This window comes from Tiliqua scincoides, chromosome 8 (genome assembly GCF_035046505.1).
Source record: "Tiliqua scincoides isolate rTilSci1 chromosome 8, rTilSci1.hap2, whole genome shotgun sequence".
NCBI classification, from domain to species: Eukaryota; Metazoa; Chordata; class Lepidosauria; order Squamata; family Scincidae; genus Tiliqua; species Tiliqua scincoides.
Window position 1 is genome coordinate 51548054 of NC_089828.1, and position 72089 is coordinate 51620142.

General features: G+C 46.7%; 2 pseudogenes; both read left to right on the forward strand.

The window, feature by feature from the left end:
* Positions 1-1209: 1209 nt before the first annotated feature.
* Positions 1210-1326, forward strand: LOC136659860 (5S ribosomal RNA; annotated as a pseudogene).
* Positions 1327-25896: 24570 nt separating this feature from the next.
* LOC136659871 (5S ribosomal RNA) lies at positions 25897-26015 on the forward strand (annotated as a pseudogene).
* Positions 26016-72089: the final 46074 nt, after the last annotated feature.

Consider the following 72089-nt stretch of genomic DNA (forward strand, 5'->3'; position numbering starts at 1 on the left):
GCTGTGTGGTTTAAAGCGCATCAAAAGAGCCTCCTTGGGAATGGTCCACAAATAGGGCGGCACTATTGAGGAGGCCCTCTCCCTAGTTACCTCCAATCTCATCTCACCCAGCAAGGGATCCAGTGGGGGCAGGGGTTCATAGATGGCCCCACTGCATGGGTGGGCTCATGTTGGAGCAGGTGGAACTACCCTTGGTGAACAGGGACCATTGAAACTTTCCTCTTTGCCTTTATGGGGGTATTACTGTTTGGAATGCCTCTTGTCCTCGCCTTTGTGGGGTCATTCCGTTTTGGAAGGCATTCTTTCTCGTTTTTGCTGGGGCGTTCCATGAGGCAGGATGGGATTCAGTAACCTTCACACGGTCTCCCCCCTTTTCCTCGACTCCCTTCCAGGGAATACCAGCACAAGGAGAGCAGCGACGACGGGCAGCCTGGAGGCTCTGTCTTCCCTTAAGATTTGGATAAATGAGGCTTGTGCTGTATTCTTGATTGGCAGCAGAGCGAGAGAGAGCACAAAAATGGGGATTTATGGATGGTTATTTTGGATGTACTCCAGGTTCAAGTACGATTGGCAATGAGCCCTGTTCTTTTGTTTTTCTTTTCCTCTTTTCCCCCTTTCCTGAGCTATCTTTCCCAATGATTATCATTGCTGTGCAGGAACTTAATGACCCATATGGCAAAGATTTTGCACTTAAGCAAAAAATACTTAACAAGTCACGGCCTGAGCCCCGGGGAAAGCTATTTCCCCCAGGTTGGTCATTTGCATTAAAGTTCATTTTGCTTTCTCCGTACATTGCTTATTCACTGGTTAAAAAAAAAAAATCTTTTTGGAGCTGGTCGTGCCACTCTGTGCTTTGGCTCTGCTAACTCCATTGATTCCTGGGGATCCAACAAGGGAATGGTAGTGGGGGAGAGAAGGATTGATTTGTTTTTTTTTTTTTTGCCAATAACATGAGAGTCATTATGATGGGTGGTTTATCTATGTGGGGGAAGAGCTTGTATGTTGCATGGAACCCTATGGGGATGCAGTGTGTCTCTGCACGTTCAGGGATGCACTGGAGTACCCCTGTGGGATCTTTCTTGAGAAGGGCCAGCGTCAGGGACGGTGGGTGGCATTCGCTGTTCTTAACCTTTCCTATAAGAGTGAAAGGCAAAGACTTGCATAACATTATCTTCCAATCCTTTATTTTGACTGGAGAATAGCTTTGTGGACAGCAACCATTACGCTGCACATGCCCAATCTCATCTGATCTTGGAAGCTAAGCAGGGTCAGGCCTGGTTAGTACTTGGATGGGAGACCGCTTGGGAATACCGGGTGCTGTAGGCTTATACCATAGTCTTTCGAGACTGGAGGTTGCCAACCTAGCTTTGTGGGTGGTGGTGAGGGTGAAGCCTGCTTCCTGCCCTGGGTAATTCCAGCGATGCTGCTCATGGATAAGTTAGCCTGCTTCTATCTGCACAGCCGCACCCTCTTATCTGCACAGCTGGTTGTATTTCAGTACATCCAGTAGGACTTGGAGTGAATGGGATAGAAGGTTGGAAGTGACTTGTTTGTATATAATCAAGCATGACGTTGCTTTCAGGGGCATTTGGAGAAGAAATGACAGCCAGGAGCCAGTAAGGGCCCCCCAACCCGGACATTCCCAAGCGCACTTGTAAATACTTCTGGGCTCTGCTTTGGTATCAGAACCCCTCCACGCCCCCCATTCTTATAGACACCACCAGGCCCTGCAGCAGAAATCGCAGGTTTTCAGCTACAGCTAACCTGGCAACCCCAGTCACGATCACACATTGTTCACACATGCCTGCTGTTCACACTTCTGCCCCAATCAACAGTGGGGTAAGTGAGTGGGTGGGAGCTGACCCCAGACCTTGTGTCTATTGCCTAGCCTGCTTTTCCCATCACCCTGATTCTGACACTGAAAGTGATCTAGGAAAGAAGAGTCTGCATGGGAAGTAAAGCAAGAGAAGAATTTGGTTCCCCTCCCCAGTGCGTGGAAAACTCAGGCCCTTCCCACTTTCAGTTTCAACCAGACAGATGCATAACTAACCAACAAGGGTGCCCCATTCACATCTGTTCTGGCCTTCACCTGAACTGGGTTGCAGACTGAGCTCAACATGGTTATGAAGGAGACAGTCTTCACAGCAAGTGTTTTCTGCAACTGTCAGCCATTTTAGATTTCCAAGGCTATTTCCCTGGTGTTTCAAGATACTTTTGGGGGAAGTCCCCAGCTAAAACTCGAATTTGCATTTAAATGGAGAATTTTTTTTTAATGAGTGAGACACATGGGAGAGGCAGGGTATTAGGTTTCTTTCAGGAGTGTGCTCTCAGCGCATGTGTACGCATGGAATTCTCTCACCTCTGTTCCTTCCCCATCTTCATTACTTTCCAGGGTGGACATCAAATTAGACACTGAAAAAAAAAAAAGAAGCAAGCCAAGGAAGTGTGAGAATCTGCACATCTTTAAGGAGCACAGCTTATAATAAACAAACAAAGCCCAGCTACCCCTTGCGCTAGAACTAATCTTCCCCATGTACCATGCAGAGATAGAGATCCGTAACGTGTGGGGACAAGGGAGGGTCTTATTCCCTTTGAAATGCATAATATCCCTTTGCAGAAATTGGAGTTGGCTTGATGAAGCTGCAAGATGACATTTTTTTTTGCGCGTATGTGACCCCTCTCTGCTGATTGGGGGCGAGCCCAGCGAAAGGTGAATCCAGTCCCGGCGTGCACATCAGACAATCTCATTTTCATCATCAGGGTGGACGAGGAGAACACGGCGACAGAATCTTTTCAAATAATAATGGAGAGGCCAAGATTTGGGGTTCCTCTCGCATTTCTCTTGGGCTCTTCTCTTCCATTTCTTTATCTGAATAGCACCCCTTACATCCTCCACATTCTGGTGTGGGCTACAGAAATTGTAATAATCTCCACCGAACTTTAAAAAAAAAAATTCTTTCTCCCCCCCTTCCCTTCTAAAGACTCAACTTTAACCTTCTTTTAAAAGTCTTATAAATGAGTCCACTATCAGCGTGATAGCGGATTCCAGAACAGTGAATAAAGTGAACCTGGGCGTCTGTCCTAGCTAACTGGTGAAGAAGTAATCTTTAAGTGACTGGTTCTTTTATAAACAGTGGGGAGAGCAATGGTTCCAATTCATCCCAATATAGTATCTTTGCCAGTGGCCCTTAGCTGCTGTATCTCTTGGAAATTCAGGGCCAGCCCACGCATGAGGCCAATGTAGGAAGCAGATAGACAAGGCTGCCCATCTCTGACCACACACTTATGCGTCACCTCCTCCTCCTCTCTCTGGGTTATAAAAGGAAAAGGGGGATGGAACATGATAAAAACTGCCTTGCTTGGATAGATTGAAGTCCATGAAGACCAGCAAACTGTTTCCAGATCTGGATAGCCAAGTACCTCTGAGAAGGTCACAAGAAAGCTGTGGCAGCAGTAGCGTATCTATGGGGGGGAGCGTGGTAAGTATTGCAGGCACCGCAATGTGCTGTGTAAACGTCCCCTCCCACTCACCATTGGAGCCATTCTGGCCAGGATGGCTCCAACAGTGTGTGGGAGGGGCCACTTACACTGCACATTGCGGTGCCTGAATATTTATCACACCTCCCCCCTATAGCTATGCTACTGAGTGGAGGCGATGGCCATTCCCTGTTATGTGTGCTGGGATAGATGAGAACAGCAGCCCATCCATGAGGCAACCTGACGTGGTTCACATCGGTGGCGGCTTGCTAGGGGTCCAAGGGGCAATGGATTCTGAGTACCTTTCGGCCTATGTCTGCCACCTCCCTCCAGCCTTCCAGCAATGCAAGCCCCAATGACCTGCTTCCTTTCTCACTGGAGTGGGAAGCAGGTCACGCTCCTCCTTTCCTTTCTCCTTGTGCCCTACCAAGAAACTTGGAGGTGTGGGACTTCCAGCATTTCACAGCAGTGCGCAAGTTTGAGTGTGTGCGATTTTTGGAGGGCAGAGATGGAGGACCTGAGTCAGCGCCAGGAGCCGTTCCAGGTCAAACTGCTCCTGAAAGCAGCACACAACAGACCTCTTCTGAGAGCTCAACCATTTAACATGCGGGCCTCCATGTTGCTGTCGCCACCCGGAATGGCTCCAACGGCAAGTGGGAGGGTCAGCTTACATTATAGCGCACGCTGTGCCACCCCCCCTGTAGCTACACCACTGATCATCAGCATACATAGGATGCAGGACACCAGGGCCGAAGTTGTGCAGTGTACTACTTTGGGTTGCGCAGAGCACCCAGCAGACCCAACAGCTTACTTCACCCTGGAGCATATGGAACAGGCAGCGGGGGGAGGGGGGAAAGCTAAATCTACTGACCGATTAGACCCATGATGGGCCTGTAATTCCATCAGGGCCTCCTCTGCCTGATGCCAAGTGACTTGGCGATTGTATATGTAATGGCACGACAAGGTGATGAGTTTGTCAGTTCCATGTAGCGTGATTTGCAGGGTGTCTTTTTTTTTCTTTTCTCCCCTTCCAAGGAGAAGAGAGGAGTGAAATTGAAGGAGAAAAGGTCAGGAAGGGCTGGTCATCTTTTCTCCTCCTCCGAAACTGCTCCTTCCCCTGGAAGAAAATGGGAGATGACAGGCTCTCCTGCCGCTTGGGGGATCTCTGCCAACCTAGAGTGACATCCAGAAGGAAAGCTTGTTAGAGTGGTGCAGAAATGGCAATGAATGTTACTTGTTAATAATGAATTTCAAAGGTGCCGGCTCTTGGTTATTGTTGCTGGCATCTGCTGCCACCAAAACGACAGTGACAAGTTCTTTGATGGGAGGGGAGGGGAAGGAAGAGGATGGTTCTTCCCCCAACACTCCTTTCTTTCTTTGAGATGATCTCTATCTGCCAAAAACTCCACTGAGGATAAGCAAAGGCCAGCTGCTTGAGGTAAAGATGCTACATCATTGCTGATGACACTGGACATGTCTGCACATGCCCGATCTCGTCTGATCTCGGAAGCTAAGCAGGGTCAGGCCTGGTTAGTACTTGGATGGGAGACTGCCTGGGACTACTGGGTGCTGTAGGCTTATACCATAGTCTTTCAAGACTGAAGGTTGCCCACCATGGACATGTGAAACCAACGTGCTCTGAGTTTGTTCTGAGCCAAACCATTTGTCTCTCAAGCCCAGTATTATCTCTCCTGATTGGTGGTAGCCGCAGCTCTCCAGGATCTCTCTGAGCCCTCCCATCCGGGATACTTTCAGCTGGAGATTGGATCTGGAACCTTCTGTTTGCTTCAATGCGCTTCTTCTACCTTCTCCGTCAGGTAGGCAATGGTGTCTGACGGAGAAGGGGTGCTTTCAGCACTAATACGGCATCTCTTAGAAGAGCTGTTGCCTGAAGCTTTAAGAAAGTATTGGAAAGGCCACCCACATTCCGTAAGCTCCTCAGATTTTCAAGCTGCAAAAGTGACTTCCATGGGCCATCCCAGCAAATCCATAAAACACCCTGTCGCGACTGGACTTCCACTGCTGCTTTTATTTTCCTAATCCATTTCCCTTAAGAGTGGCCCCAATGTTACATCAACAAGGGAAGAGGCTTCTCTCACACACTTTGAAATCGTCCCTATTGCAGGTGACTACATGGCCAGGCAGAGGGGTCCTTTTGTGAACTTGCTGTCTTCTTTGCCTGGGTTCAGCCAGGTCAATAGCCCCAGTCAATAGCCCTAGCTCTTGGGGATGACAAGCGCCAGCCAATTTGGCATCCGACCACAATTGACCGTGTTATAGGACAGGGAGGGAGGCCCAGGTAGTTATAAACTATCCAGTCAGACAGATCAGTGGCATAATGGAACCTGGGTTTCTTAAGAATTCTTAAGTCTTTCTTAAGTATTATTCCCATTTTGCAGATGGGGAAGACCGAGGCTGAGAGGCAGAGACTTGCCTTCGATCACCTGGGTTTACAGCAGAGGCAATATTCAAACAGGGAAGGCCTTGATAACTGACAGCCCGATCCTGAGCTCTTAGCACTGGTCAACTGCCTGCACTGAGTGTTGCAACGTGCTGTAAAGCATGTCTGCAGGCCTCAGTACTGGTCCAATGCAGGTGCTAGCTCAGTGCCATCTGGTGCTGGGCTAGCGCCTGTGGATTGCCACTGCTCTGCCACTACGCAGTTACCCGAACTGCCAGGTGGTGGAGAGGCAGGTGGGGATGTGGGGGGGAGGTGGAGAGGAGGCGTTCTGGGGTGAGGGAGAGGGCGGGGTGTGCCTGGGGGAGGGAGTGGGGCATGAGGAAGGCAGGACCAATTAATTAGTTAATTAATACTGTCAACAGACCATCAAACAATGCCGTACTGAACGCAATGAATTCAGACAATAAAAATTAAGAATCACCAAGTACTGTAGGATCCAGGAGAAAAGATGCAGAAAAAAGATGCACACCAGAATAATTAGGTTTGCTCGTTTGCAATTTTGGCTTGTTCCTCAGCGGCTACCAGCAAAAATGCTGCTGTGATCTCCGGATGTCACATCTAATTTGGCCCGAACTCACATAGATAACACAGCACCACGCATTGCAAAGCCATCCAGATATCATTTGTTTTGTGTTTATTGATCACTGGCAATTTGAAAATAATTCCTGTTGTTATTAAGCTAATTACATCTCATTCCATTTCCCTGTGTAGAAAAACAACGTTTATGACGGTTTGTTATTGGATTCATCTGTTTGGCCAATAATGACTTGGGAATTAATTATTGTTATTTTTCAACTTTCTGTTTAAATGATTGTCGTTAATGGCAATTTTATGGCACTGTGGGATTGATCCGCTGTCTGATATGTGTTATTCATTTAATCTTTTTATGTTTTTGCAAAAACTTTTATTTATGGTTCTGTGTCTCCCACTTATCTGAATTTGTACCCTGCACTGAACGTAAGAACAGGATCAGGCCAAAGGCCCTTATAGTCCAGCTTCCTGTATCTCACAGTGGCCCACCAGATGCCTCAGGGACAACAAGATACTCACATCCTGGTGCCACTCCCTTGAATCTGACTTTCTGAGGTCTACTTCTAGAACCAGAAGGCTGCACATACCCATCATGGCTTGTAAACCTGCTATAAACTTCTCCTCCATAAATCTGTTCAATCCCCTTTTAAAGGCATCTGGGCCAGATGCCATCACCACATCCCGTGGCAAGGAGTTCCACAGATTAATTGCACACTGGGTAGAGAAATACGTATTTTCTTGCTTTGCTTTAGTGGTTTTAGTTGTTCAGTGCACTTTTAAAGTGGTGACTTTCTCTTCTGTTCAGCAAGGAGAGCAACTGTCCCCCTTCATCTCAACATAGCATCCTTCCCAGTGCCCATTGGTGATTCCTTCCTACGTAGATTGTGAGACCCTTTGGGACATAGAAGCAGCTTCTCATTCCCTTTGCTATTTGAGAACTTTTTTGCTGACTGATTAGACTAACTTGTGAGGTGGCTCATATTGGCTCTGCCTGGACTCTGGCTGATACCTGAATCAGGCTCTTTCATGGGTTCCTCCTGCAGTCCCCAAGCTTGTAACAGGTTAAGGCAGGGGTGTTCAAACCTTTTGGCAGGAGGGCCACATCATCTCTGACACTGTGTTGGGGGCTGCGAAAGAATTATTTACATTTAAAATTTGAATAAATTTACATGAATGAATGTATTAGAGATAGAGCTTATATGAATGAATGTCTCTCGCGATATCTCAAGGCCTATAAAAGACCTGGCGCAAAGCAAGGCTGGCCTTTCCTTTGCTGCTCCTGCTGCCTCACAAACATGAAACTGCAAGCAGTGGAGGGAGACCTTGGCCTGCAGCTCATGTGAGAGGTCAAGCAGTTGGCCATTGTGCTGAGAGTAGTTGCATCTGGCCAGCGCAGTTTCCAGCAAGACCCCGGAGCATCAGAGGCTCATTGGAGACTGGGGGCTCCCCGTGGGCCAGATTGGGGGTTCCCGAGGGCCACAAATGGTCCCTGGGCCGGGGTTTGGTCACCGCTCTGCATTAAGGAATAGGAGCTTTGAGAAAACTTCAGCAGCTGTTCCCCAAAGGCATTTTCAAGTGGATCATTTTGGCCATTGGGGCTTGGTTTCGTTCTGAAAATGGAAGCTGCGATGCCAAGGAGTTGAACTTTATGCCCAGTGCTCCTCTAAAATTGTGGCATACACACAGCCCTGCCAATGAGACATGGGGGGGGGGGAGAGGAGGGAGACAGGAGAATGTAGCAGGGATATATAGTGTCTGTGGATATCCAGATAGGCTTCTTGGAATGAAGCTGAGAAATACAGCCAGCGAGATAATGGGGCATGATTCACTGGCTAATTGAGTTCCCTTAAAATCCGTTTCTGCTGGATATTTGTTTGTTAATGCCAGTGTGTGTGTGTGCGGATTATGTGGTTGGAGACGAAAAGAGCCTTCCCTAATGACTTTTTTTAAAATGCTTGCATAACCCTCCTGCAGGTCACTGAATATGTAAAGAAGAGAACTGATGTGGCTGTGAGACTTGAGTGGGAGGCTTGCAGGGGGAATTGCAGGGGAACTGGTTGGTCCAAGTTTTCGTGCTGCTGTTTCAATTTCTTGCAGTGATGCTGCTGCCCTTATTGCCGTTTTATCTGTATTGTGTTTTGCCTGCCTTGTGTCAGTGTTGAGATTGTAAGCCCCTTGGGGCAGGGACCTCTTGGTTCATTCTTTGTAAAGCACTGAGCACATTGATGGTGCTAAATAAATAAGTAAACAGGGACTTGCTACCTTGGACTATTTGGAAAGGCGAGACAGAAATCCTGGAAGTAAATAGTATACAAATATTTTGTATTTACGCCGGCATGAGATTTTGCAATCAAGGAGACATGAACCCCTTCTGGGAGCTCAGAATCTGACCCGGAGGAGGGAGGAACAGTCACGTCAGGAGAAACAACTCTGAATCCAGTCCCAGGCAGCCTCTTATAGGACTACTCGGCTCAGCATCAGCTCAATTGCTGGTGTGGATTTGAACAGCACATGGAGGGCTTTCAGGTGTGGGAGGAGGGATAGGATTTAGTAGCAGCCTTTGCCACTGTCCCTGCCCCCTTCCTGGACATGAACTGCCCCCAGGCTGCCCTCCTCCCTCCCTACATGATCTGTGGTGTGTGATATAGGATACGTTTTGAAAAGAAGCACATGTATCACTATTCTGAGTGACAGAATATAGTGTGCACCAAGGATTGGCAGAGCCACTGGCTTCCATTCAGGAAGGGCTAGGCATATCTTAGAATAAACCAGTTGTGGTATGTCCAATCTCTGGAGTGAGAAGCGGCCATAGTTCCGCGGTAGCTTTGATTACCGCTTTGCCAGGAAGGCCTGGATCCATGACATTGGCACAGAAGTCTGGGAAAGGCCCTTGTAGAGTCCTGGCAAGCTGCTGCTAGTCATTACTGAGCTAGCTAGGCCAAGGGTCTGACTCAGTATAAAGCCATTTCATATGTCCATGTAAGAGATCCTTGGCCCAAGAATAGTGGACTTACAAGCATATCCTTATTTCTATCTATGAATTGTTGGAGGGTATGTCATTTAGTGGTGTGTAGTGGTTTGGGAATTGGACTTAAACCAGGAAGATTCAGGTTCAAATCCCTGCTCATCTGTGAACCTTCCTGGGTGACTTTGGGTTAGTCACTGGCTCTCAGTCGAGCCTACCTCACAGGGTTGATGTGAAGACAAAAGGAGGGAAGGAAACACAGTGCCCTGAGCTTACGCTGAGGAAGGGCAGTATGTATGTATGTATGTATGAACGAACGAATGAATTTGTGCCAGGGCTCAACTGTGGCATCTGTTTTCAGAATGTATTGAAGAATAGCTGAAATTGTTCCTGAGCATGTTCAGAGTACAGTTCCTTCACTTCTGAATAAATGCAGAGCCACTGTGTGTCAGGGCTGAAGAAAAATGGCTTCTAGATCAGCTGAGACATTTACAAACAGGACTCGAGTTCTGGCATCTCTAATATTCCAGAAATGAGACCCTAGAAAGGAAGGGGGGGGCACTATCTCGCTGATGTTCTCAACTGATAGGAACCAGGAATGGGTTAAACCTCCACCCCCGTTTCTAAATGGCTGAACTCCTGTATGTTGTAGTTTTTGACCGCAAATCATCTTTAATAGCAGACATCACGGGACGACTCATTACGTTAAACTATTTTTCATGCCATCTCCTATAATATCCTTTAATCCAATGCGTTTCAAATCACCTCGGGCTAAAATAAGAGACATAGCAACGTAATAGCCTAGTGTATTAGTGGGTTAATTGCCCTGTTGTGCTCTCCAGTAAGAGATCTATGGAATGAGCTCAACATTAATTGTCAATCGTGGGATGTGTTTAACTCCTTGAGCAGCGGCTAGGGTCCTGCGCTGAGCCTAGGATGCTGGGGCTCATGGACCTCAGCCTTGTGTCTGTGTGTCCATCTACTTCCCCCCCCCCCAAATAGATTCCCCCGGTCCTCTGATGTGGCGGTAAGTCCTCAAAACAAGAGCACCTCTTCAGGATTCCTTTCCAGTTAAAGCATAACAAATCTGTTAGAGCAGTGGTTCTCAAACTTTTTAATTCTGGGACCCACCGTTTAGAAAGACGATCTGTCAGGACCCACCGGAAGTGATGTCATTAACCTGGAAGTGACATCGTGGCTGGAAGTGACATCATCAATTTAGGCCGCAATCGTAACCAACTTTCCAGCACTGACATAAGAGCAATGCAACTCTGAGGTAAGGGAACAAAAATGGCCTTAACTTGAGGAGGCCTCCATGATTGCCCCCCACCTGCAGGATGCAGCACATGCCCCACTGGCACAGCTATGCCAGTGCTGGAAAGTTGGTTAGGATTGCACCCTTAGACTTCAAACCTAAGCCACGATCAACCACCCATTACACAAAGTGCTCATTCTGTTATTTTGCATAGCTCGGAGTTCAAGCATTCCAGCTTGGAAGTCAAAGTAGAAGGCAAACTTAGATCTTTCTCCAGCCACACATCCCTCTCCCCTTTCCAGTGTCCCATCTTACTACGTATTCAGGGCAAAGCACAAGGCCTCTCTCTAACCAGGAGCACACCCTGCCCAGCAGCTCTGACCCTGTATTTTCAGTTCTGTATTTTCAATGAAAAAATCTAGACAGCAACTGTTACCCTGCACATGCCTGATCTCATCTGATCTCGGAAGCTAAGCAGACTCAGGTCTGGTTAATACTTGGATGGGAGACTGTCTGGGAATATCAGGTGCTGTAGGCTTATAGCATAGTCTTTCGAGACTGAAGGTTACCAACCAACCATTTTCAATGGTAGCTGAGCTAGCTGCTGTGTGACCCACCTGAAATTGGCTCACGACACACTTAGTGGGTCCCGACCAACAGTTTGAAAAATGCTGTGTAAGAGGAATTGGTTTGGTGGGACTTACTGATCCTGAGTCTTCCTGAGTGATCCTTTCTCCTGTTGAGGAACGTAATGACATGAGACTTTATAGAGTAATAGTGGGAGCTGCTTCTGTGAGTTGGTTTTTCTGCCATTAGCCAGCACCTGAGTGCATGAATACCTCCGTCTGTCTACATGTCTTTGTATGGAAGTACAGTGGACCCCTCACATCCATGGGTTCCGTATCTGCAGATTTAACATGGATACAAAGGGTCCACTTAGGGGACTACCAACGCTCCCTGCAATTTCTTACCTGGAGTCTCCGGAGGTCTCTTCTTGATCATGCCATGCCCATGACCCACTATTGGCCTCCATGGACCACAGAGTGGCCCACAGAAGCATCTGGAAGTGACTTCTGGTTTTTGGAAGTTCACTATTTACTTTTCAGAGTTAATCTACACATTTTGGTTGTATTTAAGACTTACATGTATGCAATTTTATATTAAAATGTGCTTATATCCATTTAGCCCATGAGCTCACATGCATTTTTTTAAGCACGCATTTTGATTACTTTCCAGTCTACCATAGAGATATAAAGTCTATAATAAATTGTATTTATATCTCCTACAGATCTTGGCTGTGAACCTGGAACCTAGCAAAAAACATTTCTAGTTGGGCCCCACAGCTCCTAAAACCGGCCCTGGCTCTGTTACCAGATTTGGGGAGTTCTTTTGGAATACATCCCAATGTTCTTTGGATTTCACTGTCCTGGATAATTCTAGAAAATGTACATGTATTGACAATTTCCCTTTTCTGCTTTCTGAAACCCTGGATGTATTTCTTCCATTATTTATTAGAGCACTAAATGGATGAGTTCTGTAATCTATCAAGCCTTTTCATTACATTTTTAAGACTCTGTCACTATTATGAAGTACAGCACCACATCAAAATTAAGCTCGGGTTGCAATCACCACCTATTTTATAGATATAAAAAACTACAGAATACATTTCCTCCCAACTCCAGTGCTGAGTTTTTAAGCCACAGGAGTATGACATGCTATAGAACTCCCCCCTAGAACTGGTAAAATATTCACATTTTGGTCCTTTATGTCCCATGTCATAGACTAGGGATGAGCAAAAGGTGGAGTGGGACCCACTTGTAGATCTCTGGGTGATTTATAATGTATAGCAGTGTTTCTCAGCGGGTCAGGACCCAATTTCTGGTGGGTCCCACAGAGACTCCAATGAAAGCAAGGTGATGGAAATATCAGATGACTGCCTCAAGCCCTGAGGCTATTCAAAAATCAGAGAGCTGCTAACTGCCCTGAAAAGAGCTGAGCTCCTGCAGTTTGCAAGCTTGTGTAAATAAGAGGAGATCAATGTTTGAGCATCCTTTTCTCTGGTGTGATTTTTTTCCCCAAGTCCGTCAATGGAGGCTGTGGGGCCAGGGGAAGCCTGGGTCACATAATTAAGCCCCCACCCAAGCTTTAAGGCTATCCATCAGGGTTGTCTCCTAACAAGAAATGGTTCCAGATTTTTTGCAGATAAATAAATAAAATAATACCTGTAAGTAAGTAAGTAAATCAATAAGTAAATATTTCTTTTTAGATCACCTTTTTTTAAAGTCTCATAAAGCTAGGTGGGTCCCAACCGAGCGTCATTTAAAAAAATTGGGTCCTGGTGCTAAACAAGTTTGAGAACCACTGATTGATAGTATACGAGAGCTGCTGTAGTGAAGCCATGAAAAGACTGAGCTGTGAATCCAGACATCCTTGCTTTGAATCTTGCTTTTGCCAGATACTCACTTTACAGGGTTGTTGTAAGAATTGCACCAGGATAATACATGTGAAGTGGGCTTTGCACCCTCAGGAGGGGTTACACAAATGCTGGGGGCTGTGGCAGTAGAGGGACAAAGGTTTTCAACTCCCCACTTACAACATTAACCACCAAGGCTTATAGGAAGAAGGTTTGGGTTGTTTATATTCTACCTTTCCTCTAAAGAGCTTGGGGCAGTGTGCATGGTTCTCCCCTCTGTTTCTTTTCATGACAACTCTGCGAGGTCAGTTTGAAAGAGAGAGAGAGAGAGAGAGAGAGAGAGAGAGAGAGAGAGAGAGAGAGAAAGGAATCTGTCTGAGAGTAAATCCCATTTAAATCTATGAGACTTCTCAGTAGACATGCAGAGGCTTGCGCTGTAGACTGCAATCCTACAAACACCTGATAATTCGTCCCATTAAACTCATTGGTGTTTATTTTAGAATAGACATATATAGGCTTGCACTGTGTGGGTATGTGCCAACGTACCTTGCACTGCGTGGGTATTGCCAACTTACAGTGGAGACAGAGTATGCATATATGTTTTAATCCAACGGTTCCCAAACTGGGGGGTCATGACCCACCAGCCAGAGAAGCACTTGTCCCTGAAATGGTTTCCGATCAGAATTTGGTTTCCAATTGCGGTTTTTTAGCTTGTTAGATGCTTGGGGAATCCTGCAGAGGCCGGTGCTTGCTTAGGTAAGTTAAAAAACAACAAACTTCTGTCCCTGGCAGTGGTGTGATCCTGGAGATCATGTGGCTGCATCCCCCTGCCCCCGGAAAGACTTACTGTTGTCTTTTTTGTTGTTGCATTTCAGATTTGATATCACTTACATTTTGCTTGTTGTGAGCCTTGCGAAAGGCCAAATGGCAAGGAACAAATGCTTGTTTTTTATTGTCTGTGTGCGGGCATGCATTTTTCACTGCTACTTCAATCATTTTTATTACCTCCTTTGTAAGCCACTTTGGAGACAATTGTCAAAAAGTGGAATAAATCCATAAAGTGGTGTTAATAGCCACACCTTTTCATAGGAAACCCTGGGGACTGTAGTTCCAGGAGGTGGTGAGGTTAGCAGAGAATTCTGAATGCCCTCACCAAACTACAGTTCCCAGAATTCTGCTGAAGGAAGCTATAGCGAGATAGATGTAGATAAGCAGTATAGAGTTGCTCTGTTTGCCAGTAGGCACACACACAAGCACAATTTGTGTGTGTGGGTTGTGCAGATATACATTTGTGTACCCATGGGAAAAACAGACACACGGCAAGTATTTGATGTGTTTTTCAAGATTTCCCCCCAGATATTCCCTTTTGTTTGGCAATTGGCATGGATGTGTGGGGAAGGCTGTGCGTTTTATTCCCGGCCATTGAACTCATCTTAATATCACAATGTTACAGCTACAAATGTCAGCTCCTGACCTCCCGTTTCTTGCCCTCTGCTGTAATTTCAGCAACAGCTACAGGGGAGATTGGCAGTTTCGATACTCCCTCTAGGTTACTTCAATTAATTTGTTTAATATGCTACAGAAGGCCGTTGCATGAATGGCCACAGAGGCCATAAAACCTCAACATGACAAGCCGGCTCAGGCTCGTGATAGAGTGGCTTCATATTTCTTTCCCTTGTCCAGTCCAATGCACCTCCCCGTGTCCCAGTATACAGTATTTAGATTGATTGGAACCTGCACTGCCTGGGCAGAGCATCAGAGACAATCTGAAGCTGATGGCTGGGATCTAAAGAGGCCCTTAAGAACGAGTGAGAAAAGCGCAGCTCTTTGTGTGGCATCAGAAACAATGCATCACATATCCAGGGCTCTGAGGACAGACAAGGGCTTTCCCATCTTGGCAAGAAGGAACACAAGAAAATATAGCTGCTCTGCTTTCCAGCATCCTGTGACAAGTGCAGCTGTTTCTAAGGATCCCGGGACACATAGGAACTACATTTCCCCAGTACCCCAAGATACTGCTATAAATGCCTATTGCAAAGTATTATTAGGAGACCTCCCGACTGCTATTCCTTCATAAGTTTCACAAAGTGGGAGGGGAGTGACAGAGGCACCACTGCAGCAGCATCTCAAGTTTCTAGACTCTGATGATCATGACTCCTCTCTTGAGCAGTGGCTTGTAATCTTATCTTGAAAGGGGCAGCAATTAGGACCGAAGGACCAACTGACCTCCAGGCTGAAGCCTGGAGATCCCAGAGCTAGAGACTCCAGAGCCTGTGGCCTTTGAAGAATCAGCTCCTTCCACACTAAGAACTCTGCATTCACCCAAATCTGCCCACCAGCACCAACCACAAGTGAGGAGGAATATGATGGAGCAGAGAAATAGTGCAAGACTGCAGTGGGCTTCTTCTCCCAGGATGTAGTACTGAGTCTGGAGGGATCAGAGCTCTTCTACTCCTTGCCATTGTTGGAACAAATTGCTCCCTTGGGAGCTCTCCATGGTACATGGAAACCTGCCTTGGACCTCATGGATTCTTGCTTGCAGAACAGGATGTTGGTACACAGGGATAATGTCATTACCAGGTGACAGATCTAGGGGCCCAATCTGCTCTGGACTCCATCTGGAGTTGCACTCTGCAGACCTCATACAAATAAATCTGTTCAAATTATTTGGGACATACACACTGTTGTGGTTCTGTCCGTCGCTGTGTTGAATCTCTTCTGACTGTCACACGTCTGAGAAATGAAAACCCTATTTGCCAAGGATTGTATCTTGAGAATCCTCTCCCGCACCCCCCACCAGCCTTTCCTTGCTGGGTTCTAACTGGCTTGTTTGTTTGGTAATAAGCGATTCCTGCCCATCTCCGTTCTGGATAGTTTCTCACACCATTAAATGAAGTTCTGCTTTATTGATCTCTGTTTTTCCAATTTGAAGCCTGAAAAGTGATGAAGACATTTTCTTGTTTTCCCATGTACTCTTCCCTCCAGTTCCCCGCCCCTCCTCACCATCCCTGCTTCAGCTCATTTAGGTGACCTGTCCCCAGTTCCTCACTCTGGCTTGTGGTAATTGCTTCTTCAGAGTAATGTTATGTTGTAATGGCAGCCAGGTATCTACCTAGGTGCTCCTGTTGGGGTTGTTTACTTCCAATGGCAGGAAGAAGATGAGGTTGAAATGATCAAGTCATATTAACTGCTGAAAGTTGGTTCACGTATGATATCAGTTGCAAGGTCTCAATGTCACCAACTGTATGGGTTGTAGAAAGGACTGGGTGCAGTGGGAAGGTGCCCCAAAGGCCAAAGGGGTGCATATTTGTGGGAGGTTTCTAAAGACCTATTTACACGATTCATTACCCTAGGATAATAACCCCTGAACTTATTTGAACTTCAGGTTTGTTTACATGCACCCAAGAGGTCTTGGAGGATGGCATGAGCTGAAAGAGGAAAAGCAAGGATACCTGAAAGCATGGCTTCATGGTGGAAAAGAGTGCCACTTCTGGGTACTTAACATCCTTTCCTACCTGGGCTAATCGAGCGATTCAGGAGGAGGAGGAGGAGGACTTGGACAGCCTCCCACATTCAGAAACGGTGGAAAATTATTACAGGGGCTTTATATAAAGGTACATGCAATTTCAGAAAGGAATGTAAATGGAAGCATTCCCTGCCCCAAAGTGCATACAATCTAAACTTGTTTTTGTTTTTGACTTGAGAATACAAGTTGGTCTTTCTCAGGGCACAGGCAGTGTTGACTTCGTGGTGCAATTGGACTTCATTGTTGTTTAGGACACAACACAGGATATCAAAGGCCATACTTCTGAAACAAAAAGCAAGGACCCCTCTGATGCTAGGTCATATCCTGCCCTGCTTTATGAAAACTGACAGAGCAAAGATCCCAGTCTGGCAAAGTCTCTCTCTCTCTCTCTCTCTCTCTCTCTCTCTCTCTCTCTCTCTCTCTCAATAAACTGCCCATGTGTCCTCATTGATATGCATGGGATTTGGGGCAAGTATGGAGGCACTTGTAAACGTATGGAGTATCCCCTTCCCATTTTTATGAGATATCTTAAGTTAATGAAATTAAATGCCAAGTGCTCTGTTTGGAGGATGAACCTGAGGTCAGTCCTGCGGTGTTTGAAAGAGAAACCTTGACTGGAGGGTGCAGATCCATTGATTTAGGCCCCCAGTAGACAGCTGAATAGAGAGCATTGAACCATGAAAGTAAATTCTCATATTTCATTGTTAGAAGGTTAGCTGGTGCCTCCTAGGCTTTCAGTGATAATCACCAGCCAATTCTACACACACTCCCTCTCTCTTTTTTTTTCCTTGGGTGGGTTGATGGGGGACAAGAAAGGACTCTTCCTTTTGTGTATCAAGGAGCTTTTAGAAACCATGGCAGTTCTATGTGTATTATTTAGGTTGGAAGCAAATACGTATGATGGTGGAAGCAGGGCTGCATGGCAAATTCCCAAGATGTGACATGGTCACAAGAGGATTGCTTTAAATGACCCCCCCACCTCCCACTGAGGGATCCCTCTGGTTTTTCAAGTAGCTGTTAAAAAAAAAAATCAGAATTTCAGGCCTCCATGGGGAGTGTTGGAGATGTAAGGAATGTGGAGTTGGCCAGAGACTAGCCACACACCCATTCCATAACCCTGATAACAGGCATTAAATTGAGACAGAACAGGGAAGTTATTGTATGTTAAATAAATACTAATTGATTATTTTAAATATATGTGGCAAGGGTTTAACAGCCACGCAATGAACCTCTCGCCATTAATGGGGCTGTTAAATGTCAATTATTATGGTTTTATAATCAATTGATAGTTAAGAGGACTTAATTTTCTTTGCTGAGGTTCAATGGGTCAACATTCGTATGTATGCCAATACAAGTTGTGTGAGTGGGGAGGGAGAAAGGAAGTCTATTAACGTGTTTTACAGAATCAGTTGGCAAAGCTCTGCTTGAACTGTACCACTTCAGGCATGGACTGTACCACCAGCACTCACTGAATAGGGAATTAAGTGGAAGAGGGAGTGCGAAAGACAAGAGAGTGGTGGGTTCCTCTCTTCCACACTTCCCTTTCCACTCCATTCCTCTGTTCTTTTTTATATCTAGAGAAAAGGAGGAGGAGGAGCTGTGGAAACAAGCAAGCAGACCAAAGTGGGCATCCTCTGCCCATCTGCTACCCAAGACAACCTGTCAGATTTATAGATGGGCTGCCCTGACCCAGCAATAAAAACAGGACTTGCAGCATAGAAAAGTAGCCCATGAGAGAGAATGGGTCAGCTTAGTTTTCTCCCTTACATGCTATTTTTCTGCATGCAGGGAATATGGATTGAATAGATTTATGGGAGAGTGTTCAAAATGTACAAGCCGAACAAACCCCCCCCCCCCCAGTTCAAAATGAAATAGTCCAGGAAAAACTTTAGCGCTTGATACTGACTTTAAGAACTAAGCCAAGGAAAGTTAGTTTGGGTAGGTTATGAGGTTGTTTGTTAAACTCAGGAAAATGTCTTTCTGTCAACACGCTAGGATTGGAGTGATGTGGTCTTGTTAGTTCCGAAATTCTGCCTGAAGGACTAACTGGGTATGTGAGAGGAGATCAATAGAAGGACAAATTTCTGCTTTTTCCAATGTTTTTGTCAAAGCTCATACAGGGTTGCCCTGTCTCAGGGGCTGCCCTGAAGTGCTGACTTGGAGTCTTCTCCTCTGGAAAGTCCTTCTTCACGTTTGCCTTCACACCATGGTGAGTAGTTGCAGCTCAGTGGTAGAGCAGTTACTTTGCAGGCTCAAGGTCCCAGGTTCTGTCCCCTCTGGTTAGGTCTGGGAAAGACCCTACAGAACCAGTCAGTAGACAGTATAGATCTTGATAATGCTTATGGGGCCACTACTAAAGCAAAGTTGCCAGGTTTCAGTCATCCTTTGCCAGCACAAACAAGCTCCTCAGGGTCTTCTGGAAGAGAAGGAGCTCTCTAAATACAGGCTTTTCACAACAATCCATCTTTGCTGCCAGCCCTCAACAGAGCTCTTAGCATTTTCATGACAGACGGCATCTTTTGCAGAATGATAGTTTTGTTGTGGTTGACTGTCAGGTCCTGTTGGTGCTCCCCCACCCCAGTCCCAACACCATCTCCTTCAAAGAGCTGAAGGACCTTATAGTATTCCCAGTAGAGAAGAGGACCACAGGGCATCAACACCCTTGAGGATTGGCCACAGGTCACCCACCTGATGACAGCTAATCTAAGTAGGCTGGAATAGCAAGGGACCCAGTGCCCCACATCAAGGCTTCCATCTTTGCTCTGAACCCTCTGAGAACTCAGGAACAGAAGCAACCACCGGTCAAAGCTCAGATCTGGTGACTCAGTGCCCATTTGGCAACCGGAAGCTTCCCTCCATCTGATCTACTTGAGAGCAGGAGTCTAGCTGTGTGTAAGCACAAGATTGGGGTCCTGAGAAAATCCAGAAAGAAGGGAAACCTCCAAGTCCACTATAAAATGGTTGGTCCTTCACTGATCAGTGCTGGTGAAATTCCTTGCTTAGCTTTGCAGATTGACTCTGACTACAGCTCCTGGATGCTGGTGGACAGCTCTCGTGCAGGTCTTGATCTAACTGCTTAGTTCCTGCTGGACAGTTCCCTGGCTCATTCAGACCACCCTTCTCTGTTCTTGAGACTTCTGCACTGCTCAGAGCTGGTTGAAACAGACCAACCATTTTCAACCACTGTGCCATGGCACACTGGTGTGCCGCCAATGGTCCCTAGGTGTGCCGCGGGAGTTTGGTGGAGGGTAATTTATTAATAGGACCATTGGGGATATGAGCCCCCCCACCAACGGCAAAGTGTGCCTTGTCAATTTTAGTACCTTGTGCCTTGACAATTTTAGTACCTTGTCAGTGTGCCATGGGACGAAAAAGGTTGAAAATCACTGAAACAGACAATAAGAATTCAGGCTGAGTTGAAGTTATTCATCTGTTTAGTCTTCTCTATGACGAAACACTAACCTCATATGTTGGACCCTTGCTACGAACTAAAGTGTGATGTCCGAATGCTTCTCTCCCACCCCCCCCCCCCGAAATAGCAAGGAACAACTCCAAACCAATGGGATTGAGGAGATGTACATAATAAGGGGAGAAGCTTAGAGTCCTTTGCCCATATGCCTACTCTTCTGGCAGGGAGTCAGTGGGTGGAAGCAATGTTCCTGGCCCTCCTTCCTGGTTCCTGGTTATCTGGTTGTCAACTCAACCTATCCAAAGTTAGTTGATGAACTGACATTAAAGGAGCTAATAGTGGTGGGGTACTGAGTAGGTGTGAGCTGTTCCCATTGTAAAACATCAGTCCCACACTTCTCACTGATGAAACAGTACTTAGGTTTGATCTACTGCAGGGGTGTCCAAAGTTTTTGGCAGGAGGGCCACATCAGCTCTCTGACACTGTGTCGGGGCCAGGGAAAAAAAGAATTAATTTACATTTAAAATTTGAATAAATTTACATGTTTACATAAATGAATATATTAAAGATGAACTTATATGAATGAATGAAGGTCTTGCGATAGCTCAAGGCCTATAAAAGGCCTTGTACAAAGCAAGACTGGCCTTTTGTTTGCTGCCGCTACTGCATCACAGACATGAAACAGCTAAGCAGTGGAGGGAGCCCTCATTCCACAGCTCACGCGAGAGGTCAACTGTCGCCCTCACGCTGAAATCAGTTGCGTTGGGCCAGAGCGGGCCCCAACAAATCTCCAGAGGGCCAGAGTCTCATTGGAGACAGGGGGCTCCCTGAGGGCCACATTGAGAGGCCTTGAGGGCTGCAAGTGGCCCCAGGGCCGGGGTTTGGGCAGCCCTGATCTACTGGATGGCTCTGGAAGAAGATAACTTAAAACATCAGGTGGCTCTAACACCTTCTTATGAGGGAAACCCACAGCATTTGGGGCTTCTTTTTAGTTGAGAAAAAAAGCTGGCTAAGGGGGAGGGGACATGATGGAGGTGTATGAAATCATGCATGATGTGGAAAAAGTGGATAGCGAGAAGTTCCTCCCCCCATAACACTAGAAGCAGGAGTCCGATGAAACCGATAAGAGGCTTAGGTGGGTCAAAACGAAGGATTTCTTCACCCAGTGCATCATTAATGTGGAACTCCTTGCCACAGGATGTGGTGACGGCATCTGGCCTGGATGCCTTTAAAAGGGGATTGGACAAGTTTCTGGAGGAAAAATCCATTACGGGGTACAAGCCATGATGTGTATGCGCAACCTCCTGATTTTAGAAATGGGCTCTGTCAGAAGGCCAGATGCAAGGGAGGGCACCAGGATGAGATCTCTTGTTATCTGGTGTGCTCCCTGGGGCATTTGGTGGGCCGCTGTGAGATACAGGAAGCTGGACTAGATGGGCCTATGGCCTGATCCAGTGGGGCTGTTCTTATGTTCTTATGTAATCTATGGAACTTGCTGCCACAAGACATGGGGATGGCCTCAGGTTTGGATGGCTTTAAGGGGGGATTAAACACATTCATGGAGGACAAGTTTATCTGTGGCTACTATTCAGGATGGCTATGTGCTACCTCTGGGTTCTGTGGCAGTATGCCCCTGAATACCAGTTGTAGGGAAGCCAAGGTGGGAGAAATAGCCCTTTCTTGCTTGCTTGTGGACTTTCCAGAATGGGCCACTGGATGTTGGACTAGATGGGCCATTGGTCTGATCCAGCAGGGCTCTTCTTATGTAGCATTGTTGTGGTTGAAAGAACAAAGGGAAAAAGTATTGTGGGGGAATTAGCATCCTTTTTCACCTTTAACTTGCAAAAAGCACCAACCGCAAACAGCCACCAGTGTTTTCCACCGCTCTACTTTTTATGAGCTGCATCTTCAATTAAAAGCACCAGGTAACTGCTGGGGAATGTTTGTGGTTTTAAATAATTGAATGGAAAATGAAGACCAAGCCTCTCGGAACGGATCGGTTCCAAAGGGGAGGGGTGGGCACAAAGATGCAAGATGAGAACGGATTGTAAAAATTTGAAAACCGTCCAATAGAGATGCTTTGTGTTGCAAAACAGGCCGTTCCTGGATGCTCATTTGGGTATCAGGCCTGTGGACAAGTGTGTGTGTCTTTGTGGCAGGAGTCCTTCAGGATCCCCAGAGGAGGTTCTTTTCCCACTCTTGGTATCATAGATGCCAGCCACTGATCCTGGGACCTTCTGCATGCAAAGCAGGTGAGCTGCAGTTCATGACTCTCAATGGACCATCCTGATGAGCAGGAATCTGGAGTGAAGGGCAGGGCTGCTCAACTGCAGACTTCTGGGACCTTTTATAGCTGCAAGGAGCTTAGGGTGGTGTATATGGTACCTCCCCTCCTTTAGTCCTCACAACAACCCTGTGAGGTACGTGAGGCTGAGAGAGAGAGAAAGACAGAGTGACTGGCTCACGGTCACCCAGGAAGCTTCATGGCTAAGTAGTGATCTGAACCAGGATCTTCCAGGTCCAACACCAGAAACATTAAGTTCTGAATCTTAGTTGCAGGGGAGCAAAACTGGTCGAGGGCTTCTGCCTTCATCTCCTGCTTGGGGATCGATTTGGGGGAGAGTATGCCAGGCTCCACATCTGATATTCAGAGGGATTGTGCCTGAGAATGAGGAGGTTGCATTTATCAATAACTGTTGTTAGGCAGATTCTTCTTGAATTTCATTCAGCCTTCTTTTTAAAAAAGTAACTTTTTTACAGCTGCAACGCAGCCCCGAGGTAAGGGTACAAATGTTCTCATATCTTGGAGGCCTCTGTGACTGCCCCCACCACCACCACAGGAAGTAGTGTATGCCCCACTGGCATGGCTGCACTGACACTGGAAAATTGGATAGGATTGGGCCCTATGTCTTGTGGCAGTGAATTCCTTAATTAGGACTGATGTGAAGACATGTTTCTTTATGTATGTCCTGAAACAATGGCCAATAAATCAGTGACATGCAATCAGCGTAGGCAGGGCCTCACCTAACCCAGCAAGAGGGGGGGGGGAAGCAAAGGACCCCACAAGTTTAAAAAAATGTTCATTTTGTCTTTCCCAAACTGCTCCTTTCTGCTCCAGCTCAGTCTGTTTAAAGCAGCGTCCACCAAACCACGGCCCGAGGGCTGGCGCGATGCTGAATCTCTCTCCACTGTGAGCAGCGCTTACCGTTCTGCCGCACATAACCATTTGGGCAGTCACGTCTGCCCGGAAATCCAGGCACAAAGCCTGCTGGGACAGTGGACTACAGACGCGACTGCCCAGATGGTCATGCCTCCGTTTTGCTGTAGTGGTCCGGAATGGCCTCGAAGGGGAGGAGGAGGGGTTGCTTACACTCCGCGGTGGGGTGCCATGCAAAACTCAGTGCTTTGCCCCCCAGGCTATGTTACTGCCCCCCTGGATCATGGACCTATGGTTCCCACAGAGTGTTCTGTATTGCTGATGGAAACTTGTTTGCTGCTCTCTCTGTGCTCTGTGTGTGTGTGTGTGTGTGTGTGTGTGTGTGTGTGTGTGTGTGTGTGTGTGTGTTTAGATGGCTTTGGATTTTTAAAAAAGCCCACCGCTCTCCGGTCAGCGAGTGATGTTCCAGACCTGTTCTGACAAGGCTGGTTGTATATTTACAGTTGGTGGGAGAGAAGGCTTCATCAATCTTCCGACTTTGGAAGGGACAGGCCCGTTCCCATGAGCACCTGCTCCAGGAGAACAGCTGAACTGTGACTTTCCAGGGAACTGGCTGTAAATTTTAGCCGTTCCCTTCCTGCAGGCTACGCCAGGCTGGAGGTTTTTAACCTTCCCCGGCTGGCAGACGTCCCGGGAATCAGCTTAAAGTGCAGAGACTTGGGCTCTTTTTAATTAACCTTTTCTTTCCCACTGCAGGTGCTTTGCAGATTCTTAACACTCAAGGGGGGGGGGAGGAAACAGTGGAGAGATGGATCTGGGGCCTTCCATTTCTCCTACGATCAAACAGGAGACACAATCAACTGTTTCCTCTCCACTTGTGCCACTCAGTTAATGCAGGGTCTGTTTATTTATTATGAACACCCTTTTTGAACAAGGATCCAGGATGGCTGGAAAACAGTGAAAATAATCATAAAATCTCCGTGTACACAATTGGCAGCAAGGTAAAAACCACCCAGTTGGCCTGATCCATTAAGGGCACAATCCTAACAGCACCCTGAGCCAGTGCAAGTCCCTTGTGCCAGCCCAGGAGGATCGCAAACATGCCATAAGACACGTTTGTGCCTCTTTGAGAGTCGGCTGGGCTGATGTACGGTTGTGCGCCAGCCTGTGGAGCTGAATCCAGCCTTTGCACCGACATGGGGAAGGAACCCCGCGTCTACTGAGCTCGGCTGATGCAAGGCTGTGGGTTGGGTGGGGAGGAGGTGGGCGGGAGGCATTCTGGGGCAGGGGGAGGGCAGGCAGAGGGTGGTCCTGGGAGCGGGCAGGCAGGGAGTGGGAGGCAGGGCTGGGACACCTCAGGGGGTGGCTCAAGTCTGAGGAGGTCCATAGGGGCTGCAGTGGTTTAAGCCCCATCCCAGGTTGGACAAGCCCCCAGTGGCTCCTCGGGGCTACACCAGCAACAGAGGAGGTGTAGCTCTGAGGCAGTGGTGTTGCTAGGAGGTGCATCTAATTCACATGGGATGTGTGTGACACCACTACTAGCCAAAATGATTAAAATCTTAAATGATTTTAAAATGATTAAAATCCAGCAGGGCAGGGCAATGGTGCATTACCATGTGCATAGCTTGGGGCGTTGCCAAGCCCACTGCATGGGAGGAAGTCCATCATGGATTGTGATACGCTGGCCTCCCTCATCAGGTGAATCAAACACTAGTGACACCGCTGTTTCCAGGCTGTTGCTGTGATCTCTGCAGAAGCTCCAGAGATCTCTGCTGGCACTGATAAGTTGGTGGGGTGTGTGCATTGTGGGCATCTCTCCAGACTGGCAGAATGGGCAGCAAAATGGCAGATGCGTTTCAATGTCAATAAGTGTAAAGTCATGCACATTGGAGCAAAAAATAAAAACTTCACATATTTGCAACCTTCAGTCTCGAAAGACTCTGGTATCGCGCTCTGAATGGTGGTTCTGGAACAGCGTCTAGTGTGGCTGAAAAGGCCAATCCAGGAGTGACAATCCCTTCCACACCGGGAGCAAGTGCAGTCTGTCCTTGGTCTGTATTGTGCCTGTTGCGTTGTGGAGACGGTACAACATTTTTGTCTTTTTGGTGAATGGGTAATATAGGGATATGACATATATTTAGTATAGAGCTGGTGTAGCACTGTGGCTGGGGGTCTAGCAGCCCGATCCTACGGCCAGGAAATGTCAGCGTATTGCCAGGTACACTGGTGCAAAGACAGCCCCACCCATAGTGGAAAGTCTTCTGCTGGCGGTGGCTGTACCGCTGCTAGTGTAAAAGCCGGAAAGCAGAGGGGTGCCGACCAGCCACTGATGCAACCCTGCCAGCAGAGAGGTGAGAAAGGGGTGGGGAGTGGGGCAGGATGGGGTGGGATGTGCCAGAGCAGGAAACTCCTAGATCCTGAACACACACACCCCACCGCGGCTCCTCAGAGCTGCACCAGAAACAGACAGCCACAGCTCTGAGGAGTCCCACTGGAGACTATGCGGTGGGTGGGTTGAACGGTGGTATCCCACCTCTTTGAGGTGGCAGGCCTTGTGGCCCTGCACTCTCTGCACAATGGCTGCCTAGGATTGGGCTGTAAGATGCAGCTGTGAAACAGGGACTTCCCCAATTTGAATCTTGCCTCTGCCATGAAATCTGTCCAGGCAAGCCAAACCCTCTCTGTGATTTTGCCCCTTTGTTGCTGATGCCACTGTTACCCTGCACATGCCTGATCTCGTCTGATCTTGGAAGCTAAGCAGGGTCAGGCCTGGTTAGTACTTGGATGGGAGACCGCCTGGGAATACCAGGTGCTGTAGGCTTATACCATGATCTCGGAAGCTAAGCAGGGTCAGGCCTGGTTAGTACTTGGATGGGAGACCGCCTGGGAATACCGGGTGCTGTAGGCTTATACCCTAGTCTTTCGAGACTGAAGGTTGCCAACCATTTGCTGATGCTCCTGTAACTCTTGTTACAGGTGGGGGAGATGGTGGTGGTGATGCTGTGGTATCCTTGTGTCATGGTGTGTGTGTGTGTGCATTGTCTTTGGGGCATCTCTCCATGTTTGGGAATGGTTGCTGTGTTGCTTATTCCTAGTGGCTTCCAAGAGGTTGTCCCTCCAGCATTGGCCGTTCATTGCATCTGCACCTGCCCCCACCCCCTGGTCAGTTCACCCTGGTATAAGGAGGGTCTCTATGTCACCTATAAAAATACTTTAAAAAATCTGGGAACAATTTATATTATAATTTAGTCTGTTACATGATTTCTACCCCCCCCACCACCACCAATTGTGCATGATCAGGATTTGAATCCAGGTCTCCCCAGTCAAGTCAAGCCTGACACTCCATGTACGACACTTCAGGGAACATCAAGTCTGTGCGGATGTGCAGGATCAGGTTCTCAAGCGTTGGCTTCCTTCAGGATCTATCATAAAGAAGAGAAGTGGGTTTTAAACCTCACTTAAAATAATAAAATTATCCTTGAAGGGAAAAGTTTCAGATATATATATATATTCTCCTCCACCCAAGAAGAGGAATAATGGCCTCTCTAATTTAAAAGGTGCTCTGTTTTGGCAAAGTGTGCCAGCAAATCCATTTCACAGAATTACATTTTATCTGCCCCTAAAAAAATGATCATTTTCACAAAATGCCTCTCCTTTTTTTTTATGAGCTCTCGTGTCCTGCCGAGCATCCGAAACCCAGTGCCAATATGCCCAATCGAAGAAAATCTATTGGGGGGATAACAAGGGGCACCCATTAATAACAGTGGTGCAGAAGATCGTAGAGAAATACGTATGGCAGTTAAATTGCTTTCCCTTTCAACAGAGCCGGCTTCCACTTTGACTTCCGTTGACCGCGGCTCTTCGAAATATACTTTCTCGTGGGTGGGGTCAGCACCTTTAAATCGGCAAAGCAGAGACGGTCTTGGGAGAGCTAGTGACACGCTGTGCGTTCGAGGCAGCTGAGTGCGTATACGGGCATAGGTACTGAAAGGATACTGGGGGCTGCCCCATCCATGAAGCTGTTGCTTCTGGTGGTGGATTTGGGAGAAGGTCCTGCTGCCTGCCTGCAGCCCCCCTGGATTTAAAAAGGGAAAAAATGCATCACCTGGTGAGTAGGCCAGTGCATCACCCCCCTGATGGACATCCTCCCATGCAATGGGTGTGGCAATGCTCCAAGTTGTGGACATGGTGATGTACCATTGCCCCGCCCTGCTGGTTTTTTGGCTAGAACTTTTGGCAGAGTAGGGATATTTCAACGTGGTTTGTTTCACTGAGTGAAATTACCCATTGAATAATATAAAATATGATTGTAATTCAAAAATACCGATACTTGAAAATTTTTCGCTAGTAGTGGTGTCCCCCCCTGTCCGCGTCACCCGGTGCGGCCCACACTCCCTGCACGCCTCTAGTGACACCACTGAGTAAACATGCTGCCCATATGTAATGTTCATGAATAGGCAGCCACAGCTGACTTATACAGTGGGCCCTCCTTATCCATGGGCTAAGGATTTGTGGATTTCAGCATCTACAGAGTGTCATGTCCAGGAGGCCTTCTGAGGAGGCCGGGAGGTGGCACACAACCTCTGGAGGGCCTGGTGCAGCCCAAGGTGTGTCCCTGTGGTGCCATATCCCTCACTCCCACAGATTTAATTATCTGTGGAATGTGGTATCTGCAGGGAGTTCTGGAATGGATCCTCCATGGATACCAGGACCACTGTATAACATATAGTGTGTCAGAGAAGTTAGTATGTGTGTGTCAGTATGACAATCATAATATGATTTTATGTATGACAGTTGTATGATTGTATGACAAACAGTCTGTACTGCAATACAAGAAGCTGAGCTTCTTGGAAGAAACATGACTGACACCTATTTCACCAATCTGTGATCAGAGCAAATAGATTTTTGCACAGACGTTCAAGAGAACATTTGTGACATCTCTACCAAAAACCACTGTACACTGTAGTCATTGTAAAGGTTGTGTTCATCAGCCTTGGAGCTGGAAAAATGGTGTATTTGATCTAACAACTGCTGGCCAAAATCTCTTGTGAAATGGAGGGACAGAAGGCACTGGAAAAATCTCCGAACCAAATGGTCACAAGTTGGGGGCCAGGAATACAATTTTTAAAAAGTCTGGGCTTTAGTGAAAAAGAGGCACTTGTGGCTTGGAAAAGAACGGGGCTTTGTGAATCACTCTTATAGCAGCAAAATAATTAAAAGTTAGGGTTTCAATTAAGAGGGGTGTGTGTGTGTGTGTGTGTGTGTGTGTGTGTGTGTGTGTGTGTGAGAGAGAGAGAGAGAGAGAGAGAGAGAGATGCATAAATGAAAAGCTGTGCCAAGAAAGGAAGACGATATCAGACAGAAGACTGTGAGGTGACTACAAAAAAAGAGTGAGACGAGCTAGCTTAAAGAGATGATTTACATGAATGGCTATAGCAGTGATTTTCAACCTTTTTCATCTCACGGCACACTAACAAGGCACTAAAATGGTCGAAGCACACCATCAGTTTTTTAACAACTGACAAGGCACACCATGCTGTCAATGGGGGCACACATCCCCCATTGGCCCTGCTAATAAATGACCCTCTCCCAAATTCCCGCGGCACACCTAGTGACCATTTGTGGCACACCAGTGTGCCATGGCACAGTGGTTGAAAATGGCTGGGGTATAGCAGCCCAGAAAGGATAAAGGAAATGCATACAGTAAGAATTGACCTGAAAGCAGATAGCAGCAACAGGAAAGGGAAAGTGGAGCAAAATGGGCCCTGGAGACCCAACATGGGTCTCGTCAAATCTGTGCCTGCTCAATTTTGGACACAGATCCAAAGAGACCCACCAGGTCCTCCTGCGTCTTATATAGAGAGCATAAGCTCCCTTACCCCGGCTCTGCTTCCCAGCCCCATGGGATTCAGCCATCGCCATTTTGGCACTACTGCAGCCCTGGGCGCTGAGAAGCACTGGATTGGGCTGTGAACCATTTATTGATTTATTTTACTATGTAAACTGCTTTGTGAACTACTCTTGTTGAAAAGTGGTATATATGCACTCATCAACATCATTTGCATGCAGCTTGCCAAGGACCTACGTTCCTTTCCACTAATTCAGTAACTGTGTGGAAAGGCTTATTGTGAAGAAGCTTAGTCCAACTGTGAATTTGTTCTGGGGAGGGGGGTGGGGAAGCACAGAAGAGCTCTGAAACCCACCATCCTGTTTTTGAAAACTATCACCATTCAAGAGATGCATTTTGGTTGTCACTTGTCTAGTCCATTTGGGCAACCCTTGTTTTGAAATTGGGAGCATCCTTTAAGGCTGTATCATGAAAGGGCTGGACTTCATGGAGGAATATCCTGGAAGGGCATCAGTACTTTAAAAGCAACTGAATGTGTAGGAATATATCCATACAAAAAATTAATCTCAGAAAATTAGTTGAACGTGACATCAAGATTTTCATCTGTCTGCCACTAGAGGCTGCTACACACCTCATCAAATGTAAGAAATAAACAAACTAGTCAATTAATAAAGGAGCTGAAGGCAGGGAGAGACTGAGGTCAGGTTAACACCTTGGGATGCCCGAGTCCACAAGATCACTCCCTATATAGAAATCAACTATTTCCCATTTGACTTGGTGAAAGCTGGAAAGCACTAACCCGACACAAGAGTCACTGCCTCCCGGAGGGTGTCATCTTGAATATCCATGCTGCCCTGGGATGCAGCATTGTCCTGGAGTAGTGTGTAACAAAGGGCCACCCCCATGCTTAGGTCACTGCAACCTGGGACAGAGTGGGTATTCAAGATGGTGCCCACCAGGCTGGACCAAATGTGTAAACCTGTGGGCTGGGCAAAAATGGGTTAACTCTCCCCAAAATGAATGGGGGCTGGGAAAATGAACTGGGGCCCTTCAAAGTGATCCTAAAATAAATAGGAATGGGCCTGAATGGGTCCCAATCAGAAAACGATGGAAGTGCAAAAACAAATAGGGATCAAAAAATGAGAATGTGCCATAAAGCATGTTTGTGCCATGTGGGGAGTTGAGGAGGCTGGGGCAAGAATTCGTGCTGGCCTCCCTGTGCTGAATCCGGGACCGGCAGAAGTGAGTTTGCACTGGCTGAGGATGATCTGTGCGGGGTTTGGGGAGGGTGAGACGGGGTGTTTTGGGGGTGGGGCAGGGCAAGCAGGGGGCAAACTGGTGAACAAACCAGGCTCGGAAGGAGTTGGGACCAGCCTCTGGCACTTAGGCTGGATCCTAACCCCTTCTCAAGCAGCCCGGTGATACACTGGGCTACTCTGATTTGCACCAGCAATTTTGCTGATGCAGATCTGAGTAGCCCCATCGAGCTGGCTGCTGTATGACATGGGGTAAGGAGAGAAAAAAATCCCTTTACTCGAGTTGCGTGGGATCCACTTCAAACCCTGGGCTGGATACAGCACAGGCCAGCTGGCCTGCCTATTCCAGCACAGGTTAGGATTGGGCTGTAAGTAAATTTAAATATTAAGCATAAGTTTAAAAATGTATTACAAATAACTACTGACACTCCTCAGGAGTGGGACATCATGGCCTCCCTAGCCAGGCTAGTGATGTATCCACCAGGTTTAGCCTTGGACAGAGTACAGGAAAAAGCTGCCCTGATAATCTTAAGCAGCAGGCAAAACTATGCAGGAAAACTGGGCTTGGAAACAAACTGGGAGCCAGTGAAGGTTGAAGAGTATAGGAGGTTAGTCTGATAGTTGGTTCCTGATATTAGGCTGGAAGCAGCTTTCTGTATCCACTGAAGTTACTAAACATCCTTCATAGGTTTGCCCCCATTGAGTTCATTGCAACAGCACATTGAAGAGCACTGCAGTATTGGGTTCTGGATGTAACACAGTCATATGCAACACTGGCCATCTCTGCCTTCTCTGTGTTGATGGCAGAAATCAGCCCTGTTCAAGGCTTCTGAACTATCTTCAACAAACAGAAGGGACTCTTTCTCCAGGCGAACCCAATAACAAGTACTCTTTTGTGGAATTGCTTTCTTTGCAAACTTCCCAGACGAAGAGCGGGATGACGTGTGAACAGAGCCCATTCCTCCATCTCCCATCTTGTCTGAAGCCCATCGTTGCTCAACCAGCCAAGTGGAAATTGATTCCATCTCACCTTTTTGCAGAAATAGATGCAGGCCTGCAAACAGCTGCCGTCAGGTCGGACAGCGTGGCTTCACCGTTTCAACACTATCAGGAAGTGTTTGGACCCTTGCACCAGTTGTGCTGGGAAGGCTCCAACTCATTGTTAATCTTGGTTCTGCTATGAGCCACTGTTCCACCACCCCCCAACAAAACATTATACAACTTCATCCAAGCATGCTGTGGAAACCATTGTCTGGCTGGCACATCTTTTAGGGACCATCCTTCAAGCTCAACAGGGATAGTTGTGTCAAACACCAACATTTTCAGCAGCCTCCTAGTTCAGGCATTTGCCCATATGTTATTTGGCCCCAACACGACTCTCTACTAAGCTATTAGTCCAAGGGGAGCTTGGAGTTTGAAGATGACTGCCCAGGTGAACTAGCAATGCAGATTCAAGGAGAAATGAGATTTCAAAAGACCGATGTAACTTCTCAAGAGTATGTGGAGGGTCCCAACCCACAATTTGGAAATCACTGTCTTAAGCTATGTGTTCCAACAGCAGAAGCAATCCTTAAGAGCAGTTCAGTGTTTCTCAAACCGTGGGTCAGGACCCACTAGGTGGGTCGCGAACCAATTTCAGGTGTGTCTCCATTTCAATATTTTATTTTTAATATATTAGACTTGATGCTACCACGGTATGTGACTGCATTTGGGGAAATGTTACAGACCTGTACTTTTAACAAGCTATTATGTATATTCTTTTAACAACAAGTCAATGGGACTTACTCCTGGGTAAGTGTGGGTAGGATTGCAATCTAGGATTTGTGAAACATTTTCCTGCTTGATGTACTTCCAGTCATGACATCACTTCTGGTGGGTCCTGACAGATTCTCATTCCAAAAAGTGGGTCCTGGTGCTAAATGTGTGATAACCACTGGTTTAGTTTATTGGTCAACCCCAAAAGCTAATATCTAAAAAGAGATGCCTACCGCAGGATGCAGCGCATGCTCCATTGTGCTAGCTGCACCAACACTGGCAAGTTCGATAGGATTGGGCACACATTCTATTATCTGGAAACTCCAGATTCTCAAAATGGTGTGGGTTGGGCAGAGATCATGCTCTGTTGGGAAATGCCCTCTGCGCATGCTTGGGTATCTTGTCATTCTTTCTTATAGATATCATAGCGACTCATAGGAAGGGCAATTGATTTTGCTGGTGCGGCTCCTGGTAGACCCATAGGGGCTGCAGGGGCGCTACTTGCGGGAAAGAAATCAATGTTCCTTTACCCTAATGAGACCTCTGGCTGGCTTATCAACCTCAAGAGATACAGCAGCAGCCTTTTTGGTGAGCAGCATACGATTGGGCTGTAATTTTAATTTGCATGATGTATACCAATTTCTCACAATACACTTTTTCTTCTTTCAGGATGTGGGCCACCTTTATGCATATTTTTTTTTGTTCCAATAATGGCAGCTAATTGAGGTCAGATTATTAGCTTAGAAGAGGGCAGACCTGGGTTCAAATCCCCACTTGTGCTTTCTTTCTAACCTACTCCCAGGGTTGTTGTGAGGATAAAATGGGGAGGGGCCACCTTAAGACACTGGAAAGGAAATCTGAAATGAAGTGGTGGTTGCCACTTTCTCACACTGCCCCTGCGGCTATGCAATTAGCGGCAAGGGAAATGGAAGAGTTGACGCTTTTCCTACAGATTACACCCGTGCTAGTATTATCTGCATTGCAGACAAAAGCAAAGGTGCAAGGCCAGGGGAGGGGGGAAAGAAAACAATAGTACAGCCCTACCCAGGCACGGACAGATGTGTGAACTGTTCCCTCTGTAGCAGGGCACAATCCTACCTGATGCAGAGACCTCTCGGCTGGATCTAGCACCACTCTCAAACGACATGCTTCACTTTAAGGATGTATACCTGGAGAGAGAGGAGAAGCACCACTGAGTTGTCTATTTTATATCAGACATTTCAGCGTAGGACGGCTGGCTGTTATGCCTTTTAGTGGTTTTATGTACCTCTCGCTTTAAAGCACCGAAGGGAACGATGATGCTTGTTGCACATGCGAGACGATAAAATGGGAGAAGTGCTTGTTTGCATGGCCCTTGTCGGCTGACACCTCCATTAGAATGCGGCTGCTTCATTTCTCCCCACCCCGAGTGCTTTCACTGGAGGAAAAGCACCTGTGAAAGCACCCACAATTTCATCCTCAACCATCCATTATTTTACCACCTGGATCAATAAAAAATGTGCTAGCACAGTGTTTCCAAAACTGTGGGTTTGGGACCTCCCCAGTGGGGTAGCTAGAGGGGGTGCAAAGCACTAAGTTTTTGTTTATTCACCTCCATTTTTGCTTCCACCATCTGGAATGGCTCCGAAGGGGTGGGGGAAGGGACACTTACACAGCACGTTCAGGCGCCTGCAAAAGTTAGTGCTTTGCACCCCCTCTAGCTACTCCACTGGACCCACCAGTGGATTGCAAGCCGATTTTTGGTAGGCCGTGAAACATTTTTGAAACATTGAAAAAGCAAACTTTCAAGCACCGTTGCCCAGTTTGCAAAAGAAAATCATTCGCTGGAATGTTGAGGTATGAGGTCACCTTCATACCGCCCCAAAATTAAAATGTCACTTTTTCCTATTTTCTCTAGTAATTGGCATGCCATAAATCACATGTGAACCCAGTTTTGACCTTTTGTTTCCCCTGGAAGTCCCTAACTGCACATCTTGCTCTCCAGTTCAGCCTTCTGAGTACCCTGGAATGACGGTAAACATTTGGAGGAACAGTCCTTAAGCCTAATTTCTAGGGAAAGTCTATCAAAAGTCTATAAATGCATACTATATGTAAGGTCTCTAGCTGCCTTGGGAGCACAGGACACCATAATTATTAATAATTAATAAATTACTAACAGTTTATTAATTATTATTCATAAATACAATATTTCTTTCTAGGAGACCTCCGGCAACCTCCCCGGGGCCACAAGATACAGTGGTCGCCATTTTGGCACAGTTTGCATCTGGTGGCTCTGCTGGGGATAGGATTGGGCTACCTGAAAGGTCTAGGACAGGGTTGTCAAATTCATTTCATACTGCGAGTTGAATGGCATTCATGATGCTTGCTGAGGGTAGGAAGTGATGTCATAAAGCAGGAAGTGATGCCATTAAGCAGGTCATGACCAGAAATAAGCACTTTTTCCTCACTTAAGAGTTCATTAATTGTTAATGACAGAAAATACACAATCTTGATTATATTTTCAAGATGGGAAGAGCCCAAGTATCACATGGGCTGCCGTTTCAGCAGCTGATGGTGGTGCTGGAAGAGTCTGAGGGCTGGATAAAGAGCGTCCACAGGCCGCATCTGGCCCCCGGGCCTTATGTTTGACACCCCTGGTCTAGAAGGTAGATATTGCTTCTCAGTTTGGGTTTATCCTGCTGCTGCTCCTAAAATACGTTTAATTTGATATTAACCTTTCCCTTTGTGAATGGAAGCTTCTTCTGCACCAGATAGGAGCTTCAGTTTGCAGAGTAGAAGGTTAAGATTCAATTCATTGTTTCGAAGCTGAATGCCCCATTGCCTGTATTTTACATGAAAATGTTGGGTGTAATGGTTATTAGTTCCCCTATGTGCATCCTATGGTGGTACAACTAGGTGAAAACTACCACAGAAAAATGGAAACATAGGCAAATTATTCTTTAACCATTCCTTTCCAGATGAGTACAGAGGTTTTGGAAGAGTCACTCTCTTATTATGGTTTTCTGAGGTTCACTCTGATTTGTCTGGGTTGTGGTCATGTAGGGGAGGTGACTAAGGGGAGAATTCGCCCAGAGAGTTTACAGAGCCCTTTGCCTGTATCTTAACTTACGCACAAGAGGCACAAAAGTGTCCTTTGCCCGCATTTTAACTCACATGGGAAAGCGTGTCTGAGCTTTATAGTGAGAGAAGGGGCTCGAGCTTAGGAGTCACGCTGAAGGCTAGTCAGAAAAGCCCCTGTGCCCAGATTGAACCCTCTGGACAGCCAGTTTCCCATCCAGGACTAGAGATGCTTTTTTTGTTCCAGCATCTCCAGAATGCTAATCCTCCACAGCTGATACATGACTGCATCTTAGAAATGAAATGCACAGTGATTTCAAGTGTCTCCAGGTCATACATCTCATCCCTTCCGGCAGAACAATTACCAGAAAATGGCAAAAAAATTAAATGGACTACGGTGGCTGCGAGAACATCAGCAGAGGTTGAAGTCAAATGAGTTATTGGCAATTTTTTTAAAAAAGAACTTCTTGGCGTGTACTTAAATTGGTCCATAGACCAGTATATGGGGTTAACAGATGGTACCATGAAGCCGTTCCAAGTGCCTTTCTTTTTCATCCTTGACGATGGGTACCATTTTCAGACATGCAATTGTAGCATGGCCGGAAGAACATCTCATTTTCCCCTGCTAGAATCAAGCAGACAATAGCAATGGAGGGATTCTCGGTTAAGAGGAATAAGGTCTAAGGCAGGGGTTTCAAACTTGTTTCATACAGTTGGCCAAACAGTATTCATGGCACCTGCTGAGGGCCAGAAGTGACATCATAAAATAGGAAGTGACATCATGAAGCAGATGGTGGCCAGAAATGAACACTCTGTTCTCACCTAGAAATCATTAGCTGCAAATGACAGAAGAGAAAATGTGCAAATTTTGTTCATAATTTCAAGATATGCGAGAGCTCAATTATCATGCTGGGAGAACCCAGTTATAATGGGGCCAGAGAAATTGCTTCCAGGGGCCACATCCGGCCCACAGGACTTATGTTTGACACCCCTGGTCTAAGGGGTAACAAAAGCAAAAAATGTTCCAGCAAAACAGAACAGAATCCCATCACAATTAAGAAAATAAAACTAGTAGCAATTTTAGTGGGAGTAGAATATTCCTGTAAAAAACGCCAAGTTTGTGTAAAATGTTTTATGAATCATTTTTAGGATTAATGTTTCCACAGCTGGTTCTGTCCAGTTCCATTCCCCCACACCCTTTGCCTGCTGCTTCCCCCACCCTAGTTCAGTCACATTAATGACTAAACTCCAACCATTTGACTCCAACCATTTGGGGATCATGGAATGGATAGGATGATGTCACTATGCTAGGTAGCCAATCACTACGCTAGGTAGCCAATTTGGCGATGGGCTGAAGGTCACTGAAGAGAACAGTGTAATGCCGAAGCGCTGACAAAACACCCATTTTTTTTAGCATTAAAATACTAGAAATAGCTTGAATAAAACCATAAAAAAAAGGAATAATTCATTATACTCAGGCTGGTACCATTCAGCGCCTTCTTCTTAGTTGCGGCTGGGATAAAAGTACTAGTATAATTTATGACCTAATCCTACTGGGCATTTTTGACAGTGGATCTCATGATCTGCCATTGTAAGTGCCTCTATGGGGCTATAAATGGGGTGCTGCTGTCATGCATATCAGAGCTGCTGGTGCTAATGGCCTGTGGCTCTGTGTGCCTGCCACAGAGGGACGCAGCCTGGGTTGGAGCCGGTCAAGTGCTTGTGGGGACAGGTTGTATGGACAGTTCAGGAGAGGTTTGGAGTGGGGAGCATAGAAGGTGAGGGAGGTTCAGGGGTGGGAGAGGATGGATCTCGGTGGCAGCAATGCACACCAGGATGCTATCCATATTTTCCTGGCCCGAAATGCACTCTGCCTCTTCTTGAATGGATGCCAGCAAAAATGGGTCCAAGAAGACCCATTGACAGCTATGCAGCCTACAGAGAGATGAGTAAAAAAAATATTTTTACTAACTTCTCCCAGGCCATCTGGTTTGCCACCCCCCCCCCCCACCAATGCATGCAGTGTGCGCTCCGTCAGCATGGAAGCATGATGGACAATGGCGGGGGGTTGGATTGGGCTCCTAGTCTTTGCCTCAAAATGGAAAAACTATGTTTTCCACTCAATTTCAGCTCCAGTTTAGGTCACTTAAAACCCCAGCTGAAGGCTCCACGTGACTATTCCCCAAACCTCCATCTTTATGCCTTCTTCTCTCTGCCCTGTAACATCCAAGAGTCCAAAATGGATGACATGACATCACTGCATTTAGAGTTTCCATAACCTACGCACCGTTGTTGGCTGCTGCTTACGGGAGAGGTGACACCCAGTATAAGAACATAAGAACAACCCCACTGGATCAGGCCATAGGCCCATCTAGTCCAGCTTCCTGTATCTCACAGCAGCCCACCAAATGCCCCACGGAGCACACCAGATAACAAGACCTGCAAGGTTTCCTGGGAATTGTAGTTAAGAACATAAGAACAGCCCCACTGGACCAGGCCATAGGCCCATCTAGTCCAGCTTCCTGCATCTCACAGTGGCCCACCAAATGCCCCAGGGAGCACACCAGATAACAAGAGACCTCATCCTGGTGCCCTCCCTTGCATCTGGCATTCTGATGCAATTGCAGTGTTGTGTCAAGTATTTTGGGTGGCAGGGATGTGTTCAAAAACACAAGCCAAGCACTGTGCTTTTAAAAGACTCGGTGGGGAGGTTCTGCCTCACTTGCCTCCTCACCCACTGCACATCCCTGTTGGGTGAGCAGCTATTTCCAGGGAGGGAAAGACGAGGGGTTACCCAGTTCAAAAGCAACCAGTCAGCTCTTGTAACTTGTGGTAAAAGGGTTCCCTTCCCTCATTGTTCTTCAGGGTTGTTCTGCCATGCTTTGTGCTCTTCCTGGATTTTAGGAGAATTCTTACAGATTAATTCTTGAACTAGAGCTTGTTGGGTGGCAGTCTCCATAGCGCATTTGGAACTTTTTCTCCTGTACATAAGCAATCTCGATGTGATCATATGCATGATGGTATCCAGATACTTTTGTTGTGGTGGATTCCTGATGTAAGTATCTTATCCCCTATGGCTATTAGCATAAGTAGTGCTGGTGGAGGCTGCTTTACGGCAGTCACAAAGTGGCCTCCAGTGGCATGTGCTGCAGGCCTCCCACATGCCAGCGGATGGCCAAAGATCCGCCAGCCCAGGTAAACTGGCACAGGGGGTTGAACGGGGCAGGGGATGGGCAGAATGGAGTGGTGATGGGGGCAGGGTGGAGGGCAGATTGGTCCAGGGAGACGGGGTACTACAGGCCACGCTGAATCATGACCCCATCCTGGGCCTGATCCACCATCATGGATCAATGTGAACTTGCGCTGGAGATATCGCTGTCACACGTCCAAGATGCACCATAGCGACTGCTGGGGCTTACCCCAGGGCAAGGAGACAGATGTCCCCTTACCCTGAGAAAACCTCAGGCAGACAGAAGTCCCCTGTAGGATACAGTGGTAGCCGCACTGGTGCCTCTGCATCACTGCACATGGATTTAGGTAGGATTATGCAACATGTAACACGTGTTGTATAATCTTTGGTGAACTACAGTTCTTATCTTTTGTGCACAGAGTCCACAAAAGCATATGTGACCATCAGTCTATCATCATCAGCGCAGGAGGCCTGCCCTGTATCCAGCACAAGATTGGGACCCAAAGTGGCTCTGCTGGAGGTAAGGGGAATCTGCAGCCCCAATGGGTCTCCTTGGACTTGTGCCACCTCTGGAGGTGGCATAAGTCCGAGGAGAGTTGAGTGGCTTGCAGCCGCTCTGCGCTGCTTGGAAACGGGGGCTAGGATCCGGCATATCTGCCAGGTTCCAGCCCCGCATCCGGCTCCCTGCCTGCCTGCCTGTGGGACCGCCCTCCCCTTTCCCCGGAATGCCTCCCTCCCGCCTTTCTTCCTCCTCCTCCCTTCCCATCCCAAAGCCTTGCATTGGTTGAGCTCGGCCGATGCAGGTCTCCCTGTCAGTCGGCGCGGAGGCTGAATCCAGCCTCCGTGGGCCAGTGCGCATCCCTGCGCCGGCCCAGCCAACTCTCGAGGAGGCGCAAACGTGCTTTACGGCACGTTTGTGACTCTCCTGGGCTGGCGCAAGAGACTTGCGCCGGCTCAGGCGCGATCTAGGAGTGCGCCTTCGTTGCCTTTAACAGGAGCCGGCATTTGAAGCAAAAGTATGTTTTAGGACAGGGAGAGATTTTCTCCCTCTGTTGTGTGTTTTGTTCAAAACCAGGAGTGTTTCTCCTTTCACATGCCGTCCTTTATATTTGCGCTTCCTCGCGCAGGCAGACCGGCAGACAGGAAGAGGCGCTCCCCGGCTTTGTATTATAGCAAATTGTGTATGCATGTGTAGGCAAATATCTGCTCAAATTATCTCTTATCGCCAAACAGGGGTGTGATGCTTGTTGTTCGAGGGGGCCGAGGGTTCCCTTTCAATCTGCCGCCGGCCGCCTGACATTGAAAATAAACAGCATAAGCCCGGAACGGTCCTTGTCGCGAGGGGCAGAGAGGACTTGTCAGGCGGGCCTGCTTGAGCTGCTAGGATGATAATGTGCTGTGACACTTCTGAAATGAGACACTGGTTGCCATGGCGAGGGCTCTGGAGGAACTATCTCTCCAGAGGCAGAAATAAAACATGCTTTAAATGATGTTTGATTAGAATTTAGATCATGTAACTGAATGGCCGGGCCGGCTTTCCTCCTCCCTCCCTTCAACCCCCCCCCCACCTCTTGTCATCTTCAGCCACTGAAACAGTTGGTGCTCATTTGAAAAGAAAGCCAGGGGTGTGTGGGTGCACGTGGTGCGGAGGTCCTGGGTTCGAAACAAGCCAGTCTGCAGCTGCTGCCCACCTCCCCACTCACAACCTCCTCCTCACTTTAGCACCGTCATGGAGGCAGTTGCTAAATTCAAGATCGTTTTAAGATTTGGGGGTAATTTTGGCGGATCCTCGACAGCTAGGACATGTATTGGGGGGGGGGCCCATATCCCCAGATCCCATTTTCGCAGATTCAGTTATCCACGGATCCGGTCTGCGTCTTTTTGCCTGCCAAGCTCGGTCTGAGCCCAGTAGAGGTTGTGGGTGTATGTCTGTGGTATCTGCTGGGCTTGGACGACCCTCCAGAGATAGGGGAGCAGAGCTCCCCTAGGCTCCAGAGGGTGGGGGGTCAGGTGTTTGCCTGTATCCATGGTTCACATAACTGTGAGGGGTTCCAGACTGGAACCCCCATGGATACAGGGGCATGCCTGTACTACAGTTGTGGCTACTGGAGTTTTGGGGAGTGGCTCAACATGGCTACTTGTACATTTTTTTTTTGTAGAGGAGGAGGATGGTGTTCTGATCGTCCCCTTCAGGGGCCAAAGTGCATGCCACTTTTAATGCATTTGCTAGGCTTGGGTGTTTTTTTCTTTTTAAAAAGAGCTTGAGGGAGGGGTGCAAAATGGGGCAAACCCATAGCTGGGGTGGATGGGGTGAACACTTTGCCCCGCCAGGGTTCTGATCCAGGACACATTGCCTCCTATGTGTTATTTTAATTTTAAAAAATGCTTCCAATGAAACCCATTGCAGGCTTTTTTCCTAATTAACATAACTTTGGAGAGGGTGTGCAGGATCGAGATTGGAGTGGTGGCTGGGTAATATGTTAAAAGTTTCATATCCTCCTGCCATAGATTCACTCAATTTTGTGTGCTCCCCATGTGCTTTTAAGAGGAAAAAAAAATTGGCCTCAACCTGCATTTAAAATTATATGTGATCTGGCCCAAAGTTTGAAATGGAATTGCCAGTGGTCACTTGTCCAGGTGCTGTTCTGTCAGATCTTCCGTGATTCAATCAGGCCATTGCATTGGGTGCCCCCCCCAAACTACTCACCGTACAAGTGTGGGGAGGTGACAGAGTACCTCTGAACATGCACAAAGTGTCTCCCCCTCACCACTGAGTAGCCACAGCCAGCTCACACTTCTCTGGTGGAAGGGCTTTTAACCAAAAGCAGACAGACAGAAGATAGTTGACTGATAGAAGTTGATAGAAGCGACTGGTTGACCTTTCAATGATTTGCAGGAGATCAGCAAGGGTTTCTGACTCCTAATTGTTTAATAATAGCAAAAGCAAAAAGGCTTTTCTTTTTCATAATTAGACAGCTGAGATGGAAAAAGAATGGAGAAAGGAGCAGGAGTGAAGCTTTGCATGGCAGGACTGTGAACTCGGAATTTGTTCTGGGCTGAGCACATGCTCAGAGGCACTTGATTCTGTAATCTGAGTGTAGGCCTGTCCTCTTGAGCCCCCGTTGTGTACCTGGCTGTAATTGGTAGATTAAAAGTTGATTCCACCAGCCTGCATTGTGCCCAGTTCTGACTGGAAGGACCTAATTGGCAACCCTAGTTGAGGCTGGGCATCTTTCACATTGTAACCGTGTGTCACAGACAACAAGAAATTGGGAGGGGGGGGGGAGGTATTCCTGGGTCAGGTTGTCACCTTCTGCTCTTAATGCACAGTGAGATTCAACTGTTGTTGCCATCACACTGTTGTGTTGTTGTCTTCGCATTGTACATAATTGTGCCAGTGGTGATAGTGGGGAACCATAACAATATTCACAGGTGGAGCCTAGAAAGGTATGTTGCTCTGCCACTCAGCTCCCCCCACCCCCATTGCTGGACCTGTGCTAACTTAATGAAAAGTTACTTTTTATGTTTGGAGTGCTCTCACTTCTCCCTCCCTCCCTCCCTCCCTCCAGCACATCAGTAAAGAACCATTCCCCATGGGCTTGCTTCTGTTTGTTTAGGATGGGTGCCTTACTGAAAAAAATGTCCTGTTATTTCTCTTTCAGAAATCGAACACATAGGACAACGCTTGCCTTTTCCTAGAAATGCATCCTAATCCTACAGTGCTCCCCTAAAAGTTTTTCTGACCACAAATGTGCCAATACACCACAGTATTAATAAGTTACTAATTGGCTACATGATACAGAGCAGAATTTGTGGACCAGGACCCACTAGGAGGATCGCAAGGCAATTTCAGGTGCGTCCCCATTCATTTCAATGTGTATTTTATTTTTAATGTATTAGACTTGACGCTACCACGGTATGTGGAAATGTTGGGGAAATTTTACAGATCTACAAATGTACAGATCTGTACATTTAACAGGCTACTATATATGTGTTTTTAACAATGATAGTCAATGGGGCTTACTCCTGGGTGAATGTGGCTAGGATTGTAGCCTTTTGGATGTTTGGGGAATTTTTTAAAACAGATAAGTAACTGTTTGGGAGGTTTCTTTATTTTAAAAAAACTTTTAAAACATATTATTGAAACTTATAATTTACTTGATTTGATTTGATTTGATTGAATGGGGGTGTTAAAAATTTTCCTGCTTGATGATGTCACCTCTGGCCATGACATCACTTCCAGGTTCAAAGCATAATTTCCTGTGGGTCCTGACAGATTGTCATTCTGAAAAGTGAGTCCCAGTGCTAAAAAGTTTGAGAACCATTGATATAGAGCATAATTCAACGTGGGGATCCCATTTTAAATGGTATCTGTGTGTAATCTGTAATGCTGTCCCCCACCTTTATTTTAGCACTCTGGGTGCAGATGAATGCCTGCAAATGTCATATTTGTGTTCAGCTGAAGAATCATTCCATGGAAGTTTCTGTTCTGGAGGAGAGGGGGATTGGAATGGTTGGATTTGGGGGAACTGAAAGAGAAACCTGAATTTGCATAAATGGGCATGAGTTGAATCCTAGGAGAAAGAAGTGCAGGGCCTCTAATTTATGAGAGACAAAAGAGATACATTAGATATTGTTAGGAGAGAAAATAATCCTCTTGTAATCATTTTATTCAGCTTGGAAGGTTAGGATCTCCATAACTCTCAGCAGGCAGAGTAATGCTGGCTCTTGATAACACTGTCTATGTTTTGTGGACACCGAAGGGTACATGAGAATAAGTGAATGCCAGGCCAACATCATTCTCCTTTTACTACTTTCAAAAGTGCCCCCCAGGAATACGCTAGATAGACACCAAAGGCAAATCCAGTTCCCTTGATCATATGAGAGAGATGTTTATTCCACATATTTGACCCAAGTTCAATCTCTGGTGTCTCCAAGTTGGGCTGGGAAGGGCCCCTGCCTGAATCTATGAACAGCCGCTACCAATTAAGGTGGATCGTACTGAGCTAGAAAGATCAAGGGGCTTCCTCAGAAGGTGGCTTCCTATGTTCACATTGTTTAAATTTCTTTCACTTTGTAAACCACTCTGTGAACTTTTTGTGCTGGGAAAGTGGTATATAAGACGTTTCTTATCTGGTATAAGAAAGTGGTCTATAAGACGTATATAAGTGGTATAAGATGTTTCTTAGTAATCTGGAGTCTGGAAATAGATTTTGGAAATGAACCCAGATACTAATTTCATCACTCATATGTTGGCATTTGATTTTGCTGCTGTGATGGCTGAATTCGAACTCAGCTTGGGAGGTGAAAAGTTTGGCCTTGTTGATGTCTCTTGATCATTTGGGGGCAGGTGTCATTTGCAATCTGTTCATAAGTGGCCAACTGGCCAGTACTAAGTGACATCGCACGCCACCTATTCAATGTTGTTAGATGCTAAATACCATTGCTTATTTCTAGCAATTAGCCTTGTGGCTACAATGTAGCAATGTAGCAATGTAGCCTTGTGGCTACATCCAGTTATGGAAAAGGCTTCAGGAGTCAACCTCGAGGCAAAATCCGGAGCCGGAGTCCCTGAGGCAGTTCATGGCTGAACACAGTCACGTTCTGGCAACTCCTGCGATGCCGCTGGAACCAACCGTATTGGCTTCTGCCTTTCCATTGGACCATTTCAGCGACATGGAGAGGGGGGATTTGCTGCATGGGTAACAGTCTATCCTCCATACCTACTTTGCCCAGGCTTCGCGCACTGGAGAGGACACTCTATTCCAGAACCACCATTCAGAGCGTGACACCATAGTCTCCCGAGACTGAAGGATGCCAACCTAATTTCTAGCAAGTAGCACAGGGTGGGGAGGGGAGGGTTGCACTGCACTGCAGAAAAAAAAGGGAGCAGAATTTTATCATCATCTTAGACAATGGCCCAACCTGAGCAACAGCCACAGAAAATAAAGAGATGGCCTTTTTCCTTTGGATTTGTGTAATAAAGCAATAGCTACAAATGCTTCTCAAATTGGTAGGGATGGTTAAATGAGCGTTGATGGCTGGTGGTTATTGGCTACACCCCAGCTGCTCCAGCGAGGATAAGGGAAAGAGTTTGAGAGTGAGGTGTAGCCCAAGTAGGAAACTACTTTTTGAGTTTTGCAGCTGACTGACAAGTAGGAGGCCAGGGGGCAAGAGATGCTTGGGTAACTTGAAAAAAAACACGCTGTTTGCTTTGCCAGAAACTGAGGCTTTTCACTCTGTCTTAGTATTGTGCATTGTTTGAAAAAAAAATAAAAATCAGATATTACACAAGCACTGGGTCCATTTGGGCAATATTTTCTTGTTTACATGGCCCCACATGTTAAAAGACATGCATGGGGCATGCGTATCTTGGTCCTTTACTTCTCCCACTTCCCTTGTAAGTATTTCTAAACATGTGAAGATGACGTTTGTTGAAGCCTCTATCCCTTGACCTACATTATACATAAGTAGGAAGATCTACCAAAGAGGTAGAGGAAGAAAGGAGTAGGACTAGGGTATGTGTGTCCCATGATTGCACCTGTCTTTAAACCCACTGGGCAAGTTAGAGTGTAATCTGAACCAACCCACTTTAAGTCACCAATCCTGCAAGCCTACCTGAGTTTATGCAGAAGTAAGCCCCACTGTGTTCATTGGGACTTACTCCCAGGATAGTGTGCTTTGGATTGTGGTCCCACCCCCTTCACACAAGGAATAGCACCCCCAAGAACACTTTTTCCATCAGTAAGAGATGCAGCTTTTTTGAGCTGGCGTGCAAATGACATCGTATTCCCTTGAAAAATGTTTTTATATTAAAAACACGTTGAGAATCCCAATTCAAACAGCTCACCTGACATTATAATAGTCCTCAAGTTATTATAAATGTTTTCTTTCAATTTTAAATTCATTTTAATCTATTAAGCTTGGCATGGGGAATTGGCCAACAAAGGCTCTAACTCGGGGCCAGGGCCATTAAAAGACTTGGCCTGAGCCCTGATGCCCTGTCCAGGCCTGGTAAAGGGTATCAAGTCGCTGACGCCAAAATAAAGTTCTCTGAAAGCTTTTTTTTGGGGGGGGGGGCTTACCTTGGTGGCAGGGGGAGCAGTGGCCCAGAGCACCTCTGGGCAGTGGCCATATTTTATTTAAGGAACGCAATGCTTTTGCCTCCTTACTGCATACCATGCAGTGATGGGGCAGGGGCATTGCATTGTGGGGCAAAAAGATGGCAACTGCTCAAAAGTGCTCTAAGTCACTGACATCAAGGTAAACTCCCATTAGAGCTCCAAGATTCAACCTGGAGTCAGCCCTGGTAGCAATATATCCCCCTGGATACCAGACCTGCAGATATACCCTGGATATCCCCTCCAAACCTGCAGATATTAAGGTCTTCGGAGGACATCCAGACTTGACCAGAAGTGCTTTTTGGTTGCCTCTGGAAGTGTTCTGAGGCATGGGGAGGCCTCCTTTCATCTCAGAAGGCCTCCCAGATGCTTCTGCAAGGCACGTCCGCTTTTTTCTCAAACCAGAAGAGACCCTAAAAGCCTCCAGGAGGCCTCAGAACACCTCCCTGACATGACCGGAAGGCATTCTGGTCATGTCCGGGAGGTTTGGTGAGACCCTTCAAGATGCGGGTAACACCCGGCAATAAAGGTGCAGGTTCTAGTGGCAGCCCAAACACGTTCCAGGATTAACTTTTGTTGCCCATCCAGCTGAGAAAAAGAGCAACTGGCTGGAGAAACAGGGTTATTTTGGACAAAGTGGCAACCCTAGTTTTGGATTTGGTCCACGACTGATTTGTTCAGGGTGACACATGTTCATAAATTAAAGTGGGGGAGATAAAAATTATTATTTTCTTTCCTGGGGGAGGGGGAAGGGACAATCTGAGGACTCTCACTGGCTCCTCAAATAGCTCATTTAACATCACTGAAAAGTAATACGGCCTTTTCAAATGGCCATCGTATTAACTTTAAAAGGTCTATTTAAAGTGACGGTTGTCAGCGAGTGAAAGCTAGATATGGTAATTCCCAGTTACAAATCAGGGAGAGGAAGCTGAGGAATGGACAACCTTGTTAACACAAGCGCGACAGAGGAAGCGCCGGGGTCAGGGGGCCGGCGCGGAGAGGAAGAGAGGCGCAGCGCCAAAAATATGTCCTGTAATTAGGGCAGCTTGAAGAGTCAAGGTTGAAGATTCTTCACCATGACACGTCTGATATAGAAAAAGTGAAGGCCGAGAATGATCACTTCCCAGCACTGAGCGTGGAAGGAAAGAAGGGGTTCATTTGCGCCGGGAAGGGACTGGGAGAGAGAGAGAGGAGACAAAGAAGGGCAAAGGCAGGTTCAGCAGAGTTGGAAGTAGAAGCCTATTATGTAAATCCACACTGGGACCTTGTTCAGGGTAGAGTGTGCAGTTCTGCCCTGCACGTTTCAAAAAGGAGATTCTAGAGCTGCCAGCAGGGCAAAGAGGCACCTTTTAAATAGGTGGTTCTGTTCAATTTATTGGGGGAGATCAGCTGTTCCTCTTCATTCCAGCACAGTGTCCCTCCCAGAGGCTGCTCTTGCCTTTCTTTTTAGATTTTGAGTCCCTTTGAGTCAGGGATCCATCTTCTCATTCCTTTTCTGTGGCAATAGCTTTGATGATTATTTTTGTGGAAAAATAGTATAGCAATCTTTATCATCATCATCAAACTGGGAAAAATGCAAAAAAGAAAGATGAAAAGAATTGCAGTAGTGCTGAGATTAAGGGGAGAGGGGGCTCTTTTGCAAAACCTTTAAGTCTCTTTGACCTGTCCCTGCCCTTGCATTTTGGTGATCTTTTAGGCCAGTGTTTCTCAAACTGTGGGTCGGGAACCACTAGGTGGGTCGCGAGCCAATTACAGGTGGGTCCCCATTCATTTCAATATTTTTGGCCTGCTTCTTCTCCTAGGAATATGGGGTTAGCATATCTTCATGACAACTGTGTGAGGTAGGCTGGGCTGAGATCAAATGACTGGCCAGTAGTTTTTGCAGTTGAGTAGGAATTTGAACCCAGATTTTCCTAATCAGAGACCAGCACTAACCACTACACCACACTTCCAACACTCTAACCACTTCCCTACATTCATTTTCAATCTGTAGTGCAACTGGCCTCCAACGTAAAGCTGGCAAAGTACTTGCTAAATATGTGTTTCTAATCACATATATTTACCTTCCAGATTTTGCTTTATTAGATCAAAATCCCAAATCTGGAAAAAGTGTTCAGGGTCATGTCTAGTTTGATCCCTAGAGAAGGGCAGGGAACACCCTGTTCACTGTTCAGTAAGAATAAAAGTGAGTTTTCACAAAGAATGAATTGTGCTTTGCCATGGCTTTGCCTCACACCCCCCCCCATTTTAATTTCACAGATTTGTAGCCTACCTTAACACTCAAAGCAACTTTCAGTAGAAATTACAACTATAAAACTCCTCAGAAAATTAAATCCTCAGAAACATCATAATAAGAGAGAACAGCAATAGGCAGGAGAATGCCGCAAAGAAAAATATATAGAAAACACAAATTAAAAAAGGAACGCTTTGCCAAATGGAAAGAGTTTCAATTTCTTTGTTCAAACAGTAAGTGAGAGGGCCACTCTGATCTAGTGCTAGTGAGCTAGTGAGTTGCACAGCTAGGGGGCCAGCCCTGAAAAGGCCTATTTCTAGGACCCACCAAACATAGCTCTGTCAGTGGTATACCAAGGATCAGGGCCTCAGTGGCAGAGCCCCCCCCCCCCAAAGGGGGGGCTTTTATGTGAAAATTCAAATCCTGCAAAAACTCTTAACAATATGAACACCTTTCCAAAGTGATAGAAGTGCATTTATTTGTGGAGGGAGGGGGGGAACCAAGTACCAAATTGGACTGCCTCTGAAAATGACTGCCTACTGATGAGTCTCTTCCCCCCCCCCCCACGTCCTTGGAAGATTAATCAGACTTCCCTGGGTCATTTGCCCCATATGTGATCACAAGTAGCAGCCTGTGATGTGGATCAAGAGACGGGGTAATGCAGTGGGGTTACATGGGTATGTTTGATAAAACAGTAGACCAGTGATTCCCAAACTGTTTTCCACAGTGTCACCACAAAAAAAAGCAGCAATGAGGTTAAAAAAATTCAGGGGACAACCACTAAAATTGAATGTTGGGACAGTTAGGACAAACAAAAAGGAAAATATTTCTTTACCCAGTGTGTAATTAGTCTGTGGAACTCCTTGCCACAGGAAGTCGTGATGGCATCTGGCCTCGATGCCTTTCAGAGGGGATTGGACAAATTTCTGGAGGAAAAATTCATCACGGGTTACAACTTATGGCAGGTATGTGCAAGTTCCTGGTTTTAGAAGTAGGCTATCTCAGATGTCCAGATGCAGGGGAAGGGCACCAGGATGCAGGTTGTGTCTTGTTGTCTTGTGTGCTCTCTAAAGCGTTTGGTGGGCCACTGTGAGATACAGGAAGCTGGACTAGATGGGCCTTTGGCCTAATCCAGCGAGGCTCTTCTTATGTTCTTATGTTCTCAATAAAGTGAGGTAGGTAGTATCAAATCCACTTCCAATCCCCCCCACCAACGTGATCTGAATGTTCTCAGCTCAGAAACATTGGCTCAACTCTAACAAGAACTCTTTCCCCCACTGTCTAATTTTCTATGTGTAAGGATTTTTTTTAAAAGAGGAGCCCCCACCTGCAGCGAGAAAGACTCCCACATACCCTCTCATCGACTCTGCGCTAACTAGGCCTTCGTCACCTAGTTTCCTGTTGCCTTTGTCCTTCCCGACCTGTACTTGAGAATACTAATTCAATATTATTTCCCATATTGAGAGGTGGGAATATCTATATTCCCCCCCTCCCAAACTCCAGAGAATATGATAAATTCCGTTTTATTGCTTCCAGCCATGTTATTTAAAGTAATTAACCTTAATTTATAAATTTTTATATCAAACTGCCTTTTAACTTTCCAAAGTGGCGCGAGAAGTCCATTTCCCAGGGCTCCTAATAGTTCCTCCATTTAATCAAAATTCATCCATCAGATTCCAGTGTTAAATCATCTTTTAATTGGGAGTTACATTCTGGTTAATAGTTTTATAATTCGCCGCCTCTAATAGTTTTTACCACAGGGATCTACTCTATTTCTTTCCCACTCTATTATTTCTGTGGTCAGCAGGGATGTTTTAAAACCGTCACGTCCCCCGCCTGTTCTCTTACTTGTCTTTGTTCTTTGTGATCTCATTAATTCCTCGTGGCACGTTCTTCCCCCTCCTCATTACAGCAACACAACTACTTTTATCGCTAGGTGAAACCTCACTCATTTCAACAAGTACTCTCCAATTTCCTTTTGCCCCCTCTCTGAGATTCCATTTTTCCTCCCTCACCACAAGCAGCTTCCATGCTCCAGGAACAGTCACAAAACTAATGAGAAGGAATGTTGGTGGGGCGAGGACAGCCCCTCGCTTGAGGGACTGGCTGCTGTGAGCACAATCCCAGGCTCTGCACAGTTGCCGCTCTGCGTACACATAGGCTGGATCAGTGTGTGAGCTGTGCAATGCTTCGTGCACGCGACTGAGCATGATTCTGTACATAGAAGCATGGTGGCCCGTTCCTGTGTGCATGGAACTCAGTGTGGGCATTAGAGGTTGTGCATACCCCATGGTGCATTGTAAAACATGTTACTTAAGACACAAATTTAGAACTATAGTATGATAGTCTTTCGAGACTGAAGGTTGCCAACCCAGTATGATTGCATCTACTGGTGTACCTAGGGGGTGTCAATGAGTGTAAGTGCTCCCAGGTGGCATGGCTGAAGGGGTGGCATTACTGCCCACTGTGCCGGGGGCACATCTCTAGGGGTGCTACCCCCCCCAACTGGAGGTGCCACCCTGCACCAGGTTAGGATTGCACCTTTGCTGCCACAAGACAATGAGATGATTTCTTTAAAGCTCATTCATGAAAGTGTGACACATTCTAAGAGAGAGATCTATCAATTGCTGCTCACTATGATAGCTTAATAGAACTCCCATACTCAGAGGCAGCATGTCTCTTACAGCGCGATCCTAAGGCACACTTGGGTTGCTGCAAGTCCCTTGCGCTGTCCTCCAGGTGTTGCAAAAGTGTTGCAAGGCACTTCTGCGCCACTGGGAAAATTGGCATGCCAGCACATGGAGGTGTGCCAGCTTCTGGAGGCTGAATCCGACCTCCGTGGCGTTGGCCCAAGGTAAGTTTGTGCCAGTGGTGTGCTGCTGGTGCAGGGACCTTTGAAGGGTGGAGGAGGGCATTCCAGGGGTGCTCCAGGGCGGGCAGTAGGCGAGTTGGGCCCAGAAGGGGGACAGGATCAGGATCTAGCACTTAGACTGCATCCTAACCCTCTCCTGAATGGCCCGGCCTTACACCTGGTTGCTCAGATCTGCGCCCGCAATTTAGGTGACCCAGATTCGAGTAGCTCCATAGGGGTGGCTGCCATGTGATGGAGGTAAGGGGAATGAATTCCCCTTACTCAGCTGGCCTGCCTGCTCCAGGACAGGTTAGGATTGGGCTGTTATTATCGGGTGCTGAGAACAAACAACAGTGGAGGGGTTTTCCTCCATATGAGATCCTGGAAGCCTTTGGTTAACTACTGTTGGACATTGATCTGATCCAGCAAAGTAGGATTTATATGCCTGTCCTGCCTTTCCTCCAAGTTGCTTAGGGCTGAGTATATATTTTTCCCAGCAACCTTGAGTAGGTTAGACAGAGAGATGATCATTGACCAAAGGTCACTCAGTGGACTGCACGGCTGAGCAGAGATTTGCTCTTTGATCTCCTCAGACTAATACTCTAACCACTACACCACACATTGACAGATAACATGCAGATTAAATGAATTTAAGGGGAAATAAAGCAGCATTTGCACAGAGCATGGTGAGCTTTATCTTGCCGTTTCCATGCCTGCAAAATGCCTAGAATTGGTGTAAAAATCAGATCTGAAACCTTGAACCTCTGGAGGTTGATTCTCCAACCTGTAGGTGTATAAAGCTTAAACAAATTGCCTCGCCAATCCTGCCGACGGGCTCACGGTAGTATGTTCTCTTGACTGCTTGCCAAAATCACTCTCCCCGTGGAAAGAAACAAGAGCTTGTAAACCTCTGCAAAAGGACAGAGTGGGGAGGGCAGGTGAGTGGAGGTGAGGAAACCTAGAATATTCTATACCTTCAGCATCTCTGGGATTCTGAAGAATCATTTCAGGTGGAAGGTGCAACGGGGAATGTACAAATGAAGATTAGCAAAAGTTAACAGAATTGTTATGCAATTGCAGTTGGCTTCTCCGCAAACTAGAACTCAGGTTTGTGTCGATGTACTTTTCAAACCAATTCCCTCTTCCCTCCACAGTTCATCCTCTGTGATGCTGGAATAACTTGGCCCACTTAATGCCGGCTTCCGTTTCCTAATCTGATACAGTGCCGGTTACCAAACGGTCTGGCAGCTTTAATTGATAGAGGAAGCGGAGCTGGCGAGGCAATAAACGAGATCTTATCTTGTGTATGACTTTTTTTTTTTTTAAAGTCCTGACCAAGTCTTACAGGGTTTATATTAATTAGAAGAAGGGACAATGAACAACGTATTAAGTCGTTCGCCCTGGCAACTATATCGAGTAGCAAGCTGACATGAGTATTTGCCCGTCCTCTCCTCGCAGTAGACCAGTGTTTCTCAGCTAGTGGTACAGGTACCACCAATGTCACTTGAGGTGGTGTCTGGTGATACTCACAGAACCCCTGCCGCCCGCAGCAAGACCAGGAATGCGACACAACAAACAGCAGTAGGAGGTTCGGCTTAGCAGGCAGAAAAGCCCTCCTGTCCACCCTCCATGCTCAGAAAAGCCCTCCTGTCCACCCTGAGCCTCTTACTGGTGTTCTTCACATGTCATCTGGTCTCCCAACTCAGAGAGTGGCAATGATGTCATCAGCAGTTACTTCCAGTAGTATTTCGAATATGTGCACCATGTGAAGTGGTACAGTGGAGGCCAAATGTTGAGAAACGAAGCAGCAGATGATGTGAAAAGTGAACATTTTACCCTTGTATGGCCAGACATCTAACTCTCAAGCCCCTCCACTCCTTACCCTGCCTTGTTGTGATTGCTCCTCCGCCCCCAATCTGCTGTCTCCACTTTCCTTAGATTATAGTTACTGATGTGCTGGTGCGAATTGTTTCTTAAGGGACTCCAAAATGGCTGGCGTAGGTAGTACTGAAAGTGCTGCCATGTTTGTTTACAATCGCCAGCCATTTTGTGCTCAGGCCTTTGGCGCTTCAGGAGCAAAAGTAATTTCTGACTAGCAGGAGCAGGGGACACGACAAAGGAAGAAAGAGTGACAGCTGGGAGGGCAGGGGGAATGAAAAGCTGGGGTGGCAGGTTAGGGGGAGATTAGGAGCAGAGGCAGGAGGATAGGAGATTATCTTGAAAATTGTAGGTCTTAGGCTCAAGGTGGTGCGGGAGGCAGGTAGGAGAACGGCTTACCATCCCCCCATGGGGCAATGAAACACTCTTCGGTGTGCAGACCCCTTACTTTACCGTGTTGGACCCCAACGCTCCTTTTTAACCTCGGAAGGCACTTATCTTCATGCATGGAACGGAATTCCAGTGGTGTGCCGGCCCAACGCCGATTGCAGCCCTTCCTCCCGTTGCGACGGTTAGCAATTGAGTGGGTTGTTAAAAAATAATAGGAGGGGGTTTGTTTCTTTCTCATCATCTCTCAACACATACACGGGGAGGAGAGAAAGCCCACGATAAGAGCAGGGCGTGGCGGATTCTTGGGGGATCAGAGGGGAGACGTGGTCTGACCTTGGAAATCTAACCTTGTTCCCTTTCGAAGGAGGCAGAATGTATTTCCTCCCTTGCCACCGCATTGATCCTTTTACTTTTTCCAAAGATGAGAGGTGAGAGCCCTGAAAGAACTAATTTAGTTAAAATTTACACTCCTCCGTCCTGAGCCTCTTCTCACCACCCATCTCCGTTGTGTTGCTATGATGCGCTATCGATCCAAAGATCTATAAAGGATCGTGCCGCCTGGCTCCAGGTGGGTGGTGGGGAATTAGGAGGGTGAGGCTTCATTTCCATCTGAATGGCGTGGAAAATAATTCCTCTTTCCAGCTTTTACTGCTTCCTGGCCTGCATTCCTCTTATTGGCGGGGACCGAGAATTAGTTCTGGTAGACAGAAACAACCCTGATCTCCTTTTGCTTGCTCTGCCTGTGCTATTCCCTTTAGGGGCTGGGAGAGAGAATAGTATGATTCAGGATCTACAAGGAGTTAGTTAAGGGGATAGAAACTGGGCTTCAGATAACATTGTTTGGATATTATGTATGCTGGAGGGGAGAGCCAAATGGGCATAAGTACATAGGGCAGTCCTTCCAAACCAACTTGTTCGGAGGTTTTTAAAACAAAACAAAACTCAGGCTCACTGCTGGGTATTTTAGTGAACAATACAGTTTGATGTAGTCTTGGTAGATGGCCACCTTTGTTTTAAAGGACATGACCCTGCCTCTTGGCACAAGCCATTCATTTCTTGGTAGGTGGGGGCTAGCTATTCCCAGAGAGAAGGGTTCACCTCTTAACAGGTTCACCCATCTGATGCTGTTGTGGTTAGACTTGGTTGTAGATGAGCAGTCTAAGGTCCCCTGGTGAGACTATGTTCCTTTTCCCAGTTTAACGGACTCCTCTTGTAGTGGATTGCTTAGGGCAGGGGTCTCCAAACTTTTTGGCCACAAGGCCGCATGGAATATCTGGTGCAGTGCTGAGGTCCGGAAAAAATTTAAATATAAAATTTAAATAAATAAACTGGAGATGGAACTTAGATGAATGAATGAATGAATGAATGAATGGGCTCCTGTACTCAGCCTCTCCGGCCCTCAGAACACCCTCCAAATGCAATCAGAGCACAGCTCTGGTCGTATTCAGTTGAGTGGGCGAGAGGCTTTCAGGGGACAAGAGGCTGGCCACAGCCTGGATAGAGGCTTGCTGCAGGCTGCATCTGGCCCCTGGGCCGGGGTTTGGAGACCCCTGGCTTAGGTGACAGTGTCATAACTCAGTGGTAGAACATTACTTTGTTTGCAGAATGTTTCAGGATCAATCCCTGGCATGGTCAGGCTGGGCTGGGAAAGACCCCAATGGAACCCTTGAGAACTTCTGCCAGTCAATGCAGGCAATACTGAGCTGGACTAATGGCTGCAACTACAGCTGGGACTGCCACTGTTGGGTGATGCTGCCTCCTACTCATGGTCATAATAGAACACCCAAGTCCTCATTCCAACCACATCAATGATGTTCATGCAGTTCAAATTGGTCTCTGGCTCTACAGAGCTATTTCTAGTCAATGTAGACAAAATGGAGCTAGATGGATCATTAGGAAGGAAGGAAGGAAGGAAGGAAGGAAGGAAGGAAGGAAGGAAACTCTTGAGATCCTCTGCCTGTCAGTACCGAAGGCGGTACTAAGCTAGATGGGCCAGTGGTCTGATACAGTAGGTTTATATGTTCATATATGTGATAAGGTGCCTTTTTAATGATGAGAACCCGGGCAATGGTCATACATATATCATTTACTGTCAGTTAGTCTATTTCTTGCTAATTAGCAGTGATTTCCTGATAAAACAGCTAGTCTATATCATCTAACAATTGATTCAGCTTATCCCCCAGATTTGGCTTCAAACACCAGCAAGCCACTGCATTGCTCTGCGGGTCCACCAGATAACATAGTGCATTTTTGCATCCTGACCCTGGACTGGGCTTATTTCTTCCTCTGAATCCAAAAAGAACCCCCAGCCTGCAGCCAGAGAGTTGCTGGCCAGAAGAGCTGGCTAGCTACTGGATTCCTCCTATGACTGCCTCCCATTGGCTAGTGTCTGGCTATTTTCACCTTGCCTGTCTGACCTTGACTGGTTTGGCTCTCAGAGTGGGCAGGAATGCTGGCGCATCAGTAGCACTGCGACACGTCTGACCCAGCATTGTACACATCCAGTTGGCTTGCTGAGGTGCAGAGCTACTGAGGAGCTCTGGCCACCAGATATTTTGAGCTGGGTTTCTACACTCTTGTAGATCTACTCTGATATGGGCAATAGGTCAGTTATCCAGGGGTGTTTTTTTTATCTTCCCCCCCACCCCCAGCCCTGCTACGTATAGTGTTTTAACTAGAGATTGAACTTGGAACCTTCTGCACCTAAATAATATACTCTGCTGTGTCCCTCTCAAAAATATTTTGAAAGAATATTTTGAAAGAAAGAAACGTTTCTTTACCCAGCAAGTAATTAGTCTGTGGAACTCCTTGCCACAGGATGTGGTGATAGCCTGGATCTGGCCTGGATGCCTTTAAAAGGGGATTGGAAAAATTTCTGGAGGAAAAGTCCATCACAGGTTACAAGCCATGATGGGTATGTGCAACCTCTTGATTTTTGAAGTATATATGCCAATAAAGGTGAATGAATGAATGAATAAATGAATGAATGAATGATTTTAGAAGTAGGGTGCCTCAGAATACCAGATGCAAGGGTGGGCACCAGGATTCAGGTCTCTTGTTGTCTTGTGTGCTCCTCGAGGCATCTGGTGGCCATTGTGAGATACAGGAAGCTCACAGTAGGCCTTTGGCCTGATCTAGCGGGTCTCTTCTTATGTTCTTATGTTATTTCTCTGAAATTTGTTTGCCTTGTAGAGACCATGAATACATTTTTCTGCACTGGGACGGAAACCCATCTCTCCTGTGTTCGAATGCTTCGCCTTTTCCCACCGAGCAACTGCACAGCTCCTTTATGCGCTCCCCTATCTGTGTTAAATTGACTGGCGCATCAAGCAGCCAGATGCAATCCTTCAAAGTGGGGGAGGGATATCATTGTGGAGCCTGCAGCCACCACCGCTGGCCATCACAATTCATTGTAATGGAGATGCCCGGTTGGAGACCAGAGGCTCCAAACTTTCCAGAAGGGCTCTTGGTAGCGCTCAGTGGCAGCCACCAGATGTGCGAGCATCCACAAGTGCATGAAACCATTGAGTGCAAAACAGCCCGAAGAGTGGGAATCATTTGATGCCAGAGCCACTGGGAAGAGGCCCTAGGGGCTCACTGATCTTCCAATGGCATCTGTGGCCATTCTCAGAGAGTGGCTCAAGCGACACCAGCTTGTTAATGGAACATGTCTTGTTCCAACACAGATAATTCTCAAGACCCGGCACAGGCACTGGGTTGCTGTCGGTGTTGTGGGCACCCCAGGGGGAAGAGAAAGACTGCAAGAGATTTCCACTGAGTTCGGTCTGCTTATCCTTTGTCTTTTGGCAAAGGCCCAACACGAGCCTCAAGCAAGAGCACAAGCATGAGACCCGAGTTTTGCCATATGGAGAAACAGAGTGGAAATCCAGGAGTCCTGGGTGCAACCAAAACCCAAGCATGGGCTGGGAAGAAAGCCCATTAACCAGCAGGAAGAAAAGGTGACAAGGGATGCATGTCATCCAGTGTGGTTACTAGATCCCTCCCCCCCCCATTTAGTTATTTCATTAATTTTTGTTATTAAAACTTCATTACTTCTGTAGCAATCCTATACACACTCCTCGGGGAGCAAGACCCACTTCGCACAGTGAGACTTACTCCTGAGTAATTGGAATGCACATCCTTAGAATTTCATTCATTTTTGGGGTGATTCATTCACGGTTGCTGTTCCAATTAGCTTTCATTTCCGATGGCTTTCAACAGGAGACCCAGCTGCTGCTCTGTTGCCTGTATTTTCTGTGTTTTCCGTTCAAGTGGCTCAGCATTTCCCAGCATCTGGAGCCCTTCATTTCAGTGGAATGATCTCACTTAGTGCCAATCTCCTTTTCTCTGTTCTCTCTCTCCCCCCCCCCCCACTCCTGCAACCTCCACCTATGCCATTCTGGCTGCGGGGAGGGGGGAATGAATGAGTAAGAAATGAAACGAATGATACGTGATACTCAGAACTCATTCGTGGCTCTGGCATTTGTGACTCGACTAGGAAGAAATGCAATGAATGGGTTCCATTTGTGCCATTTTTGTTTGTTTGTTATGAAGTGGATGCACACACTTAGCCGTTGCATTTCAGTTTGGCATGAAGGATTATGGTGTGATGGGGGCCCATCCATGAGGATTGGTGGGGGTGTGTGTGTGTGCCTATAGCCACTTCTCCCCTTCCTGGATTCAGAAGGGGAGATGATCTCTGCTCTAGCCCACCATTTGCCCTCTCCTCCACACTTTCTCTTTGGTTCCATTCTCCTCTTTCTTTTGGCACCCGGGGGTGGGGGGAGAAGTGACAGCAGCTGGCATGCTACTGGGTTGGGGGCCCGTATAGGGGGCCCGTATAGGATATGCCTTCCGAGGCGCTGGAGGATTTGGGGCTGGTCCTGCAGGAGAGAGCCAAAGGCTTTGCAGAGAAGTGAGTTAGGAGGAGGAAAAGGAAAGAAAAAGAGGGACGTGTCTGAACAAGCTCCTTTTAGGAACTACATTTCAGTGACTCAAAAAGCCTCAAGTGACTCAAGCCTCAGTGACTCAAAAAGCCAATTATGACTGTTGCAGAGGAAGCTGCCTTATACCAAGGCAGCCTATCAGTCCATCTAGCCTGGCATCGTTGACTAGCAGTAACTGTCTAGGGCAGTGATTTTCAACCTTTTTCATCTCGCGGCACACTAGCAAGGCACTAAAATGGTCAAGGCACACCACCAGCTTTTTGACAATTGACAAGGCACACTGTGCTGTCCAATGGTCCTATTGATAAATGACCCTCTCCCAAATTCCCACGGCACACCTGGGAACCATTTGTGGCACACCAGTGTGCCATGGCACAGTGGTTGAAAATGGTTGGTCTAGGGTTTCCAGTGGGTATTTCTCAGCCCTACCTGGGGACACTCGGGATTGAACCCAGGCCCTTCTGCATGCAAAGCATGTGTTCCACCACTGAACTATGTCCCATCACTCTGCTGCCCCTCTGCTGCTGACTTATGTCTGCTATGCTGAAAGACAGGTCTCTGCCCTGAGGGGCTTACTGTCTAGATATTGTCATAAGAGCGAGAGCAGAGGAGGAATGAAGACAGAGGCATATGTAATTCAGTAATTCAGTAAACTTAATTGCAATTGTTATGATGAGCTCTTTTCTTTTTCCAAACCATTTTGAATTGGGCATAAAGGTGGAGCCAAAAGGAAGAATTTGTATCTCAAAAAACGTCAGGTACTTCCTGGGAAATCTATCAACTTGTCTGTTTGGGGAGGAAAAAAAAACCTTCTATTTGGGGGAAAAAAACCTAAACCTGGATTAAACTGTCACTCAGATGCACAATCTACCCAGGTAACCCATCTGTGTCCCTACAGGTAGGTAGTTATCCCAACAGGAATAGCGTATTCTTGTCCGAATCCTTGAACACAATTGGTGCGGCCCTATGGGTGAGCCTTGATTAGGGTCTGCCAATACAGATGCCCGCGGCAGATCATCAGAAGGAACCCCTCCTCAGATAACTACTTGTTCCCCTCTAGGAAGCAAAGGTTGAAAGGGCCCCTCCAGTTTTGCAAGGGTGGGGAACTCAGTTTCTGCCAAGTTTTGGAAATAATAGCGTGGTGTCCCCCTGCGCTTTTACTTGGTTAAAAGAAAGTACAGACTGGGTTTATAGATTTCTGCTGTCCTATGAGGGAGAAGAAGATTTGACCTGGGAACATCAGTGCTGTTTTATTTAATGCCATTCTTTATTTCAGCCTGTACACTGCTACTGGATGTTTGGGTCACTAATCTGCAAAAGCAGATATTTGCAATAGAGATCTAGCATATTGTTGCACATGGCCTGGCCTGCGTACCATGATATGCACTGTGTTCTCTGTTCATCAGCCCAGACCCATTATTCAGCAATGTGACGTGGCATTTAGTCACAGTTGCACATTTGCATGTGCACAGCTACTTATCTGTTCACTGACTTGCACATCTGATTGCTGTGTCTCCATACCCCCTTCACCCCTATGGATTCTACACTGTCTTCTTCCATATGAAGGTGTCTGAAAACTACTCTAGCCAAGGAGTAAAGACCTCCAAAGATGACACCGGGTGAGTCAGATTCCCTGGAGGGGCCTTCTGCCCTCCAGTGTCTGCTTTCCAGAGCAGAAGGTGTGCAAATTGGGAATTGATCAAGAGGCAAGAGTGTGCTAGGCTCCAGGCCAAAGGACTGCCTATTTAAAATCTTTGCTCTTTAGGAAGGGGGCGGAGCCTGAGGGGAAATCTGACCCAAGAGAGAACTAAAACTTCAACCACCAGTTGCCACCATGGAGTTGTCCAAGGTCTTGCAACTCCAGCTCTGCCTACCACTCAACTGGTGGGTCTGAATATCCTCTGCTGCCTCCGTCTACCCCTTACCCCTCACTCATGGTCAGGATAGACATGCAAGACAATAAAGTTAATGAAATTAAAGCTGGTCTGGAGAGTATTCTATAACTGTTGATTGTTGAAATTGTCTTCTAGGGAATGCTGGGTTCTCCTGAACATCAGGGAACAAATTCCAAACTTCCTTGGAAGACACCTTGTCTATCACAGGTAAATCTCTCCTGCAATGCACAGGCACGGTGGTGCACTCAATGTGTTGTATATGCATACTCAGTTCATGCAGGGCAACAGTGATGTCCTAGAAGCCTGACTAAGGCCTTGTATGTGAGCCTTTGAACTTGTCCCAGAATCCTTTGCAGCAGGTAGGGGTTTTGTGGCAGGCATGTGGGTGAGTTGCCGCTGTGGAAAGGATTCCCAGAAGGCAGAAACTTTGGAAAGAAAAGAAAAAAAACACTCTTCTTTAATAACAAGTAACCGTCGTAATGACTAATAAAGGAATGACGGACAAGAATGGCTAAGGTTAATAAGCTACAAGAACCTACTGTGTACTGGATGGGTGATGAGAATTGCAAAAGGAAAAGAAGGGGGGAAAAAATACCCCAAGCCTACACGTTTGCTAAAATAACTTTGAAATAAAAAAGAAGAGAAGATCAGCGTTGACTTTTGTCACCTAGCCGAGACCAAATTTTCACTTGCTTGCATGCCTGTTCTCTCGGCGTGCTAGGACATGTCACCGTTCTGGCGCTCCCCAGGACGCTGTGACTTTGATTTTTTTGACCGCTGGGTAATCTTTTTTCTTTTTTGTGTGTGTCAGATGGAGTAGAATTGCAAGGTGGAAATTAGGTGTCCTGCCTCTCTCCCACTCCTTCGGCTCACACGAAAGCACAGTGGAGCCAGACGCCAAGGTGCTTCCTACTCGCCCCGCCGCACGATGCTTTGATTAGCAATTATTTCTGTGATATTTTTTTAAAAAGCCACAATAATCATTTACAAGACTCTCAGATTTCCTCCCCCCCCCCCCATGATGCGTAATAAAGGAGAAGGGAGACAAAAGTGACAATTCAGTAATTTATTTTTACAGATCGTCACATCAGTTGCCTGGGGGGAGGAAGGCGAGGCAGGAGCCGACCAAATGCAGATTGTTTACTTGGGTTACTTTGTTCTCATTTGCATTGTGTTAGTTTGGCAGACTACATGTTATTAGTTGGCATCTCTGTCTACGGGTTTCTGATCTACGGGTTTCTGATTTCAATATTTGGGAGCTGACATGTAATGGTATACAGGATTTGAAAGTAGACTTGTAACAGTATAAGATTTGATGCAGAGATGCTTTGCTCCACCGGATCCTGAGTCTCTGTTTCAAACCACCAGCCTGACACGGAGTCTCAACATTCTACGCCGACCCATTGGTTGACACAGAATTGAGTAGCCCCATTGTGGGCTACTCTGCTTACACTTCTCCCGAGGAGCCACTGGCCACTGCCACGCAGGAATTTTTGGCACCGCTGCCGTCCTGGGCACTGGGAACGCAGGATTGGGCTGTAAGAACATAAGAAGAGCCCCTCTGGATCAGGCCAAAGGCCCATCTAGTCCAGCTTCCTGTATCTCACAGTGGCTCACCAAATGCTTCAGGGAACACACTAGACCAGGGGTGTCCAAAGTTTTTGGCAGGAGGGCCACATCATCTCTCTGACACTGCATTGGGGGCCGGGGAAAGAAAGAATTAATTTACATTTAAAATGTTTATAAATTTACATAAGTTTACATAAATATTAAATATTAAAGATGAACTTATATGAATGAATGAAGGACTTGAAATAACTCAAGGCCTATAAAAGGCCTTACACAAAGCAAGGCTGGCCTTTCCTTTGCTGCCACTACTGCATCACAGACATGAAACAGCAAGCAGTGGAGGAAGCCCTCATCCCACAGCTCACGCAAAAAGGTCAAACAGTTACCTTCATGCTGAGAGCAGTTGTGTTGGGCCAGTGCGGGCTGCAACAAATCTCTGGAGGGCCAGAGGCTCATTGGAGACTGGGGGCTCCCTGAGGGCCGCATTGAGAGGCCTTGAGGGCCGCATGTGGCCCCAGGGCCGGGGTTTGGGCACCCCTGCACTAGACAACAGACACAACCAGTGTCCTGGTGCCTTCCCCTGCTTCTGGCAATCAGAGGCAGCCTACCTCGACCTTGCACATACCTACCATGACTTGTAACCCGTGATGAACTAAATGGCTCCCTGTCCCAAAAGGGCTCACGTTCCAAAAAGATGCAGAAAACCAGCAAACAGCCAATAGAAAAGACACTGTGCTGGAGTGAAGAGGGACAGCTAAATATAAGATGATCATCTCCTGAAAAAAAGTGTCTCTTGCCAAGTGAGCAGGAACTTGTCCAGTTAGCTGGGAATATTATAAATAATATCGCCTCATGAGTTCAAGGCAGAGGCAAGCCAAAGCAGTTCTGATTCACAGCTCAGCCTCTACTCCAGTGGTTCTCACACATTTAGCACCGGGACCCACTTTTTAGAATAAGAATCTGTCAGGACCCACCAGAAGTGATGTCATGACCTGAAGTGACATCATCTCGCTGGAAACCATCCTAGTTTGCAATCCTATTTACACTTACCAGGAGTAAGTCCCATTTACTATCATTGTTAAAAGAATATACATAGTAGCTTATTAAAAGTACAGGCCTGTAACATTTCCCCAAATGCAGTCACATACCATGGCAGCATCATGTCTAATACATTAAAAATGAAATATTGAAATGAGTGGGGACCCACCTGAAATTGGCTTGCAACCCACCTAGTGGGTCCCGACCCACAGTTGGAGAAACACTGCTCTACTCTACAACAGCGCTTACAACAGCACCATTACAATATTAGTATGTTAGTAGTAGTATTAGTAGTTAGTAGTACACATGCAATGGTGGTCTGTATTTGGCAGCACTTGTAGGGTGAGACTAAGATGGGGCTCACCCAGGATTCTGCATCTACTGACAGACAACTTGTTAATGTTATTACTTCTGTATCCAACCCTTTCCACAAGGAACTCAGAGTACTGCACATGAGACCACCCCAGTCTGCCTTCAAAACAACCCTCTGAAGTAGGTTAAGCAAAGAGAGAGAGAGAGAGAGAGAGAGAGATGGGAGATGGGGGATCCCTTCATGGTCAAGCAGGGATTTGATTCCAGGACCCCTTTGTCTTTACAATTCTTCCAGGGCAGCAGAGGTCAATAGTTGGCCTGCACAGCCACAGCTTGACCTGTAGTCCTAGTGTCTTTCCACAAAGAAGAGCAGCAACAGATCTGTAGGTTTGGGACTTTAGCCCTGGCTGCTCTTGAAAAGGTGCCCTGGCAGTCATCAAGCTGTTTTGAGGGGCATAAGGTCTCACAGCACAATCCTAATGTTGCACTTGGCTGCGTAAGTCATTATGCTGGCCTGGGAGTGTCGCAAACATGCCGGAAAGCACGTTTGCAACTACTGCCTGTGGAAAATAGGATTGAAACCTAGATGACTCTGATCCCCCAGGGCTTTTCTTAAGTCCAGTGTGTCCTTTCGTGGAGCATATCCTAAGAGAAATAGACTCTTTTTTTTCCGAGCAAAGGAGCACAAATAAGTAGATGCAAGTGAGCTTGCCGCAAAGTCATGTGGCTACGTACAGAAAAGTCAAAACTGCTACTGAAAGAAGACCACGAGAGTTTGTATGAATGATGGCTTATGCTTGGAATGGATTTTTGGGGTGGTGTGGGGTGTGGGGGGCAGCGTTATGATTACGAGGAGGAGAAAACCAGCAAAAGTGTTGCGATGTAAAGAGGCAAGAAAATAAGTAAGGATAATCACGGTGGGTTTATGTTGCCGGTTCCCCTGAATATCTTCAGCATATTTCTCCATATCATTGCCACGGCAGGGGTAGATGGTGCTTGGCAGAGTGCGTGTTCCATCATTTCTATAGTGGGTCCATGTGACATTCATTAAGTGCAGCTATAGAGGGAGAGGGTTAACCAGTGCGGCCTCTTTCCTCTGATTTGGTCATACATCAGCAAACGCTCCAGGTTAAATGCCCACAATGCCGCTGCAGATGAATAGGTAGAAGGACTGTGGGAGATGCCTCACCCGGTGCTACTTAACCCAAGGAAATGAGTCTCAAGCCGGTGTCACCGTAAAATATGGACGCTCACTTAGATAATGTGTGCTTGGAAATTCTCCCCTCCCCCCCTTTCAGCTTTTACAATTGACTGCACTTTAAGATACTGAGTTATTTCCGCCACCCCCCCGACCCCCCTCCTGATTTCTGCGATGAACTGCCTGCTCCTTCTGCCAACGGTAGCTATTTTAATGTGCAATTTTTCTTTATTGCACCATCCGGGTGGAATTTCAACCCTTGGCACAGGTATTGGAAATCTCAAGTGCCTGAAGACCTTTCAAAATATTTGAAGGTTTAAAATAATCTTACCCTTCCCCCAAGGAACTCAGAAAAGGCAGACAGGGTTCTCTCCCACATTGTATCATCACAACAGCCCTGTGAGGTAGATTAGGCTGAGGAAGAGTGATTGACCCATGGTCATTCAGTGAATTTTGTGGTCAAGTGGGGGCTTGAACCTAGATCCCACCACTCTTCTAACACTCTAGCTCAGGGGTGTCCAAAGTTTTTGGCAGGAGGGCCACATCATCCCTCTGACACTGTCTTGGGGGCCGGGGGGAAAAAAGAATTAATTTACATTTAAAATTTGAATACATTTACATAAGTTTACATAAATGAATATATTAAAGATGAACTTATATGAATGAATGAAGGTCTTGAAATAGCTCAAAGCCTATAAAAGGCCTTGCACAAAGCAAGGCTGGCCTTTCCTTTGCTGCTGCTACTGCATCACAGACGTGAAACAGTAAGCAGTGGAGGAAGCCCTCATCCCACAGCTCATTCAAGAGGTCAAACAGTTGCCCTCACACTAAGAGCAGTTGCATCGGGCCAGTGCAGGCTCCAACAAATCTCTGGAGGGCCAGAGGCTCATTGGAGACTGGGGGCTCCCTGAGGGCCACATTGAGAGACCTCGAGGGCCACAAGTGGCCCCAGGGCCGGGGTTTGGGCACCCCTGCTCTAGCTGGTACACCACACTGGTTCTCTAGAGTTAATCTTCCTAGCACCTGTGGTGGACCTCTCCATATGAGTACCCTTGAAAACCAACAGCTTCAAGCAGCAACTCCTAGGCAGAAAAATAAATAAATAAATAAGAGCCCAATCCTGTGGTCCATGCCGCCCTAAGGCCGTAAGGCCGTCTGTGACTGCCGGTCTGCGAAACGGGGAATAGGGGCGTTCCCGGGGGCATGGGGGAGGCGTTCTGGGGAGGGGGGAAGCGTGGTCGGGGGTGTTCCTGGGGGTGGGGGAGAGGTAGGTCTGCGAAGCCGAGCTTCGCAGGATCCAGGGTGCTTGGGTAGGGCTGCTCGCCCTATATGAGCGCCTTCACTTTAGTGGCGACCGAACAGTTGCCGCTAAAGTGAGTAGTCCCATTGCGGGACGGCTTCCCTTACTCGTTGGAAGGGGACGAACGTCCCCTTCTCCCAAGGATCCTCCTGTGGTAGCATGGGAGGCTCTGGATCCAGTGGGAGCCCTTTGTGGAGCTGCTGGGTCCCGCAGCTCCGGGCAGCTCAGGATTGGGCAGTGAATAAATAAATAACCAACCAACCAGAAACTCAGTGTATGCCGAATGCTTTGAAGTACTGTATTAGTGGTATGAAACTAACTGAGGGGATGGACTGTAGCTCAGTGGCAGTGTACCTGCTTTCTCTCTCCTGCTTAGGCATCCTTGCCCCCAACATGCTCTTCGAAGATGCCCAAAGTGGTTTATATCAACAATTATACTGTCAAAACAACAGAAAAATCAGATACAGGAATACTAACACATAACACAGCAAATAAAAACTTGGGGTGTACAAGTCCCTCCCTTCCCCACTGAGACAAATTCATCAACCTTATAGAAATTTGTTTGGCTTCCCTTGAAAATTCTCAGATACGTTGCCTTGGGTGAAGTGGCTTCACTAGGGTTTGTGTCACCTGATGCGGGAGGTTCACACCTCACCCCCATGATGGATCTCTTCCCATGCAGTGGGTGGAGCAAAGCCCTGGGCAATGGGTGTGGTGATGCGCTATTGCCCTGCCCCCACTGGGTTTTTTTGGCTATAACTTTTGATAGAATAGGGATATTTCAACGTGGGTTGTTTCATTGCACACTGCACGAAATTACACATTGATTGATATATGACGGTATTCAAAAATGCCAAGATTTTTAAAATTTTGGCCAGTAGTGGTGTCATCCCCTCCCCCGTGTGTGTCACCTGATGTGGTCTGCACCCTAGCACCCCCGCACCCTTGGGAGGAACACTGATAGGGATTGGGTTTGAAATTTTGCTTTTTAGACATTTGGGCACCAACCAAAAACTTGCAAATAAATCAACAGGAATGCACTTTGAACCCTTGAGTGTAACTAGCAGAAGAAATGTTGATGATCTTGAGGTTGCTGGATTGATGTGGTGCTGTGGGACTTTGAAGTCTGCTTGTGTGCTAAGCACCCATGTGCTCAACCTGTACATCTGTAAGTAAATTGTTTTATTACTCAAAGACCCCAGGAATCTCCAAGGCTCCATCTGCCCCTGGCATTTCCTCTTGCTCAGAAAAGTAAAGAGGGCAAAACATCACATCCAGTTTGGTATGCCCCTGGAATATCTTACATGTTGCTTTGGAATGAAACAGATAATTACAGTGGGGGGAGAAATACTTGTACAACTTCAAGGGATGTGTCTTACTGATTGGGGTTGTGGGTGGTGTTGTTGTTGTTGTCGTCGTCATCATCATCATCATCATCATCATCATCTCCTCCTCCTCCCTCCCCCCCCTCCAGTTGACCCTGCAGGTAATGATGGCACTAACATGTAATATTATTCTGTTGGCAATTTTTTTTGGGGGGGCACCTGCCAGTAGGCTATTTCTTAGGCCCTCCTGAGAGATTATCAAAATTGCCTCCCTCCTACCTGAGGATATGGTTGAGAAAATGGGAGGGGCATTTGTAATTTGGAATATGCCTAAAGCTCTGTGTTTTGATTTTTCAGGAAAAATTAACTTTTTGGGCGGGGAGCAGAAATATGTCTGGAAAAATAGGAAAATACCATTTTAAAATCATGTAATTTTCCCTGATTTGCTGCTGCTTTGGCATCATCTAACCTGCTCCTCTATATAGGTGCAGTCCTATATTTGTCTGCTCAGAACCAAGTCTCTGTTATTTTAATGATCGTTACTTGCAGGAAGGTGTGCATAGAATTGAAGCCCTAATGGCTGCATTTTCTCCTGGATCAACCTTTAGAGGTGTTTGTTTCCGGTCAGTAAGATTTCCGGTCAGTTTGTTTCCGGTCAGTAAGGATTACAGCCTATGTCTTACTGAACACAATGGGCTTACTTCTGAGTCAAATAAATAACAGCATTTTCAAACACCTTTGTGGCCTATCAGGAATATTGAAGCGAATGGGAAATCATTGGGCATCACCAAATCAAACAAACCAAATCAATTGAAAGTGAAGACAATGTTTCCTGTATCAGTGACATGGGTGATAACCAGCCAATTGGGGAACGTGTCATAAATATGATGATATTACAGTCAGTGGCATCGCTAGGAAGGTGCAGGCCACACCAGGTGACATGTCCAGGGGGAGGGTGAAACCACTGTTGGCCAAAAGTTTTTTAAATCTTGGTACTTTTGAATTATACCATCATTTTATATATCATTTGATGCCTAATTTCATGCAGAATGCAGTGAAACAAACAGTGAAACAAACAAACAAATCAAATGCAGTGAACAGAGATAGTGAAATATCTCTATTCTATCAAAAGTTATAGGAAAAAACCAGTGGGGGCAGGGCCATACATCATAATCGGAGAAGGTCCATCATGGGGGTGACCCGCTGGTCTCCTGTACTGGGTGACACAATCCCTAGTGACACCACTGATCACAGTGCTAAGTAGCTAATCGAATCTGGCTTTGTGCTGATGTCACTAAAGGAAAAGGGAGCCAATTCAGAGTGAGGGCAATTCTTCCTAGAGAGGCACAATACTTTCACTTTGTAGAAAAACAGTGAAAAATTGTCAAGAAGGTGAGTGCTTTTTAGCGGTGCTGAAAAATTCATAGAAAGTTCTTCCATTTCTGCTGTCATTAACCCATTTTTGCCCGGTTCACAGATGTACACATTTGGTCCCTGTTGCATATATGCAACAATGGGCAGAAATGGCTTTTAATTATTATTCTTAATCACATTATATAAAATATATAATAATACACACATTATATAAAGTATGGCATTCCCTAAGGTTAAGAATATGTAGCTGAAACGCTTATGCTATTTTAACTCTGCCTCAATCCCCCTTTCCCTTCCTCTGTCGTCCCCCTTGTGTCGAGATCTTGATTGTGATCACCTTGGGGCAGGGACCTGCCTTTTCACTCTGTGTAATGCGCCATTGACAGAGATGGTGCAATAATGATAATAACGATTTGCAGGGATTTGGAGACATGTTCTGTAACTATCAATGCCTTCAAAGGGCCTCCTCAAAAGGACAAAGGGACCTATAGCTGTGGTCAAAGGAAAGCAACCAAGGGGCACATCTAACACATCTGAGATGACACACACACACAATCCTACAGCTGGAATTAGCCTTTAAAAATAGCTTCTGAGCTCTGGCCTTCTAGCCCAACACACACACACACACACCACATACTTCGATTCTGATGTACAGTTTGAAACAAATCAATAGCTGTATAATAATACTCAGCGCACTGTGTAATTTTTATATCATTAGTTTTCATTTTCCGCTCCCCATGCATCAAAAAACTTACAACAGCCTCGTAAAGTTTATTTAGTATTCCATGAATTCCTAATCAGTTTCATTTCATAATGATTCAGAGCGGCCGTTGCAGGAGCCCCGGTGTCAAAAAATCGATAAAACCAACACACTTTTTCCTGATGGCGGCTGCAAAAGGATCTATTGTGGGGGAATTATGATTTATGTCTGGCCTGCCACAAGGCAGCAGCGAACAACAGCAGGGCCCAAAAAGCTGAGATGTTCACCAATAATGATTTATATGCATGGCTTCTCTCATGCTCTCGTACACGCGCGCACCTCCTCTTCACCCACTTCGGCACGCTTCCATCCATCCCCAAATACCAGCTGCCACTTCCTCCCTTGCGTGGATCGCAAGCTGGTGCAACCACCACCTTCTTTCCTCACAGGCTTCCACGTGTGGGTAAGATCATGTGAGATGAAGGCACATCTGGGGCAAAACAGGATCTATGCACACTCGATTCCAGGAATCTTTGCTTGCTTTGGGATCCTGTGCCTGTGTTGTTCAGCTCCAGGGCAATGTCAGGATGGTTTAATGGTTTGATTATTTCCCCCACTGTGTGAGCAAGTCACCTAGGCCTCCGTTCAGTCAAACGATGTTGAGGAGAAAGGGGAAAAGTGTGGAGGAGTTAATTGCTAAAATTAAGCATGTGTGACCCTGTGTTAAGCAGTGCTCACTCCAAGATTTTTTTTGGGGGGGGGGGGTTGGCTTCAGCAAATCACATACCCCCAAGTGGTGGAGGACAAATTAATCATAGCAATCACAACGCATGTATACAGTGGCGTAGCAAGAGGGGGTGGCTGGGGCGGTCCACTCTGGGTACCAGCCATAAGAGGGTACTAAGGAAGTGCCAGTGTTGCTCCTGCCCTGGCTGTACCAGGCTCACCCTTGCTGCAACCAAACTGGCAACTCACAGCCCAATCCTATGCATGTCTACTCAGAAGTAAGTCCCATTCGAGTCAATGGCACCTACTCTCATGAAAGTGTAGATAGGATTGGGCTGTGAGTTGTCACCATAGAGCAGCAGGCAGGAAAGGTAGCAGTGCTCACCAGAGCCAACGTGCACCGGCAACATGAGCCCACACCTGGTGCGCCATGGCCAGCTTCCCCTTTCTATGGCTGTGAAAGCTCGGTGACCCGGAAGTGATGGGTGGTGATAGCATCACAGCACCCTTAAACTTCCGGGTTGCTGAGCTCTGCACTGGGTGACGCCACCCCCAGCAACACAGCGGCGTGTATGCACTCCATGTGATCGGGAACCCTAGTAGCACCAAGTTCCAGATCTCATGGAATGCCTGTTACCCATTTAAGACCTTTAGTGCAACACACAGCGATTGGGAGATGGAAGTGATTAGGGCTTCTGTGTCAAGTCAGAGACAGTGGGTAGAGGCCCCTTTCACACATCAAGTGACCATATGGGGCCAGTGTCTGGCAATGAGTCTATCCACACACATCAGAAGCTGGAGAACACTTTTGCCTGCGACTGAAGCCCTGGAAAGCCACTTCCAGCCAGGTCGGGCAGTAACGAGCTACGTGCATCAAAGGTATGCTTTTGTGTAACACACGAAGTTGTGCCAGGCAGCAGATATTGTGAAGTCAACACCGAGTGTTAAAATTAGGGATGCATCCAAAATTCTGCGCATCCAAATTTCTCCTGGAATTTGGAGTTCCAAATTACATAGTTATATTTCAATTTTTCCGTCTGTTCTCCCTGCCCCCGCAAATATTTGCAGTGCATGGTGAATTCAGAGCAGTTTACCGTTCCCAGAATCCTTCATCACTTGTGGTTTATCCGCCCCTTTGCATTAGCAGTGCACATGATTAAAACACTTCCAAAAAAAGCCATTTTGATGTTTATCCAATGGTTTTTTTTGTAGCGTTCTATCCATTTGCAATGGTAAGGGATGAGGAGATGCAAATGGATTGGACTGAAATTAATCCTAAAACTGGAGCATGTGCACATGCTTCCCTGTGGTTGCTCTCATTTGTGCGGGGTGTGTGTGTAAGGTTTCTAAGGTGTAGGGGGGTCTACTTGGACCTATGCAATAGCTGGTGCAGACCTGCGTGCACCCACACTGCAGGATTGGGTCTGGGAAGGGACCCAGGTCTGATTCACCTCTCTCTACCCTCATTGCTGCCCTCCCTTGCCCAGTTTCACCCCATCCCACCCTCCTGCCACCCCTCTTGCCTCTTCTGCTGACTTACCTGCCCCAGCCAGTAGCAGGAGAAGCTCTGCTGTGGGAGAAAGGCTCAGTCCTTTCCACTGGCACTGTTGGAACACTCTTTGTGACTTGCATTGACTGCTCTGTGGCAAGTACCAGCACAGGAGGTGTGCCACCAATGGGTGGCACACATAAGATCAGGTCCTAATGAGTTCTGCCATTACGAGTTCTTGCATTATTAATTTTTTTTTTAACTCCCTCTTTCAGAATATTAGAACTATGGGCACAATCCTAACCAGGTCTACTCAGAAGTAAGTCCTATTGTGTTCCATGGGTCATACTCCCAGGAATGTGAGGTTAGGATTGCAGCCTCAGGCCCAAATCCTAACCAACTTTCCGGCACTGGCATAGTGCTCCAATACGACGTGTGCTTCACCCTGTAGCTGGGTGGCACTCACAGAGCCTTCCTCAAAGTAAGGGAATGTTTGTTCCCTTTCCTTGGAGTTGTACTGCCCTTATGCCAGTGCTGGAAAGTGGGTTAGGATTGCGCCCTTAGAGTCTTTCCTGAAATGGGTTGGCTGCAGTGTCAGGACAGAAAAAAATAAGTACTATTTCATACCCCACATCATTAATGTATAGGATTTGCTGGCCACTGGCTGAGATGGCTTAAAGAGGAAATTGGGCCAAATACAATGGATCAATCAGTGGTTATTAGGCATTAGAATGAAACCGAACCATCCTGTACAGTAGCAGTATATCTTTGAACACAATAGGCTGGAGACAAGTAATAGGGATGGCCACCGCTTTAATCTCCAAGACCTTCCAGAGGGACCTGCCATCTCATTATTACTTTGTAAAATGTCTATCCACACGACAGAAATGAATAAATCAATAAGCAAACAAACAAATTAATAAGCAGTAATATTCTACATTGCCTCTTTTGGAATTAAAAGACTGGATTGGATGGATATAGACTTTTAACCTGACCCAACAAGGCTGCGGGTATTTTCTTTGGTAGGGCTACTCTAGAGTAAATTGCTTCTCATGTGCATCCCTGGTCTCCCAAAAGAGACGGCCTTATATAGGGTTGCTTTTCCAACAAAGCTCAATACAGCATTCTGGTTTTCCAGTATTTCTTTCCGATCATCCGCCTAGAATCCTTGGCAGGCCTGGATTTGTGGCTACTGTCTAGCTATATTTAGATAGTTGGAAACAGGGGAACCGTCACCTTAAATGATGCTAGTTTATTTCTGCCTCTTTCTCCCCTTTTCCTCCACTTTCTTCGCTGCCGCGATGCCCGTTTTATAAGCCTTGTCAGTCTGCATGCGTTAGGGGAAATTTTTTTTTGTTTATTTCTAAGATATGTATATTGAATTTAGATTTGTATGCTTAGTACCTTTGCTCATTCATTCACTGCCATATTGACTACATAAATT